This window comes from Schistocerca nitens, chromosome 1 (genome assembly GCF_023898315.1).
Source record: "Schistocerca nitens isolate TAMUIC-IGC-003100 chromosome 1, iqSchNite1.1, whole genome shotgun sequence".
NCBI classification, from domain to species: Eukaryota; Metazoa; Arthropoda; class Insecta; order Orthoptera; family Acrididae; genus Schistocerca; species Schistocerca nitens.
Genome location: NC_064614.1, coordinates 655,628,388 through 655,700,476, shown reverse-complemented (window position 1 = coordinate 655,700,476; position 72,089 = coordinate 655,628,388). Strand labels below are relative to the sequence as shown.

Here is a 72,089-nt window from a genome sequence, read left to right as displayed (position 1 = left end):
GCACAGGAGTCCCACTGCACTGTTCGGCCCGATATTGTTTCATTTATTTTGAAGAATTCCCCTCTTCAGGGGTTTGATTTTTGACTATGAACGGTGGAGGCATCTTGGTGCGCTCATGTGACATCGTTTTCCCCTGAGGATGCTGTTTTAAACCATCGAAACCGGTGTGATAATGAAGAAATCCCAATTACAGCGATATTCATTCGTTATAACGAAGAACGTTTCTGGCTTTGTGACAAGGATAGTTATCCAACTTGAATACGCAATCGCGGTTGAAGAACAAATTAGCCCTGAAAGGATGTAGGTGGTCCGAAATAATGATTGCCTAGTCCCATCTGTCGTGGTAACTTTGTTTACTACAACAAGGCTCATAAAAGTTTCGAGCACCAATTTACTTGTATGGTGGAGCGTCCGGACAGAACTATCGACATCATGAAACAGGAAAAATGATTGATTCGAACTGGTGATCAGTTTCAGTTGATCCACGTTCCATCTATTTAACCCTGCCCCCATTATAATTTTAACTGACGATGTCGTTGATTGATCATGGGAACACGTAAGGATCGTCTGTTGCAGCGTTTGATGTTCAAGGGGATACGGAATCGCCTATCCCCGCAATGTTAAAATATGGCTACTATAGGGAATATTTCGTCACAAATTACTGGAGACAGAGAGATAACATTTTTGTTGCATTTGCGTTGATATTTTATAACAACACTGAAACAACAATTTATTCTCAAAGTGTTTTCTTAAAGAGATATTTTACATTTATTTTTAAGTAAACTTTCTCCATCACTTTTTACTAGATTATGGTTTACCAGTACCTGAGATAATGTTCCTAGAAGAAGTAAAAAGAAAACTTACGGGAAACATAGAAAGAAGATTAAAACATTCCTGATCCATACTTAATACCCCCTTCACAGTCTTCAAAGTCATCTCCAAGTCTTCTTTTGGCACCTCTCTGCACCTGTCTTGCTTTTTTCAGTGTCTTGATTATGTTGTCAGGCTGCCTTAGTCTGTGCTGAACTAAAGTCAACATAGCATGTACTGTGAGGGAACCAACACGCAAACCCAACTTTTGAAGGACCTGGCATTTAGTTATATTCCCAAGATTGAAGGTTGTCACAGCATCATACACACCAAAATGTAGTGTATTAATTCCGACAAACACTGTTTTTGGGAGACAATGCCATATCACACTATTCAAGCACTCGTTGGGGTTCTGCGTTTTTCCATGAAGACATCAGAAGACTTCTGTCAGCCAGATCTCTGAAAATGGGCTTTATTTCTTCCATGATGCCTAATGGTAGACTGTGGTGGTAAATGTATTTCTCTCTAGTTGTTAGTCCCCTGGACTGCTACGGTCGCGGGTTCGAATCCTGCCTCGGGCATGGATGTGTGTGATGTCCTTAGGTTAGTTAGGTTTAACTAGTTCTAAGTTCTAGGGGACTAATGACCTGAGAAGTTGAGTCCCATAGTGCTCAGAGCCATTTGAACCAATTTGTTAGTCCCCTATTGTATTTACACCAGCTCTTTTCACCTTTGGGATACAAACCATGCTCTGGCTACTCATCTGTGGATACGGTGTGGAAATACAAAGCCCATATAGCTTTCCTCATTTCTTCAAGATTGCCTGTATTTCACCTGATTGCAAGGTCATAGCACTTCTGAATGTGGTCTAGTATGGAATCAGTCAATCTTCCTTTGACACGCAAGGCTTTCCCATCATCTAGTTTTTTCCCTTTCATAACTGATTTTAACCTTCTCAGCCTGGCACCCCTTCTCTTCTGCACATGTCCTATACATTCAAGTTTGCTTACATTTACACCGTTCCCATATGGTTTGCTTTCCAAATCTTCTTTGAATGCTTTAGAGTCACCGTCTCCCAGATACTTGACATAGCGAACATTATACCACTCTGAAGAGCGATGAAAATTTTTTTTTCACTCCAGCTCCCTCCAATGCCACCACTGCTACCATAATAATTAGCAACACAGTCATCACTACGTTCATTTTTCAGCCTGTCTATGCATCTACAATATTTAGACATTATTGCAACATCAATAACCTTGCCAGTGTCAACACTAGTTGCTCTTACAACACCATTGTTGGTGTGACCCCTTTTTTGCCACGTGCCATGAAAAGCCACTGTGAGGTCACGACTACCATCATTTTCTTTCACTGCTTGTTCCACAGCTACCTACATCTTCAACTGCAGATCCTAGTGCATAGTTGTAAGCATCAAACTTTGAAGGTACACATGGAAGATTTAGAACATAGCATATCCCCACCTGCTTTGACCTTGCCAATTGCTCGCAATCCAAAACTAACCTAATATTTTCACTATAAAGTTCAGTTTTCTTGTATCCATTATTTACAGTTACTGAAACAGAACTTGGAAACTTACAGCTGAACTTACAAACACTGCATATTAAATTAAACTGGACAGCCAGGCCAACATGGGATTCTACTTTCAGAGAAACGTTTCCTTGGCATTTTTTGCAGCACACACTGTTTTCAAGAGCTTCGCACAATATACTCGTCTGAATGAGTTCGAAAACTTCCTTCCCTTTATCAAGTAAATTATATTCCTCTTCCAAATCTCAAATTTTTTTTATGAGAAGCATTGTTTTCATTTGGAGTAAGTTCGTTTGGCAAATCAGTAGTAAGTGGACTCACATTTTCCAACGGTCATGATGAAGAACAGCTTTGCTTTGCTAATTTGCTAATGAATCATCATTTCTTTTCTTTTTCCACTTCACACGCTTTTCAAACACTTTTGCTCTAGCTCTATGCATTTTCACTGCGAAAAATGAAGTACTAAATACGAAATAACTCTACAACAACTACTTTCACATAGCACACTGTTTACAAATTATCCCGCCACAAAGTCAAAGAGTAACTTGAGGGAACCAGAAGGAAACATTTTCGGACAAACAGTGTATAAAGAGTCGCCGGATAGCGGGATATTTGAGTTCATGTCACATAAATGTACTGCCAAAAAGTTTATGGTCAGCCATGTGAGAGGTGTAGAACTAAAGCACAATACCCAATCTCACAAATCTATAGATATAATTCTAGTAAAGCTATGTATGATAAGTCATTTTGAAGAGGAAACCTGGAGAAATATAATACGTCAATAAAACGAAAATCGATTTTTAAATCCAAAATCCGATTCCGTATCCCCTAAAAAATGTACACTGAACGGTGTCCTCCGTAACTCTTGTGCCTGCACAAGCGTTGTACTCTGTCACTAGATCTGGCACAAATCGCCGCCTATCTTGCTTTACAGAATGGGCAACCCTCTGAACTCCACGCTGTATGATGGGACATGTACGTCGAACATATTGTCGCCTCATTGTGGTTTCACCGTCCTCAAACAAGATTTTCAGGTGCTCAGGACAGTAGCACACGAAATGCCGACTAGCTTCACCAAGACATTTCTTCCCAGGCATCTGGCCATGGACCATAAGCACCGGTGGTTTTCAAAGTCACCTATACCAGAGGCTGTCCCCATTTTCCACCCGTATCTTTGCTAGACTCATTGTGCATCCTCCTCTGATCCGTTTGTATGCCTCCTTTACGGCGTTACGTGACCTCATCGCCACCAGGTGACATTCAATTTTCCGGTGGGCAGCGGTTATAACGATTTGGCCCTTCAATGTATGTTTTACAAAAATTTAGGCACATTCATTTCTTTCATTAGAAACGAATGAACTCCCGCGAGTGAAACAGTTGATGACGAGTGCTCACGAATCAATACGCGAGCGACTTTTTCTGCACAGCACTCAGGATGAGGCCGAGCACCTACGCGGCAAACCCGCCCCCGCACTTCCCGTGAATTATCAGCGGCGCCACCACCGCCTCCGGCTGCGTATTTCACTGCCTCCAGAGATTCGTGGTTCGGTCGTTCTCGGCCACCGTCGGCGCTGCTCCGAAAGAGCCCCCTGGCACCGCTCCAAAGCGTAGCGGAAACGCCGCTGGTGCGATCCCATCTCGCCACATCCGAGCTCCGGCCACAGGAAACAAAATAAAACGCTACCTGTCTGCTTTTTTGGAGCTTACACGTCGCCAAAGGTAATCTCTTTAGGATGGCGTTTCCTCTGGTGCAGGCTGTCTGATCGTTACGTGAGAAAAAGTAGGAAATTCTGTGTTAGTGAAAATCGTGGGTTTACACAGTGCATGCACGTGTACATACGAAAATATCTGTACCCATTAATTTCCACGTTCTTCTTCATCGAAGTCCTCTATGCCCTCCACAGTCTTATAATCCTTTCATCTTTGTGTACCTGCCACTCCCAGATATGCTGTTACTAATTACTACCTTCCTCTGTGCATACGATATTGCTTTTCCGAGGGCTCTTCCAGCACCTAGGTATGTATCTATTATTATGTGCATTTTTAATATTTGCGAACATTTTTACTCCTTTTCTACACGAGAGTTGCTGATCTGTAAGACAAATATATTACTGGTCTTTTGTAATGGAGTTTTATTTTGTTTCCGAGCTAAATAATTGCCTACTTCACGTGGCTTTTATGGAGACCACTTCAGCAAACAGGCGAAACATGAAATGCAACTGAGCCCTATTTCCAATGAAAAGATACACCCTATTTAGTCTTCACTGTGTTAAGAGGCAAGAGCCATAGACAATTAACGGAGCGAACGATTGTGGTCTGCTTCCTCGTGACCACCGTAAGGAACTTAGGGAGTTCTCTTATCCTGCGGCTGAGAAATTTACCCCGAAGGCTGATGAATCTGATAAAATCGACGGCAGGACCATGTGGACGGCAAGGAGAAGCTACCGCACCAAACATTCTCAAGGATATGCTAAGCTCTGCAGTCAAAAGACAGAACGAAATAGATAGGCAACCGTCATTGGAATCGAAGTCCTGGATGCAATCAGAGAAACGCTTCTCAGGTCGAAATTTAGCTCAATCGTTGAAAATGTTGAATACGAAAAACCCAAACTAAAGCTGAAAATCTAAAATATCTATAAGAAATCATGAAACTTGCTCAACCAGATGTGCTAAGTACATCAGTAACTATTACGGAACGAATGTAAGACTTCGTGTCAGATGATTACAACATCATTTTTGCTGATTAAAATACACCAAGATCAAGTGGTGTAGTGAGTGAGCTAAGTGTTAAACATAAAAACAAATATTAATAATATCCACTGTGTTAACGACTGGACCGAGCGAGGTGGCGCAGTGGTTAGACACTGGACTCGCATTCGGGAGGGCGACGGTTCAATCCCGCGTCCGGCCATCCTGATTTAGGTTTTCCGTGATTTCCCTAAATCACTCCAGGCAAATGCCGGGATGGTTCCTCTGAAAGGGCACGGCCGACTGCCTTCCCCATCCTTCCCTAATCCGATGAGACCGATGACCATGCTGTCTGGTCTCCTTCCCCAAGCAACCAACCAACCAACCAACCTCGATATACAGATTTTTAACGACTGGTGACAGATGGTAAAGCTAAAGGCGATTCGGTACATCGTGCATAATACTAGTTTATTTACTAACAACAAACCGAAGACGAAGGAAACCAAGTTACACATAGTAAAACAGACAACTGTTACGATTAAGGGGGAAAAGTGATGTTATGACAATGTGAGACTGCTATGCCAGTGTGGGTAGCCACTACAACTGGACTTTAAAACATGAATAGTATAGGTAAGTAGCTATTAAAGTTCCGCCAACACTATGTAATAGACCTAATGAACACAAGGTTGAAGGTTCCTAGCAGAAGAAGGTATACCAGGAGATAATGTTTGATAGCAAATATTCTAACCAAAAAAGATAGCGAAACCAAATAAAAAAGAAAGTTATTCTTAAGCTGGTTTTGACAGTGTCGGTGATCATGTGACAGTTAGATTCAAAAGTCAACAAACTGCATTAAGAACAAATTTTTGTATAGAAGAACTAAAGACAGAAGACAGATCTCAGAAATTTATAGAGCGGCGACGAATGTGAATAAGGAAATCCCAAGTTGGGAGGTAGTAAGAAGATTTTGTTTATGGGTTCTTCAGTTACTTTTTGTAGAACAATTCCATATTTAAAGTTGAATAATAAGTACACCATGCACAAGTAATTCAACCTTAAATAGTACGAAAAATTATCATTGAGGGTGCACTAAATGTACTAAAGAATGAGAAACTAAAGCCAAGTAAACCAAGGATGGCCAACACATAATAGACCTCATAAGAGGCCTTAGTACACTGAGAAATATCTATACACAAATATTAAAAAACCTAATTATAACTGCGCAACACAGAAAAAGCAAAATCGGTGAGGCAAATAGGTAGAGAAAGAGATGGAGAACTAGCAAAACCAAACATAGAAAAAAACCTGACTCACAAGTTAGATCACTTCACTTTAAATTAACATATGTAACAACAGTTTAGGATAAAGAAGCCAGCATTCTATCTAAACCTAAACAAGTGGCAGATATATGGAAAGAACACTCTGAAGAGCTACGTAATGGTGAAGACTATAGAAATTATTCACTTTACATAAGAACATTCCTTCACAGGAACACCAGGTCAGAATCCATCTATGCTTTAAACGACGTGAACAACAACACAGTAACTGGAACAGCAGCATCCTTGCTAAGTTATTAAATAATGCTAAAGATAAGGCGAAAGAAAAACTACATCAGTTTGTGTGTGCCTGCTACGAGGATGAAATATTGCCAACAAAATCAATAAAATGTAAGGCAATTACGATAACTAAGAAACCAAATGTGAATGATTGTTCATACTGTAGAACTTCGGCATTAGTAAGCTATGATTTACAAATACTACTTATAACTGTTAAATAAAATCTAAGATTATCCAACATGCAGGAGAGGAAAAACTTGGTTTTGGTAACAAAATTCTGTAATGGTATCTTGTATAATTTTAGAAAGAAGAAGCACCATGGATAATTTTAGAAAGAAGAATCGAGATAAACAGGTAAAGTGCCGCTTTCATTGACCTGGAGAAGACTTTTTATAGAGTGGAGTGGAAGCTGCTATTGGAAAACTCTTGCTGATGTTAAGAGAAATCTAATGCCTTGGATCACCACAAACTGAAAATAAATACAGACAAGGCTAGAATAATGATGACAGGTAGATGAAACAGACAAATAAAGGAACTGATGAGGAATGTACAATACTAAAACATGTGACATAGCAAATATATCACATAGCACTGTATATATGCCTGCCTCTCTTTCTCTTATTTACTTTTATTTAAAGACACAAATATATTTTTTGAAGAAAAAGATAACGAAAAATACATAACCTGATTTCAAAGAGACGAAATCACTCCACCTATAAGGAGACAGGCTTAAGCTATTTATTTACAATTAAACTCAAGTATGAGAATGTACATTTGGAGAATAGAATTGTGTGGCAGCAAGAAAGGGAATATTTGGAAAACACTGACAAGAGGAAGGGATAGGAGGATAGGACATCTGTTAAGACATCATGGAATAACTTACATGGCACTACTGGGAGCTGTAGGGGTGAAACTGTCGAGGAAGATAGAGACTGGGGTACATCCAGCAAATAATAGAAGACGTAGGTTGTAAGTGCTACTCTGAGATAAGAGGTTGGCACAGGAGGGGAATTCATGATGGGCCGCATCAAAGCAGTCAGAAGACTGATGACCTAAAAAACAAAAATATGACGCTAGGTAGTCGTACTAGGTGCTGAGTAGATCTCGCGGAAAAGCCCCTGTAGGTAACGTGGCCGGAAGTCAGATGGAAGGGTTATTACAGTGGGAAATCGAAGAGTAACTAAAATGTTCAAGAACTACGCGGTCGTAGGCACCTCCCCCGTTAGCTAAGAATCTTGCGGAATGAGTATGTCAGATGAGAAAGCCCGCACTAATCCGTTAGTCGGTAACACGGTACACCATTAATATCGTAAAATCGTCCACGTAGTTTCTTATTTGCTTTAATAACTCACCAAAGTAAGTGTTGGAGGGAAGGATCTAATGACGTAATATCATCTGCTACATGTCGTATGTATTCATTAATTTGCAAAACTGAGAATGAGGAATGTGAATCACATTGCGGATACATACTTTGGAAGGGGAAGAGATGCTGGCTGAGGAACTAGTGCACTCGTCACACAATATGCTTTCGGACAGCCTTGGTGGAAGGTCGCGTATATGTCCACTCAGTCTCAAATATTCGTTTCTGGGTTAGAACCATACTTTTAAAAATACTAATGCAGGTTAGTAGTCGTATTTCGCACTAATTACACGAAAGTTACGAGTTGTACAGAAGTGGGAAGTGACCACTGTGTGTACATGTACACCGTCTTCTCTTGTCGATCTTCAGACCAACAGTAGTTCTGCGTTCTCGAGTCAAAACGAGTAAGTGACTCTAGCGCATGATTTTGCAGTTGCAAGAATTCCTTTTGTTTGGTCTTCAGTGTTCGATCACGCAGACGGCTGATGGGCTGTGTGTTCCAAATATCACGTTCTTTGTCGCAGTCAGGAGAGCATTATTTTACGCGTTTATAAACTTTCATAGTTCATAGTGCTCCAGGTAGTTTTCTTTGGATCTAAAAACAGCTAACGTATAATTTCTTTCGGCAATGAGTACCTGTTTCGAACTAAAGATAACGATGAAATGAAATGATCATATGGCATTTATTGGGCGGGATATCCCCTTCGGGGTTCGGCCGCCGTATTGCAAGTCTGTTTAGTTGACGCGACTTTCGTGTCAATTATCATGAAAATGATGATGAAGGACACACAACTCAGTCCCCTGCCGGGAATCGAACCCGGCCCCCTTGCGTGGTAGGCGGTTTCGCTACCGCTGCGCTACGGAGGCAGACAAAGACAATGATAAACACGACTGACGGAACTATCATTTACGGCGCCCAAAGGAAGGCGTTCGCCAGATACAAATGTCTTTCATATGCTCTTACGAGAAACAATAGGTGCCAAACAGGATGCAACAGAACTACTGAAGAGATTGCCTACATTTCGCTTGTCCATCTCTTTTCGTAGTATTGATGCGGGATATGAGAATCTTACTAGATAAGATTCACGCAGGACCTCTAAAAATCTCAAAGAAGGGCACCTCGTTTTGTGTTCGAGTGCCACGATTATGATACATAAGTTGGGGTAGCAATCACTAAAGCAACGGAGCTTCTCTTTGTGGCGAGAGATTTTCACGAAATTTCGGTTCCAACGTTCTCCTCTGATAGAGAAAATACTTTGTTGAAGGCCACCTACATAAGGAGAAATGATCATCGTAATAATCAAAACTCGTACGGTAATAGTTAAATTTTCGTGTTTCTCGTGCTCCGTTCGAGAGTGAACGGCACATAGTCTGAAGGTGGTTCGGTGAAGCTTAAAACAGGCACGTTGGAGCAGTAACGCAGATGTAGATGGAGAGGTAGAGGACTGAAACATTACGAACACTCGTCACACATTCACAATTGCCGAGATACGAGAGAAAATCGTTAAGAGTAGTTGTAGGAGGTTTGTATGTGCAGTACACTTGATATCCCGCAGACACACACGTTTCCAGAGGGCTTTGGAAGAACAGAGGTGCCTCCTTTGCTGGTACTGGACTGACAGCAGCCGCAACGACACGGACGGCGCCGGGCCCTGTGGCAGGCAGGTATCACTGGCAGGCAGAGAATGCGCTCGTGCGCGGGCGCCGTGTTTGCGCACGGCGAGCGCGCAGAGCCGATTACGGCCGATCGGAAATGATCCGCTGAGCTGCGCCGATACGAGTATCGTCCCGGCCGCTTTCGCTCCACTGTGGCTTTCCGTCTGCGCCGCTGCGGCAGGCTGGTTCGCGTTTCTACCGACGACAGGGATCGTTCCTCGGAGATTGCGCCGAGCAGCCACAGGAAATGAAGTTCGCGACAGTTCCTCTCGTGCGTCAAATGCTTTTTTCTTTAGTATATCATTCCAGGTCACTGGAAGTTCTGCAAATAAAATTTCAAACGTTCTTTGTTAGAAGTGACCCTTGAAAGCTGGCTATTAAATTCTACTTTCAGTACTCAGTTTCACTTTTCCTACATTTAAATTATTTTGCGAATTAGTTATAGCAAGTATTATTCTGCACTCAATTTCGGCCATAAATACAGATGATCTTTGGGAGATTCTCTTCTGTGAGGTATACGGAAGGCATATAGTCTGGCACTTGTGGGAGTCCTGGCCAACTAGAGTGTTGCCCGCTCACAGAGCACACTGGAAGGTATTTTTCAAAGTCACATCTTTAGTGAGTGCTTTGAAAAGAGGAAGACTTTGTTGGTGTTGAATGAGGTGATCCGCGACTTCCGCTTCGTGAGATCCTTCACGTTATGAAATTGTTGCGAACAGCGCAGCTCAACTTACTTTCCAGGAGTCGATATTAGCTACGAGGCTTGGTACAGAATTCGACTTCAGCGACTTAATACGAAGAGTATTAAGTCACTTCAGTTACTCTTCCACACGCTTAACGTATTAAATTCTTTTTGTCTTGTATGGAAAAATTATTCGTATGATGAGTACGTCTGTTTTACCTGAGACTTGTCGTTTCCGCACTAAGAGGATGTGTATTACCGTGTTCACTTGGTTTTACAAGCTTCACAAGGCAATATCGAAATATGATTTCTCATTTCTCTTTCCGTGGTCATTACTTGTTTTTTAAATGACTTCGTGTGACTGGTATTTTACAGCCAATGAAACTCGCAACCTAACTGATACATTGAAAGATGTACATATATTTCAGATCAAAGTCAGCGTCCATCACTCTGAACATTACGTATCCTGTGGTTAGCGTGCATTTTAGAACAAGAAGGAAAGCAGTGACGCTGATTTAGCTTGCAGATACGATGTCTTTGCCCCAGCAGATATGTTCTACATTTCATATTTGTTACAACTAAAAATCAGGGATCGCACCCACATTGCATAGTAAGTGACTGTAAGTCGACTGTCAAGATACATTCGCCCTTGCTGAAATGTAGAAATGATTTTTCATTTTCAATTGAAAAACAATTTCCTTTTGCTCTTGCAAGAACAGTCTGGAACGCACTCATCGCATTTATAGGTGATCGATTTCAGTCCAAAGGTGGACCATCTCAGGCCGTAATCCGGTGTGGATCCACGAAGCAGGAGATGCAGAAGTCTCCAGATGCTGTCTGTCAACTGCTCTAGTATTTATTTTGAACACGTTGCTCAGAAACCAGTGACGCCTTATACATACACACATACATACTGTTCCCTAGAGGGCAATGTAAGTTATCGGCTTTTTATTCTATGCTGCCTTACGTTTTAATTCCTTGCATCACAAATATAATAGTGATTTATCATACAACCATTATTATAAATACATATAATTTGTAAGTTAGCCTTTAAAGTTTTCGGTCGGATATTCGATAAGCATTCATTCTGTTGATTACAAATGACATGTGGAAACGACTAGGTAGTAGAGATTTCGCTGTTTAAGCGAATCACAGCGTGGCTTCTGCACCAATTGACCGCATCTGGAGAATTCTGCATTTCCTCCTCCGCGGATCAGTCTCCGCACATGAAGGCGTAAAATAGTTTATTATATTCTTTGTATTTTATTTGTACATCCCTCTTAGACATTGAAGCACCAAAGAAACAGGTATAGCCATGCGTATTTAAATGCAGAGATAGGCTGAATACGGTCCTGCGGTCGGCAACTCCTATATGAGACAAACACTGTCTGGCGCAGTTGTTATATCGTTTACTGCTGCTACAATGGCAGGTTATCACGATTTAAATAAGTTTGAACGTGGTGTTATAGTCGGCGGATGAGCAATGGAACACAGCATCTCACAGGCAGCGACGAAGTGGGTACTTTCCCGTACAACAATTTCACGAGTATACTGTGAATATCAGAAATCCGGTAAAACATCGAATCTCCGACATCACTGCGGCCGGTGAAAGATCCTGTAAGGACGGGACCAACGACGACTGGAGAGAATCGTTCAACGTGACAACAGTGTAACCCTTCCCCAAACTGCTGCAGATTTCAATGCTTAGCAATCGACAATTCTGCGAAAAATTCAACGAAACATCTTCGATATGGGATTTCGAAGACGAAGGTCCACTCGTGTACCCTTAAAGACTGCTCGACACTAAGATTTACGCCTCGCCTTAGCCCGTCAACGACGACATTGGGCTATTGATTACTGGAAAGATGTTGCCTTGTCGGACGAGTCTCGTTTCAGACTGTATCGAGTGGATGGATTTGTACGGGTATGGAGACAATCTCATGAATCCATGGACCCTGCATGACAGCAGGGAACTGTTCAAGCTGCTGGAGGCTCTATAATGATGTGGGGCATGTACAATTGGAGTGATATGGGAGCCCTGATACGTCTAGATACGACTCTGGTACGTGACACGAACGTAAACATCCTCCCTGATCATCTGCATCTATTCATGTCCATTGTACATTCCGACGGACGTGGTACTTCCAGAACGACAACGCGACACACTAAACGTCCAGAAGTGCTACAGAGTGCCTCTAGCAACGTTTTTCTGAAATTAAACACTTCCGTTGGCCACCAAACTCCCCAGGCATAAACATTATTGAGCATATCTGGGATGCTTTGCAACGTGCTGTTCAGAAAAGATCTCCAACCCCTCGTACTCTTACATATTTATGGACAGCCCTGCAGGATTCATGGTGTCCGCTCCCTCCAGCACTACTTCAGACATTAGTCGAGTCCATGCCACGTCGTGTTGCGGCATTTCTGAGTGATCACGGTGGCCATAAACGATATTAGGCAGATGTACCAGTTTTTTTTTTTTTTGTCTCTTCAGTGTATATTCCGGAGTACGGTCTGAAGATGGCTTGCCATTGGACTGAAACTGGCCATCAGTAAATGTGATCTGTACGACGTAGACGGTTTTTCAAGGTACAGTTGTGGAACTGATCGGTGTTTTTCTAAAATGTTTTAGAAAATATATTCATTTTCTTGTCACTTTGGCTGTTATTTACCGTTGCGCTATAAAAGAAATGTGAAGTGTTGAGGTAACTCTCTCTTATTGCGTTACAGTCATCCTGTTTTCATAATTTGATTACTTAGGTCATATCTTTAACTGTAACAAGCCACAGCTTTTAAACTGTGAGGAGGTCAGGATTTACTTTCTCTAAACGGAGCAGTCACCTTACGCGCTCCACATTTAAGGCTAACTTACGGTACTGGCCGAAACATAAGCATCAGTCTTTCCGAAAACATCAAAAGAAACTCAGAAAGGGGTTTGGAATTTTGTATACTTGCGAGGTGCCGGGGCTAGTAGTGTATTTATCACTAAATTCTACTAGAATCCACATGTGTAAATCATGCTCTAAGCCCCCCCTATTCTAACTCCGACTTTTGCTGTTGCACAAGGATAAAACAAATACGCGAACTGACTCTAATCAACCCTGCTAGTGGAGTAGAAGAGAGTTTGGCACCTGCAATAATTTAATTTGATAAATAAGTTAAATAAACAAAGGTTTCATTAGCATAGTGAGGAATGATAGGGTTGCTCTATTGATTAACAGAAAGAAAGTTCTGTCCAAAATAACAATATGATTTATTAAGATTAAACGCAGAATAGTAAAAGAGACACAGGAAATATAAAACATCAAATTGGCTAAAATTGGAGATTCATAGAAACACAGTAAAGGTGAAGTTGTCCCTAACTTAGATCGTGAGGTTTAAGACGAAGTGGTATGTGGAGCCAATTCCTTTCCACTCAAATCTCAAGAGAGACACACAGCTAACCCAATAGTAATTGCTGCTACTCGAAACTGAACAAAGTTAGAAAAGGATGAACAGGCGCGCTCTGCTGAGCTCTGATTATCACCTAGGAAAATCCCTATCTGCCGGTGCTGCGGACGTACATTACCAACAGTCTTCTTATCTCCCAGAACACGATCTGGCGTACCGCAGGCGAGGGCTGGTTGCTCCGACGTCCTCGACCGAAAGGCGACTGCCGACTACTCAGAGCACCCGTACAGGCCGAACACCGAACATTCCCGCCCCCACGACAGTGGCCGTGGTTACGTTCCAATCAGCAACTCGAAAACCGGCGGAAATTCCACTCCATTGCCGGAGCACTACCATTCCACCAATGGAGATTCTTGGCGCCAATTTCTGTGCTGATTTTGCAGAAAGTGCGGGAATTTTCCCGCCACAACTGCGTGGGTACACAAGTCATTCCCACGCCTCGCTGGTAGCCCGCCAGAAAGTGTTTTCGCAAAGTTTCTCTGAAGTAACGGAACCTCTAGCCCAGCCGCTACTTCACACCCCAGCGGGCGTGTCTCTTGACAATGTCGGCGTCTGAAAAGCATTCACTCGAATGCCTCACACACGTCGGCTTAACTCTCTCCAGTTCCACAGAGCCCGCCTGTCACCGGCCCACCCGGGTGACGAGAGACGCTGCGTGGGAAGTACGCGTGTTAAGGAAAAGCAACCCTCCACCGCATGCAACTAGAGAGGAGAATCGTAAGATAGAAATATGAGAGGGGGCTCATGCCACCTCTCATTGCCCCTACGCCATTTTAGATTGTAATTGGTGAGCGGTTGGCTCACTTAGGAGCAAGGTAGTGAGTCAATCGCCCAAGAACAATCTTACAAAGTGACTCCACATACCGCACTCTATAAAAAAGATCATTGCAACTGAAAAATGCAACTCATAGAGGGAGGATTATTTATGATGTAGCCAACTTCACCTTCTTAATATGGAACACTAACACTCACATCACACATCCATACCCAGGGAGCCCCTTCCAAACACCGATTCACGCAGACATTCACGCTCTAAACATGGCCCGGGCATCTGAGCCAAATATGGAGCAGTTTATTCTTTACAATCAGAGTTGGAGTGCTCCGCAATTAAATGCCCAAGATGTTACAACAATTTTAATCATTAAACTAACCTGACCTCACTCACACATGATAATATTTAAGTTAACAATCTCTTTGTGAGTTTTCAGAATCTAGTTACAACCTCCGATTCATTCTGTCTCCCTGCAGCAAGAATAACCTTTACAAAATGTTCCCTGAACTGATGGTCCATTCACAATGACAGTGGTGGTATCTGCTTCAGTTTATGGGGACTTCAGGCACACTGTTAGCATACACACAACAATAAACACAAAATACAAAAAAAACATGATGTGGAGAACAATACAGTAATCTGTAATAAGAATTACAGTGTAAAACACAAACGCATACAAGGTATAACATACATTACAGAAACAACATAAGAGAAAGAAATTTAAGAAAAACAAAAAAAAACAAGGTTCATGGGGCATCAAATTGTGCGTGCACATTGCACAAAGTTCACGACTGTGCTGAGAATGAGGCACTAAATCACATTGTTAGAAATATCCGTGGCACTTCACTGATTCCACTGTACTGACATCACATAAGGCTAAACGTCGGTTGTAGTTGCTACGTTGTGGCAACAGCAATAGGGAGTTCTGGAGTGTCTGCAGTACGCTGTTGAGATTGTAGTCAGACCCACGCATATGATCACGGCCGTATGGTAGGAAGACACAGTGATAGGCTCTCCTCACGTCGATTAATTGTCTCTGAGGTCTACTCGTTGGGATACATCACTAGTCTAGGTCTCTTCTCTCGCTGGACAGAACTTTATGTTTCCCAATATTGCAGTTCGACGAGGGATGATGGCACGTGGAGTGACTCCACAAGTGTGTGAGGTCATCCATACAGGATCGAACCAGGAGCGACTATTGTTAAAAACTGCTCTCTAATAGAGAGGAGAAGTAAGACATGAGACCATACATTTGTTAGTGTGGCACGATACTGCTTTGTGTATGCAGATCGGCCAATGCTAGTGAGTTGTAAAAACCCAAACAGGTGAGTATAGAGCGTCCCTTTCTGTCCTGAGGCACATGAGGCGCAGGTTCTGACACGATATGTGATGTTCTTCGTGTACTCACGACAACGTGGTCTGCCGCAGGGAATCCCTCCAAGCGGCTGCCGCGTCCGGAGAGCTAGCAGGCTGTCGCGTGTCAGGGTCAACGGCCAGCCCCACTTTCGCTTGTGGCGGGGCGAGGGTCCCGTGTAATCCCTCAGGTAGGCAGCCGGGTGACTGTCAGCGTGTAGGACGGGACGCTCGCCCTCTAGCAGGTAGCCGAAGACCTCTTGTTTTTGCGCTGGCTGGCCTCTGCATTGCCACGTTCCTCGTCATCTGTACAATTCTTACAAAAGTCTTATGCCTAACTTTTTCCCATGACCTTCTATGTTATAATAAATTTACATAATGAAACATTGATGGTCTGTCATTTCAGACACTCTTATTTTACTTTTATAGTTATTAATCTATGGCAATCATTATAACATCTAATCTAGACATGGAAATAATTTATTTTGATATATGTGTAGAGACCGATCTCAGTATGTACATGGTGTGTGATAACTGATGCTTTGTAATGGATGAACAACTAAATGTGCGGGCCCGCACTAATATTACTATTAATTATATAGATCGACAGTAGACATGCTTCAAGAATTAACTACCATATCCCAACGATCTACATTCTACGTCTTTTAATTAAATTATGTTGTTATGCAGGTCTAAGTTTTACTGTGCTATAAAGAACATGCAACTACGCTACTTTCGCTCGCCCGTCGTCCCTCCATCTCGGGTCTGTGGTTTGGTGACCTGAAAAATAGCAACTCAACAGGCGCGCGCCACACTTGTGGTAGAAAACCCCCACAATATTAATCTAGTTATTGTTAAATCCTACAGTTTAACTTATCCTAGTATCGTACTTTCCCTTTTATTTATTTATTTATTTATTTTATTTTATTTATTTATTTATTTATTTTTTTTTTTTTTTTATTTACCTTATACAATACCCTTACATAGTTCCTGTTACGCTGAGATGTCTTGCTGCTCGCCGCTATTGACGACAGTGATGTGCGCGCCGTACGACATGACCTCCGAGTTTTCATTACGCCTCACTGAAACTCCAGAGACTGGGTTAGCCATGGCTATACACGACAATAAATTTATAGTTGCAACTTCCTTCTCTATGTGAAGCGGTTTTCGCGATCGAAGTACACCTTTCCAGAAGCAATGTAATATGACCAAGCCAGGACTGGTTCCTGTTGAGGATTCAGACACCCAACACACGCCAGCTACACAGTATGTCACGAATATCCAAGTACAATTCCTTGGTGATTCATCTGTGACAAAAACGAGCAGCACGCTAAATCCCCAACCAGCACATTAGCATGGTAGGCTTTTATGCCCTCATTTCTCTCGTCTAGGGCACCATTAGAGTCAAATGCTCACAGGTTCACCCCGACTTGCAAGACAACGATACCGGCGCAGCTCTGCAAAAACTATACTGCCCATATTCACCCTCGAAATCGCGCAATATACCACAATCGTGCAGTGCACTGACGCGTGCCTGCAAGCATTGGTATGAACGTCTCACGAACTGGTTGTGGCCGCTATGGAGCGTATCACGACCTCTCAGAACGCTTCTAAGAGCACGTTCTTGTATGCGCCCGTTTGTGCGACGTCTCATCACTCATCCTTATCCCTTAACATGGACACCAGATAGGAAAGGACAAAAACATTGCTCATGAAAAGGTAGTGTCTCCTACTCCATCGACATTGGAGATCGCAAACATAAACAAAAAGAGGATAGCAGCAGTAAATTCTTATGCAAGACAACGCAGCGTGTTAATACTTTAGCAATCTTAATCTATTAATGTAACGATTATTGTTCCCCGAACAAAGGTTCATATATTTGCCTATTCTACTATGTACATTTCTTACACTACTACTATTCTACGAACTCCTTTATGTGAGATATGTGGTGGAGTCCTATGGACTTCTTTCCTTTCAGCGTCTCCAATTCATAAGCATTGTGGTGAGCTGCTCTCCTTATACGGTACGGGCCGTTGTAAACAGAATAGAATTTTTGGCATTTCATTTTTTGTTTGTTCGAAAGTCGGAAAGACTTAACGAGCACCTTTTGTCCAACTTGGAAGTGTCGTAGACGAGCTCCCCTGTCGGCACGTCTCTTCCTGACCTCTGCTGCAGCCCGTATCCTCTTGAGAGCCAAATCCACTATGGCTTGGTGCTGCGTTCGCGCCCTTGGTGGGAAGTTTACGACCTTGGTTATCAAGTCCTTAGGAATCCAGTTTTTTAGTACTGTAATGGGTGCCAATTTTGTTATCCCATGGGGTGCCTCATTGATCACCTCCTGGAAGTCTTTAAGGAAAACGTCCCATGTCGTGTGCTGTTTGTTACAGTACAACCGGCACAAGTTTCCGAGTTCTTTAATAACCCGTTCTGCAGCATTCGAGCTCGGATGGTGTGAAGATACAAAAATGGGATCAATTTTACATCGACGCAACGTCTCCTTCCATGTTTTTGACTTAAACTGTGGCCCGTTATCAGAAATGATTCTACTCACATGACCAACCTGTGGTAGGAAATCCCGGATGAGGGCTCGTGATACAGTTCGTCCTGTCGCCCTCTTCAGTGGCGTAAAGGTAACGTATTTGGACGTTAGTTCAACAAACACTAATACGTAAGTATATCCTCTTCTTGTTCTTGGCAAAGGTCCCATCAAATCTGTTGCTGCTAATTGTCTTAATTTGGTCGGTACGATTGGGTATAATGGTGCCTGCATGCTCACAGTGGTGTGCTTCGCCTTTTGGCAGTCTTTACACACCGACAGTACCCTCCGAATTCGACGCTCCATGTTTCGAAAGTAACACATGGTCCTTAGCTTGAGATTGCACTTGCGTGGTCCGAAGTGTCCATAGCTAAGGTGAGTATGCCATATAACCTTGTTTATTAGGTGTTCAGGGATGCATACCCCCCATTCAGTGTCATTGGTATAATTTCGGTGGAAAATTATGCCTTTACGCAAGAGGTAGAACTGCCTGATGGTGGCGTGTCTTCTGTCTATCCATTTCTGCTTCAATAACACTAGGGCAGGGTCCTTGTCTTGCTCCTTCTTGATGTCCTGCATACTACAGGTAATAAAATTCTCAAAGGCTACTTTCTGCATATAGTAAAGGCAGTAGTGATTTTCCTCTAGATCTTCTTCCATGTTGTGCTCAAATCCGATCGGTGACCGTGATAAGGCGTCTGCAATAATGTTCTGACTGCCGGGGATATATTCTATCGAAAAGTTGTACTGCTGTAGATATGATGCCCACCTAATGAGCCGCCTGTGATTAAGCTTTGCAGTCATCAAGAACTCGAGTGCCTTGTGGTCTGTGTAGACTTTCGTCTGGCGACCAAACAGAAGGTATCTGAATTTTTCAAACGCCCATACAATAGCCAGCGCCTCTAACTCGGTTACTGAGTAATTCCTCTCACTCTTGGCTAGTACTCTGCTAGCAAACGCAATTGTCATCCACACCCTGTTTCCTTCATGTACATAGTCTTGGAACACCATGACACCCAGACCGGAGTATGAACTGTCCGTTACTATGCAAAGCTCTTCAGCTAAATTAGGGTGTGATAGGATGGGTGCTTGTAATAATGCGAATTTTAATGTTTTCCATTCGGATTCGGCCGCCTCATCCCATTCCCAAGGAATCTTCTTTCCTGTAAGTTGATGCAACCGAGGACTGCTCTGAGTTTTGACATGTATAAAGCGGTTGTAAAAATTTATGATCCCCAAGAACCCCCTTAACTGCTTCTTTGTCGTAGGAATGGGAAACTTTTCAATCGCTTCGATCTTTTCGGGATTTGGCGCAATGCCCTCACCCGTGATGATATGTCCTAGAAATTTCACAGAGGACGTCCCAAAATTCGATTTTTCGATATTGATAGTCACACCGTATTCCTTGAATGTCGCTAGGAGTTCACCGAGGACCGCATTGTGCTCTCCCCAAGATTTCTCCGCGATCAGCAAATCGTCCACATAGCTGGTGACATGACGTTTCAAATTATCGCTTAGTATGCCGTCCAGCCCCCGAATGAATGCGGCAGATGAAACGTTCAAACCAAATGGTAGACGACGAAACCGGTAACATCTTCCAAATGCTAAAAAGGCTGTGTACTGTCTGCAATTTGGATGGAGCTCGATCTGCCAGAAACTCGATTTTAGATCAACTGATGAGAAGATTGATATTCCATGGAAGTTTTGTAAGAGTTCCTCTAATCGTTCCGGTCTGTCTGTTTCGGGTTCTATTATGGTATTAATTTGTCGCGAGTCCAAGACTAAACGAATACTACCATCTGCCTTCTCGACTACTCTTAACGGGTTATTATAGGCTGAAGCCGTAGGTTCTATTATTCCTTCACTCAGCATTCGCGTAATTTCAGCTGCTACTTTCTGTCGATATGCCAAGGGGATTGGATAGGGTGGCACACGAAACTGGTTGTGCGGACGTACACGAAATTCATATTGGAAGTTCTTTATTGATCCTGTCTTGGGAAGGAAGACCTCCGCATGTTCTACTAGTAATTTATGAAGTTCTTTGCGGTGTTCGCCCCTTATATTCTTTATTGCTTCCACTTTTTCTCCTATTTTCTCCTTTATTTCTCCCATTATTCCGACTTCATTCTCATCCGTGTCCTCTCCCCTATCCGCAACGTCGTCCTGTTCTTCCTTTCTGTCTTTCAGACACGCATAGTTTATCCGAACACAGTTAGACGGTAGTTGAGCTGGGATCAGCTGATCGTCGAACTTAATGTGGACGGGATTCCCTTTCCTCAAAACCACTTCACCTCGTCCTAGATCAACTATCGCTTCATGTTCATTTAGGAAGTCCGTTCCTATTATCATGTCGATCGCCAGATTTGGCACGATCCAGAAGTTAGACTCTATTTTGTGTCCTTGGCAGGAGAATTCCAGTCTTGTTTGTTGGGTGACCTCCGTACATTTACCCGCTAATGCCCCTTTTATTTTGGTTTTCTTAACCGATAGGACAGGCCAGTCCATCTCCTGAGAGCACCTCTTGTATGCTGCCTCAGATATTGCTGTTATGTAGCTTCCACTATCTATTATTGCATTCAGACTCTTTTCAGCTATTGCTACTGTGATAAGAGGCTGCCGATCATGTCGAGGAGTTGCTTTATGTTCCTCGAGCAGGATTTCTGATAAATCTTCGTAATGTATCATCCGTAGTTGGCCAGGTCCGAGATTACGTGCGAAATTCCGGCGGCCTGTGTTCGCACTAGTCTGGCGTCAATCCCTAGTTAGGCTCCCCCTCCTCTGACGTGCATTAGGATTTGCGGGTCTGGTTTCAATCTCCTGGTTCCACCGTTGTCCTTGGTTTCGCTCTCTCCAATTACGGTCGCTTTGCCGTTCGTTATTCCTTCTATCCCAGATTCCTTGTCTAGATTGACCCTGCTCCCTGACGTTCTGGTTTCCGTGTCTTTGGTTTCCATAACCTTGAATAGCGTAACCTTGACTTCCGTAACCCTGGTTTCCTAACTGACCAGTGCGATTATGCAATCTGCTGTCGTCTTCTGTTCCTGGCCGGTGGTATTTGTTACTTTGCCCCTTCTTCCTGTCCTTTGCGTCTTGTTTATCAAAGACTACTTCGAGTTCGCGCAATAGAATCTTGAATGCTTCTATGTCAGCTCCACACTTGCCGACAAGTGTCTGTTGGTACCTAACTGGCAATTTGGAAAAGCAAAATTTAATGATTTCTCCGTTACTATATGGACTATCTAAAAATTGATTCTTCTTGAGTAAATCATCAAGAAATTTGGTTGCGCTCCTATGCCCGGACACTTCCAGTTCAGGACAAAATATTATTTCCTCTTTAATCCTATCTTGCGTTTCCTTTGACCAGTAGGTCCGCAGGAATGCACCAACAAATTCCTGATAAGTCCGACACGTCACTGCCACACCCCGCATCTTTTCCGCGGCTTGGCCTTCGATGTGTCCACACATGAATTCTAATTTTGCCTGGGTTGGCCATGATGCCGGTAATGAATTTGTAAACTGCATCACCCAGCTCTTCGGATGCATCGACCCTCCATTTTCTTTGAACTTCTGGAATTTCAGTATCGACAGGAAGTGATTGTGATCAAAATCCTGTCTGATCCTCGCACTGGTGTTGTCACTCGTTTCCGATACTTGCACGTCTGCTGAGTGTCCTGTTCTATCTTGCTGATAACTGTGATGTGCAACCTCTGTATCACAGTGGAAGTGGCACTCAGAATTCACTCTCCTAAGTGGGCTATAATTATTGGAGCTATTACTTGCTGTTTCTGCGTGTGCATTGTTAGTTCCGCACTCTGTCACTGGGCTAGAGCACGGCGGGCTTTTCCTCGGAGACACAATTCTGTGTACTCCATCATGGGTATCCGAACGCGCAGTGCTCGTGTGCCCGTTTTGCTCTAGTTTTGCTATCCGACTCTCTACTTCTTCCATTCGTTTCGTGGAGTTCGCAACCGCGATATTACCTTGAGTTTTTAAGAATGCTAGGGATTTTGAGTGAGATTGTGTTGTACGTCGCAAGCGCCCTGCGAGTTTAGAAGTTGCTTCCGCGACTTTCATTGCCCCTGTTGCTGCAGTTTTGGCAAGGCCTGCTACTTTTTGTGCTACCGTTGACATTTGTTTTGCTTCTCCACATTCTTTCTTTATTGTTAATAATTCCCCACGAATTTCCCCTATATGCGAAATTATTGCCTCCGTGTCCTTCTTACGCTGTTCGTCAGCTTCTTCCTTCTCCTTCTTACGTTGTTTCTCCTCTTCTTCCTTCTCCTTCTTACGTTGTTTCTCCTCTTCTTCCTTCTCCTTTTTACGTTGTTTCTCCTCTTCTTCCTTCTCCCTCTTACGCTGTTCGTCAGCTTCTTCCTGCTTCTTACGCTGTTCGTCAGCTTCTTCTTTCATTGATCGTAGGAAGCTCAGTATTGGGTTTACGTCATCTTCTTGATCCTCTTCAAACATGGGCGATGTAACTCTGGACACCTGGGCGCTAGAGCTCTGACGTGACCGAGCTGGCCTCTGTCTGCACTCGTTCGTTTGACTATAAACTTCTGCTACCGTCTCGACCTGTGTGCCTGTCTCTGTTTCATCCTCTACTTCACTATCATAATCACGGCCGCAACGCTGCTCTGAGATCGCGTCCAAATCACCTTCCTCATCAATGCCCCTGGCGTCCTGTCCTGCTAAAAATGTGCCCATCTCATCTCCGAACCTATTCCCGTCAGTAAACTGCCCCTTATCCATTATGCTATCCTCTTTTGTTTTAGCTTCGCCCGATAATAGTCGTGCCTTACTTCTCGTTATCATTCATAAAAACAAATTCATCTAAAATGCACAATAAAATTAATCTACTCCATATATTTTTTACACATAAACATAAAATTTCAACAACGCTGTTCCAACGCTGTAATCACAAACACAATTTGATGTGGTACAGAAACCGCACACAAATCCGACAAAGTGCGATGCGGTACAGACACCACATCAGCGAAACACAAAAAAAACAATGAACAAAAAATATATACACTGAAAACAAAAACTGTAGTCATGCGCCGCTACTTAAAACTAAACGCGGAACTACCAAAAAAAACTTGGGTATTAATCATTAAAAAAAATAGAGAGAAAAAAAATTGAATGTTCCTACTAAGAATCCTGTTTGTTTATCAGAGATTCACAGGAAAGATCCGAGGCCAAGGGTCGCCATATTATGCGAGGTGCCGGGGCTAGTAGTGTATTTATCACTAAATTCTACTAGAATCCACATGTGTAAATCATGCTCTAAGCCCCCCCTATTCTAACTCCGACTTTTGCTGTTGCACAAGGATAAAACAAATACGCGAACTGACTCTAATCAACCCTGCTAGTGGAGTAGAAGAGAGTTTGGCACCTGCAATAATTTAATTTGATAAATAAGTTAAATAAACAAAGGTTTCATTAGCATAGTGAGGAATGATAGGGTTGCTCTATTGATTAACAGAAAGAAAGTTCTGTCCAAAATAACAATATGATTTATTAAGATTAAACGCAGAATAGTAAAAGAGACACAGGAAATATAAAACATCAAATTGGCTAAAATTGGAGATTCATAGAAACACAGTAAAGGTGAAGTTGTCCCTAACTTAGATCGTGAGGTTTAAGACGAAGTGGTATGTGGAGCCAATTCCTTTCCACTCAAATCTCAAGAGAGACACACAGCTAACCCAATAGTAATTGCTGCTACTCGAAACTGAACAAAGTTAGAAAAGGATGAACAGGCGCGCTCTGCTGAGCTCTGATTATCACCTAGGAAAATCCCTATCTGCCGGTGCTGCGGACGTACATTACCAACAGTCTTCTTATCTCCCAGAACACGATCTGGCGTACCGCAGGCGAGGGCTGGTTGCTCCGACGTCCTCGACCGAAAGGCGACTGCCGACTACTCAGAGCACCCGTACAGGCCGAACACCGAACATTCCCGCCCCCACGACAGTGGCCGTGGTTACGTTCCAATCAGCAACTCGAAAACCGGCGGAAATTCCACTCCATTGCCGGAGCACTACCATTCCACCAATGGAGATTCTTGGCGCCAATTTCTGTGCTGATTTTGCAGAAAGTGCGGGAATTTTCCCGCCACAACTGCGTGGGTACACAAGTCATTCCCACGCCTCGCTGGTAGCCCGCCAGAAAGTGTTTTCGCAAAGTTTCTCTGAAGTAACGGAACCTCTAGCCCAGCCGCTACTTCACACCCCAGCGGGCGTGTCTCTTGACAATGTCGGCGTCTGAAAAGCATTCACTCGACTGCCTCACACACGTCGGCTTAACTCTCTCCAGTTCCACAGAGCCCGCCTGTCACCGGCCCACCCGGGTGACGAGAGACGCTGCGTGGGAAGTACGCGTGTTAAGGAAAAGCAACCCTCCACCGCATGCAACTAGAGAGGAGAATCGTAAGATAGAAATATGAGAGGGGGCTCATGCCACCTCTCATACTTACGATGTAAGGCTGTAGTTATTCATCAAGTAAAGCGCTTATCAAACAGAGTAGCTGGCAAAAAGTATATCTTGAACGGATCTAATGTGCGACGTTGTATCGCACTGGAGAATAAGTTGCAAATTGCCGTTTCGTCAAGGAAAGGGCCAAAAGCTACAAAATATCCTGGAAGCTAGAGTACTTATCTTTATCAGCTACATGATAAAAGCAGGGTCGGATATCTACCGCTCGCGAAATACACCATTTAAAGAATTCGAAATTGCGATGCCGTCTACCATAACCTCAGACGGTATTCCGCGATAGTATCGGTTGGTGTCGCAGATTTACCCGTAGATGTGGCATTCGACGAAGTGTTTCGCTATCACAGAGACTAACAGTAGATTTTACCGAGTAAGTCATTGACTTATACAGGCACGTATTCCAAATACGGTAGAGGCACTCTTTCACTCTACATCAGCTCGCTGAAGAAACGCCCGTCTTTTGAGACACGACGTGAAATGCGACAGTGACGATAAAAAGGCGAAAGTTTTTATTAAGAACAACACGAAATGAAGAAAGAGAATTACCGTCATATTAGAATAGTAAAAATTAACAATGGACTGGCCTTCCACTATCTGGAATTGTACTCGTGGCTTGCTGCTTAATAAGAGAACTATGCTGCCGTAGAATACCTTGAAAGACCACTTTACACGTCAGATGAAGGCCAGTGGTTATACCAGATGGTTTGAGCTCGAAACTGCAGGTCCTTGATGTCGCCGTTAACAAGTCACTTAAAGACGGTCTCTGAAAACATTATCTCGATTAGCTTCTAGAGGGGAATCGCACATGCCATCTGGTAAAATTAAAAAGCCATCAGCCAGCCTTATGCATGATTGAATTATCATTTCATGACACACAATATCACCAGATTCAAAACATGCTGCGTGCCCAGTGACTCGACAATCGTGAGGGCAACGTTTTTGGGTAACAATTGACGAAAATAGTCAGGAATGAAACACGTACAGGGAGGCAGGTTTTTCTTTGTAATTTATCTACACTGCAACATAAAAGAAGTGATTAAGAGTGACCATTTTGTGAAAAGCTTTATAAACTGGTGCAGTGGCATACACTTTTCTCCACTGAGTTTCTCTCTTTTACCCCTCCCCTCCCAATCTCTCAGAAGGGCCGGCCGGAGTGGACGAGCGGTTCTAGGTGCTACAGTCTGGAACCGCGCGACCGCTACGGTCGCAGGTTCGAATCCTGCCTCGGGCATGGATGTGTGTGATGTCCTTAGGTTAGTTAGGTTTAAGTAGTTCTACGTTCTAGGAGACTGATGACCACAGCAGTTAAGTCTCATAATGCTCAGAGCCATTTGAACCATTTTTTTCTCTCAGAAGGAAGCAAAAAAGCAATGCTCAACGTTCTAGTCCACTGGGGTCATTCGGGTGCGAAATGGAGGTGGATGTGGTCAGCAAACCACACTTGCGGTCATTACCGGCTTTTGCGACTTTGGAGCCGCTACTTCTCACGAGGCTTAGTGCGCCCCCTTCCAGTCCTCCCACCAAAAAAGAATACTTGGCTGTACCGGGAATCGAACCCGGGTCCCGCGCGAACAGCCAGACACACGGACCATTGAGCTACGGAAGCAGACTTGTATTCGGTTGTGGTTATATTCGGACGGATACGATAATAAAAAACATTTTGTCATCTCACGAGCCAACTAATTCAAAACTGACAATAAAATGTGCTGCGAAAGCCTTCACATAAAAAAAAGGCTATGTAGTATTAATTTGACGACACTTCATTAACATTTTATGACGGAGGAGCAATGTAATGATTGAAATCCTCGAGACTTTATTTATTCTGCACACACAAGAAGATCACGTTAAAATACCAAGATGACTTATTTAATGTAAGAAATTGTAAATGCTTCTGTACTAGATTACTAGAACTGCATAAATTAGAAAACTTTCTGGTAACCTGATGAAGGATACGCTCGTCAGCCGAAGTATCTAGACAGTGATGGGAAAGCTTCAAGAAACACAATAGACTTCTTCCGGAGAGTCACAATGAACCAGCTAAAGGCAAGCGTATTTGAGAGATATTGTTCTGTACAGTGAACATTAGAACATAAGTTCGCCATTGAGATACAACTAGAACATGAACATGGTGATCCCTGACGAAAGAGATTACATTTTTTAACAACTGGCTTAAGGCATTATTATTGGACGATGGCCTGTGAACCATCCCACCTCTGGAGGACTGCTTCACTATTAACTCTGACTCCACAACTGCACATTATTTCAAACAGACTCACAAGATTCAAATCCCACTCATTATTCATGAAAGGCTGAAGTCAAAGACCTCAGAGTAGCTGTACAACCATGCCATTGCATTCTCAAACTGCATGGGGAACACATCCTTAAGCCCGTCTCACACGGAGCAAGGTTCGCCGCAAGTTTCCGAGATGGCGTGCATGCCTGCCGGCTTGCAGGGAAGGGAGCCGGCTATCTTCCATGCCGAAGCTCTCCCACGGTGCAAGATCGGCAGCTAGTTGTGTTGTGATCGGCTGCGTCTTGTATCGAACGAAGATGGCTGCTTCAGGTACAGATGTTCAGAGCAAACTGGCATTATTAGCTCTTTTGGTGCTAAACGATGCAGAAATACATGCTACTGAGAGAAGAAGAGAGAAAGAATGGACGAAAAACTGGATTAAGAGGAGAAACGCTGGGAAAGGTGTGCTCTCCATGCTTCATAAAGAGTTGAGGTTAGTTCGCATAACACCTACTTTTGTTTGAAAAGTATCACCATTTCATTACTGTTTGACTTTATAAATATACCAATAATGACTGTTATATACGACTTTATTTTATAGGATAGAAGATCGCACATCCTTTGCAAATTTTATTCGAATGGATGTATCGGTATTTGAAGAACTGCTTCGTATGGTTTCGCCTTTGATTCAGAAGAAAGACACCGTGATGCGTCAGGCAATTACGGCGCGGGAAAGGTAAGTGCATTATTATATGTTCGAAACAGAAAGTTAATTTTTATTTATAATCCATTGTAATTTTACGATCAATCTGAGACATGTTTAATATGCGTCTCTAGGCTTGCTGTCACACTGCGTTTCCTAGCGACCGGAAACACGTACAAAGATTTGGCCTATTCTACACGAATAGCGAACAACACGCTCTCCCGTATGATACCAGAGACTTTGACGGCCATAGCAAGCGTGTTAGGAGATAATGCGATACAGGTAAGCTCGAGATAAATGCTATAAGTATTTGCTACGATTTTCTACTTGGTACGGCACGACTGTGAAGTAAAATGTAATTTGCAGTGTCCACGTGATCCTGCCGAGTGGAAAGTAATAGAAGATGGGTTCCACAGCCTCTGGCAATTCCCGCATTGCATTGGAGCACTTGATGGGAAACATGTCAAGTTTAGGCCTCTGCGCTCTGATGGTTCATCATTCAGAAACTACAAAGGTCACGACAGCATAGTTCTTTTAGCTCTAGTGGATGCTAATTATAAATTTTTGTTTGTGGACATTGGCAGAAATGGAAGAATGAATGATGGTGCAATATTCAGAGAGAGTGCCTTGTTCGTGAAACTCATGGATGGTTCATTAAATTTGCCACCAAAGTCTCCACTTCCAGGTAGTGACATCTGTGTTCCCTACATGTTTGTGGCAGATGATGCTTTTGCGTTAAAGGAAAATTTAATGAAACCATATCCTGAACGTGACATGACACCTGAAAAAAGAATTTTTAACTACAGAATTTGTAGAGCACGTAGAGTTGTGGAAAATGCCTTTGGCATAATGTCAAACAAATTCAGAATTTTGCTGCAGACTATTCCACTATCTGTTTCCAAAGTAGAGCTCATTACAAAAGTGTGTTGCTTGCTACATAATTTTGTACTTGCCAGAAACTCTCAAGGGTATATCCCTCCAAATGTAGATGAATTACCATGTCTTCCTGGCATTGCTACTCAGGGTGCAAATCATAGTGCAGCCAGTGCAAGAGAAGTGAGACAACATCTGACATGGTATTTCAATACTGTTGGCAGAGTTCCATGGCAGGAAAGGTGTGTTCAGGAAGGTAACACATAATGGTTTACTATGTTTCTGAAACATTACCTTATTCATTGTTTCATTTTCAGTCCTTTGGCATATTGACAGAGTGTGTGTGTGTGTGTGTGTGTGTGTGTGTGTGTGTGTGTGTGTGTGTGAGAGAGAGAGAGAGAGAGAGAGAGAGATAAATATAAATTTATATGTATCTAGAGAGAGAGAGATAAATATAAATTTATATGTATCTCAAGCAATGATTGGAACCTGTGCAAGACCTTGCAAAAATCTGATCTTATTTTGTATAACAGCTCCACAATTAATTACCTGGGACATGTAGAGAGCCACTATTATGAAATAATATTTTTCTTTGATGGTTATGAAGAAGGTATGGAAAGACCTACTACACATTTATGTATCCCAAATTAACAGTTTTGGAAGATAATTTTGTGGTGACTGTATTTGTGGTAGTAAGGTACTCCACAAATTTTTTTTCTGATTGATAGCACTTGGATTTATATGCTTATTTTTATTTTACTTATTTATTCATTCATCGAAGGATCATCTAACAATTATCTGGTATTTGTCACCATAATACAATGGAAAGACATAGTTTGTAAATATACATATATGTGTACATATAAGTATGCTTTTGGGATAGGACAGCTGGTTGGTTGTGGCCTTGACAGAACCTTGATGAGGGGTAACATAAATCAGGATGGCCAAATAGGGCCTGCTCCAACCTCTAAAATATGAGGTTACTACTTTAACAGTTGGATTGGCTCATCTGTTTAGTCCCTATTGTACAATGTTCTTTGATTTAAGTACTGTCTGTTCCAGGTAACTTATAATACAAATGTGGTTTTACTGTTCACTTTTGGACAGGGAACAGCATTTAGTGATAACTCTGGATCACAAATTTGCTGCTTTACACCGTGCTCTAACTTTAGTCTGCTTGGAAAACTGGCTCCACACTGGTAGACATACTTCTATTCCCACCTTTGTCCTGAGTCTTCATCCCCTGTTATTCACTTCAGATATTGGCACAGGATTACAGTATTTTACGGTGTCGGGATGATGATGTTATCCCATATTACTATTAACCACTTCCATTAACACTGTATCAGTGATTCCCAAACTTTGTGAAACAATGTTTCTGCATGGAGTCAGATATTAGCTACTACCCTTGCACACCAATTTTTGTTGCTACTACATTTTGATAACCTCTTTTTCTTTATAGAATAATGTTGGTAGTCTCAGAACAACATGTTAAAATTGGTTCATTGTACTCCTGTTTGTAAACCAGTTGATTTTTAGACTCCTTGCGTTTGAAATACCAGTAACTAGAAGACACCACTTTGCTACTGTTCTGTGTGAGAACTGAATAATAATAATAATAATAATAATAATAATAATAATAATAATAATAATTTGTGTGGCACAATGGCAAAGTGCCTTTATTTTGATGTGATGCCACTTTGGCAACTTGCACATTCCTAATCTAATCCTGTTATCAAGATGGGACATGTCATTTTTGGCAGCTCCTCACATCACTGAAAGGGGAATGCTACACTGAAGGCAAACTGAAAATTTTTGTGGTCTGAACAGCCTTAAATTTTGCTTCCTGTTTTCAGGCACACTATCACTAGCCTCCTTTAGCAGTGTAAGAACTATTACCTACTTTCTATTAATTTTGATGTATGTTTGAAACTGCAAAGAGAATAATGAAGCAATATATGGTTAAGAGAACTGTGTACAACTCTGAGAATATATTTAGGCATTTATGAGGTCTCAATGTTGTCATAGATGGCTGCTACAAAGTATGTGCATTTTTTTATCAGTTGCATAAAACTTTCTTAATCAGTATGCATGTATTCAAGAATATTGTCTATATTTCTATTCAGACAATAGGTGTCTGTTTTTGTGTGTAAGAGATTTTCTGCTGTTCGTTTCTGGTTTTCTGTTCCAGATGCAGCTACCGATACACCAACTACATGATAGGATTCACGTTCAAGAATGCTTGTGAAGTGTTCTGAAGGAAATACTGTTGCAGTTCATGTGTCCATATTTAAAAAGTGTACAGAACAAAGCAGCGATGTAAAGACATTTTTTACTGTGTGTGTGTGTGTGGGGGGGGGGGGGAGATTGAGCTAACTGTAGCCATTATATATGTTATGGGATTATTTGTTTATTAAGTAAATATCAAGCCATCCTGACTTGGGTTTTCGTGGTTTCCCCTTGTCGCTAAGGTGAATACCGGGATGATGTGTGTAAAATGCCACGGCCGACTTCATTCACGAGTGTGTCACATTATGTATTTCTCTGATACAGTTGTTAAAATTTTAATAGGCAAATACAATGCATAAACAGAATTGGTTAAAAATGTTACTGCTTATTTTACTCCTGTTTCCTATCATGTTAAATTCCTATTGTAATTACTTATCATGCAGACGACTTGTATCTCTGTGTATTATTTAAATATCCCAGGATATTTTAACTGTATTGAATTTCTTAAATACAATTATATCATTAGATATCACAAGATTCCAGCTGCTATTATTTGTCACATAAGTACATGCTTCTTTTGAAATTCATACTATGATTTGCTACATATCTCAACTACTGCATTTATTGGTGATACTCTTGAAGTAATTTACCTACTCAGAGATTTAGAAATCCTTACTATTGACTGGATTCAAAATGGCATATTTTAATTTGTTCTCATGAAACAGCCTGATCTAAATGTACAGTTGAGTGCAAAGCTTTCATGCAGGCTATGCTACTACATACGCAAGTCTGCATAATGTTGTTACCAAATATCTCAAAGTACTTGGGTAATTTGCTTCAAATTTTTACAGTGTCTAATGAACATCTGGATAGATAGGGGATGGGGGGTGTTACCAAAAGTCTATAGCAAGATCTTTACCAATATGTTTTGTATTTTTATCTGATACTCTCACTCATATTGACACAGGCTATTTTTCCTCTTTTTTTATAAATGTCTTAAGGTTTTCTGCATAAAGTTACTGCAAGAAAGAAATTGCTATGCTGTGAAAATGTACAGCTTAACCTATTCACACAGTGTTTCAACCAACATAGTCTGGCATGTCTACCATTATGCAAGTTGTTTCCCCTATCATAAATCTTCCTACTTATGTACAATCAAATTATATACTAAATGTGCTGCTAAGTTTTCATCATAGCAATCATATTTACAGGAAAGAGGCCAGTTGCACTTGTGGGTTATGATTAGAAAACTTTGTAATCCTATTCGTATGCAGATTAAAATTGTGAAATGTCATTGAAATTATTGTCCTCAAAAACTCAGTAGCAGAAGTCTTTAGAATACCCTGTATACCAGTTATCTCAATGGATGCACTTACTCATATTGAGACATTCCAATCAAGGCTCAAGATCATACAGTGGTAAGATAAGGATGGGGAGAGAGGGGTGCTAAAGATGTGTATCCAATTCCCACACATATTATACAATTGTCCAGCATTTCTGGGTTTGCTAGTATATAATTATGTTACAGGGATTTTACTTTAGTCATTCCTTTCAGACAATGAGAAAGTTCTATTTCACTGAATGTCCTCTTTCCTGCATCAGTGTAATGTTTTACTTACTCTTTCAACTATTTTACAATTCTCCTTACTAGACATAGCTTATATGGTTTATTTGGCAGTCTCTTATGTTGACTGCAATGTGGCCACTAGCAGAAATAGCCAAGGCTCTGCCTCGGCTAGTGGAACCCCATGGCAGTGAATGTAACAATATTAGCGGTTTAATTTCGAAATTGCTATTGATAATTGTTCTATCTATTTCTTATACATCACTTTCTTATTGTGAATATGCTGATACTTCATGAACAAAGGTTTCTTTGATTTCTTAGTATTGCATTTAATTTACCTTCCTGGAAAATTGATTTCAAAAGTGAAAAAATGGTTTAATATGAAATATGTTGGTAGTACAGCTACCATTAGGATTATTAGAAACTTCACGAGTCAACACTACAGCTTTCTTTATCTACGTTTCCCTTTTTGCATCTGTCATTAGACTTTTACCATTAATTTCCATTAAATGTTTGAGAGTGCATTTACTGTTGGTAAAGTTGCTGTTCAGCTCCATGAGGATATGCACATAAATCATAAAAATGATCTTGCTAAACAACTGATTGATTCAATTAGCAGAAATATTACCTTTAAATTTGAAGCTCCATTTTCATGTTAAGTGCAGTAAGGACCTTATAACACTTCTCGCATTTGTTTCTGGTTACCCTTAAAACAGACTTCTCAAAGCAGTTCAACAAAGCATTGTAAAGACCTTATAACACTTCTCGCATTTGTTTCTGGTTACCCTTAAAACAGACTTCTCAAAGCAGTTCAACAAAGCATTGTAAACATATGTACAAATTAAATCTCAGAAGAACTATACAAATATCTACATCAATCCACCCCAATAGAATTTATGTCATTAGTAGAAGATTAATTATTTGTAACTAGTCATACCATTGCTGAAAAAAGGCTGACATTTGTTTTTCAGAGACAATTAAATTTTCTCTCTTAAGCCTTTCATAAAATTTCAGGTTTGAGATAAATAGAAGTCTTACAGCAGGGAAAAAACGTTTATTTTATCAATATTTCATATGGCAGTGGAATGATGTGCTATAAGTAAATGACATAAATGAAGTAATGGAATGACAATTTTATAATTCAATGACTGGCATAATTCTTTACTGTATGTTGCACAACAAATAAAGATATTGTTGGCCAAGATGTTAGTGGAAATTAAAGGGAACTTGGAAGAAAGGAATAAAGTAAATAATTTTAAATACCATTTATTTTATGTACATTATGAAAATCACAAACTTACACAATTTCACTGTCACTCGAGTTCTGCATTTGTATCTGTAGATCTTTAAGTTTGGCTTCTGTTGTTACATTTACAAGGTCTCTTATTAACTGCATTCTGACTTCATTGCTCTTGATTTCCTTTGCAAGGTTACCAATGAATATCATGCAGCTATCCATAGTTACCTCTGCCGAGGGTTGTTGGCGGTCTTGGCTGGCACATATTTTATTAGCTATGACCTCAACAGCACTCATGTACCCATCACCAGGCCTCTTTCTTCTTCCATCCCTGCTTGGAGTGGCATGGGTAGGAGGTGGTGGTGGTGGTGGTGGTGGTGGTGGTGGTGGTGGTGGTGGTGGTGGTGGTGGTGGTGTTGTTGCTGCTGCTGCTTCTCCACATTGTTCCCCAATGCATACATCGTTTATCACATCCACATCAAGACTATAACAGCCTTCGATGTTTTGATGTGGTCATGGTTGTATATCCACACTTTGAGAAGAGAGACTGCATGTCTGTAAATTGCAAAACGTTCTGAAATTTATTGCAATACTATAACTGAATGAAATGCATAACATACCAATGAACAGTTGAGCATACTGAAGTTTTGTAAATAATGTAAGAGACGGTTACTACATAAGGGGTAACTTCTATTTAAATTACATTTTGTTATTATAAAAGTGGGGGGGGGGTGTTCTTTGCCCCAATTTTAGGGGAACTGAGGCAACTTTTTCCCTCTGACAAATTTGATCAAAATAGCTCCACAATATTTTCATTGCTGTCTTTCACACCTGAAGCAACTTGGGATGAATCATAACACATTGAAAGGAATACTGCTTACGAGATTAGTGTTATTACAGTGGGTATGAATGCAAACAAAAGCCAAGAGCACACCAATATGCAAATTACAATGCACACAAAATCTGAAAGAATTCCAGTAATGCATAACAAATGGAACATTTGCTAAAAATATCACAAAATGCTTCTGAATCAGTAAAAGGTACTAGTAAACAACCTGATAGAAGGAAGAAACCAGGCAGTGCTTGATTATTCAAGTGATGAAGACCTATCATAAGAACAAATTGCAGATGAGGAAGTTCAGATGAAGACTGGGAATCATACAGAAGAAATAATCCATATCAAAACCACAGAGAAAACTGACACCTATCCACAAGCAAATTAGGCCTAATCCACACTAGGGCTACTTTGCTCAAATTTTTAAACGGTTAAAAAATTTAAAAAATAATCCCTTCAGGGTTTACTATGGTTCTTAAATAGCTTCGAACAGAATAACCTCATTTTCAAAAGTAATTTTACAAAACTACTACCCACTACATGATTTTGTATGAATAACTACGACAGTGGAGCACAGTATTGTAATTGCATTTATAATGTGTCTAAGACCCATGAAATTCAGTTTTAGTCTTAAGTAAATAGGTAACTTACCTCTTCACTTTCATTGTCCTCACTCATGGAATGTTGAGTCAGGCCTATGGCTGTACTTTTTCGTGGTAAGCAATGATCCGCCAAAAACATTAACTTCTCGTAGTACCATAAAGATGGTTTGTATATCTGAAAAATTGTAAGTTGATATTAACATAGTAAAATGTACGTGGGAAAGCTACATCGTAATCCATTACCATTCAAGATTATGTGCTTTCAAAAATCGGGTGAATATTCAGTGTGATATTTCTAGGAAATAGTCTTAAATGTGTCAGATTTTTGCAAGTAGTAGGTTTCTACATTCAACACAAAATTCATAGTTTCGTACTTACGTCGTTCATCCCAGCGCCACTGCTTTTCGTTGATTTTACTTTGGCGTGCTCCACTTTAAATTGAGTTCGTAGATTGTGCATCTTGCTGTAGCACTCCTTGCTCGTCGTGTACGGTCGAACAACACACACGGCACTTGCAACTCTTTCGAGTGCTTCTGCACGCAAGTGTTTATTGTAATAATTTGGGCTTTTCACTGCGTACAGACACTGTTCTTCTCTATAAGCACATATCAAAGTTTCAATTGCTTCCTTGGACCACTGCGGAGCCATTATTTAATGATTATAATAACTTCCTACCGCACCTCACAACAGCAGAAAAGGAACTATGAACAAAGGCTTCCCGCTCAAGCTTTCCGCGTCTGACGTCACAAACGAAACGTCTCATGATTGGCCAACGCAGGTAGCATGCAGGGAACCTTGCAAGAAAAATAGCACCGGATCCATCCTGGAAATCTTACAAGGTTCCCAGCAAGGTAGCCCGCTAGCAGACGACGGAGCCCGCGAGGCAGCCGTCGCGCGAGCCAGCAAGGAAACTTGCAGCGAATCTTGCTCCGTGTGAGACGGGCTTTAGCCTTATTAACTCTACAAGTAAATGGCACAAGCCACGAGACCAAAAAAAATTTGCTTGCTGCACTGCAGAAAAGTACTAAAGATCTTCCAGTCACCTGGCACTGTTCCCATATCCAAACTTTGTTAAATTTATTTCATAAACAAGCAATAACTTAATAAAATTCACGCTATGATCTTATGCCAGTGACCAAGAGATACACGAACCGTATTTTCATCCATCATGACTTAAATTAAAATTCACCGATATTCATAAAGAAGGAGCACATTTCAAAAATTAAATTCACAGATTATAACTCCACCATTCCTGGACAGGTAAACATTCAGATTTCAAAATTTAAACCATTATACACTTAATGCAAGCACAATACCTAACAATAAATCAGAACAAAGCTCTTCCTTGAACACACGAATCGTCTGGTCTCTAGTTATTGAATTCGCACCTTTGAAGAGTAGCAGTCGTAAGTGGGAACGAATCGTCTGGTCTCTAGTTACCGAATTCGCAGCTTTAACAGTGCGATGTCGCACATACTGAAGACTAATAGGCATAAGTGGGAAAACATACGGACATTTCAGTCACCCCACGGCGAAACAGATGAAACTCCCAGGGGTAATATCTGGTAACATGGGAGGCCACAGACGATGTTCTGCTCGTTGTCTTTAAATCTAACATCCTGGGGTGGTGTTATCCTGCCAACATCGGCTGTGGTTCAATACTTGTTTGCGTTGTCGATTACCTACGGCCCTATTCACACGTTGAACGGATACGTTATTTACCTCCTCTGTTCGTGTACTACACGTGCATTTCCGTTTGCAGATGAAACCGTCTACTACAAATATTCGATCAAAGTCAAAAGCTTGCTTAGGACATATAAGTAGTGGCTCTTCGTGGAATTGTTGACGAAATGCACGTTTCACACTAACAATGGACTCTAATTTTGGTAATTGCTGCACATAAAACGTTCTTTCCTGTGATGTTGCCAATTTCCTGAAAGAAGCAACAGCGCCATTGCGACTTTGAATTGAGGTTCCACTTATCTCTGTTCAGAAGCGCTGGATTTCTGGTCTGTGAGAGGTAAATTTCACAAATTTGGTCTGTCTTTTTTAATAGCTCAGTACAGACTAATTAACAGTATTTCAGTGATTTGCAATTTGCTACCCACATATCATCGACGATTTTTGTACTAGATCAGAGCATCCGAGCGAGAGAGAGCGAAACTAGGCACTACGTCGAGAGGAAAAGTGAGCTGTTTTGAACTGCCGCACACAAAATTCTAAGTGCCGCTCGAGTCACTGAGCTCCTGTGGTCCACACCGTCTTTCGTAGAACAAACTGTTACTTCAAACAACTAACACTTCCTACTCCGGCACATAATCAAATGTGATGCGACACGCATAGCCTACCAAAACAGAGGCGAGCAGTTGAGTCATGCACATGTTTACAAATAAAAATTACCGACTCCATTTCACAAGCAGTTCCTTAATCACAGCTGTGAGTAAAATGAAAGCACTCCGTTTTCAGGCCACAAGTGACCCATCGGGACCATCCGACCGTCGTGTCATCCTCAGTTGAAGATGCGGATAGGAGGGGCGTGTGGTCAGCACACCGCTCTCCCGGTCGTTATGATGGCTTTCTTTGACCGGAGCTGCTGCTATTCTGTCGAGTAGCTCCTGAATTGGCATCATGAGGCTGATTGCAAGCCGAGAAATGGCAACAGCACATGGCGGCTGGATGGTCACCCATCCATGTGCCAGCCACGCCCGACAGCGCTTAACTTCGGTAATCTCATGGGAACCGATGTATCCACTGCGGCAGGGCCGCTGCCTGAGTAAAATAAGTAAATGGCATAAAGACCACTGGTTGCAAGGCATCACGTATTTCTGTTATGAGGATATCCCTCAGTTCTGTTTCAGGGATTTCGCGAGTGTTCGTTGCTCTCCAGAAACACTTGGGGGTAAATGCGCTCCGCACCATTGTCGACGCCTCTTAAAGTTCTTGAAACTGTTTCAGGTGCAGTGGCAGATGATCATTATACTTTTCAGAAACTGGTGCCAAGCGTACTTCAGTTCTTTCTGCGTTCAATTTGCTACAGTGATGCCACTATCGACGAGTGAAGGAAACTCTGGGGTCTGAGAATACATTACGTAAATCCCTCCTTCACATCTGAACGCACGTACCGTCAACATTAGATCGGTGGCTTACAGGCGGCAATAGTGATACTTTGAACCTTCTTCCCGTCCCATGAATTCATTTTTATATGATTTTAGTAATAATGATAATAATAATAATTAGTCGTTGTCATCATCATAACCACCAGCAGCAGCGTTAATAGCAATGTAATATGTATTGCTGCGCACTGTTTAACAAATATCTCGAATCTCTGTTCTTACAAAATCCCTCAGTTGCATTTCTGAGAATAGATGCCAAGGAAGAGTTTCCTCATTTGATCGGCCTTCAGGAACCTCGCAGAATATGGAGCAAACTTGCAGCTACCATATTTCAACCGGAGTGCCTTGTGTTAAGATTCCAGTCCTCAACGTCTGTTGGGGATTGGATATTTTACAATTTATTTAAAAAATTTGCTGTTTATACAAGCTTATTTACGACAACCTGTCATTCGACATCTAGATGAGGTTTCATTACCCGACATCTACCGGGAACCTCATAACCCGATGTCTAGATGAATTCTCTTTCATTGTTTGGCGTGTCATGCACTATTCTATCACATGGAATCGCAATAGTTTTTACTGAATCCCTGATCTATTTATTTAACACTTAGTTGCCTCTTTAATGTGATGCATAAACGTGCTTACTTAGGATAACATGTCGTACCTTTTCTAGGTGAAACATGTCAGCACCCGGCATCAATATGCAGAGTCGTCTCCCGTTGTCTATGTAAATTCATTCCATTATTTGATATAAACATGTAATAGTAAACTGACCTAGGATTGTAACTGCTCTTAAACTAATTCGTGTTTTCGCATTTCTCGCCCTTCAAACATATCTGTTGCAGTACACTTGTTATTACACTTGATAATCTGCTTACATGACTAATATAAACGTGCTACCACGAGATGCAGATCGGCCGATGGTTATTTTGCAGTATCCTATAATTTTCTGTGGCATATTTTGTAGTTACAAAGATGACAACAGTGAATTGCCGAAACAGGTCATCTCTATGAATAATTGGTTTTAGCGATCTTACCGGCTGAAAATTTATTCAATATTCAAAATAACTATGCTTTCATTGTTACATAAACAGACTTTTCACATAACGTGACTTCCTCAAACCCTATTCATCACTAACCCTTTCAACTGTCTCCTTGTTCATTTTCTGGCAGAGGTATTGATATTGTTCTAGCAGGCGTGAAGCGAAAGGAAGCTGGTTAGGAAGTGGATAAGTACTTGGACCACAAAATAAAGCGTACAAGAAAAGAAGTTTGTTTACAAAAAATTAAAGTCTTTACCATGAAGAGACAAAGTTAGGAAGAATCCTTAAAATGCACGAGATGATAATTAGAAACAAGAAGAGTCACTCCAGTTTGCAGCGCCAAAATGGAATTACCAAATAATTCAAATACTGAGTAGTTGTTAGAATAGTGTTAGTTACCTACGGCGCTGTTCGTTACCTCAACTGACTGTACGAGTACTTAGCAGCTGCACCAAGGGCTTAAGGCCAAACGATAACTGTGTTTCACTGAAAACCTAGAGATAATTTTAATGTTAAGTAGCGGCAGTACAGGTGTTTAATAAGGAGTCAGAGATCAAGTCCAATAAAAAAAAAATATGTTTTAAAAACTGCACAAAAGGCTTAAAGTCCAATGATAAAATGTGAACCAAGGCTAAACTATTTCAAGTAATATAATTTTACATGCAGTTTCCATTAAGGAACATCTTTCGTCGGCCATAAGACCAGCTTAATAGGACCACCTACCAAATTTAAGTGAGCAGAATTACACTTCAGAGAATCTTAATGCCACTTACGACGAATACAAGTGTAACAGAAGTAAAAGCGGGCAGCTATGTAATAACTTTACAATTGGTGAACGTGCTGCAGGATTTGCAGAGATTAATAACTATTAAGGAGAATCTTAAGCTTAAACAAAGAGAGCTGTACAGTGCAACGGCCTGGGGAAAAAAACAGGTTAACTTAGGCTAATGCCTGCTTTTACACGGGGTTACTTAGATTTTCTCAAACAGGATTTAGAAAAAAATCTGTTACATTAAACCACCTTCAACTGACAGTCTATAAGTTACGTCAGCTTGGAAACCACTGAAAGCTCAGTCGCTAATTGCTTTGTCGGGTGTCGTGCACTTTTTGCTGTTGATTGACGGAGTTGAATTATGGGCATTGGCTATAGACTTTGATAGTATTCCTCTATCACTATGGCTGTGAGTTCAATATGTTCCATGGAGGCTGTGGGTCGATGAAGAGATATTCTACACGTATGCAAGTGAGCGCCCTAATTGAATTGGTTGTTTGTTAGTTAAAAAATTAGGGACGCGATGAGTGTAGTCACACTGCCGTTGCCTAAACAGTTGTTCGGTAAAGTGTGCCTCCGTCTGCTGCCTGTACTGTGCCCATTTTCCCTTCATAATTTCAAAAACAGCGAGTTTTAAACCGAAAAATTGTTCCAGGCGTGCCCCTTGACATAACCGACGTACTTCGCAGCGATACATAAAGCCTGCATACTCTACGTTTAGTTCCATCGAAACCTGTTGCAACCGACAGTGGAAGAATGTATGCGATTTCGGTAGTTTTACTACACATACCATCAGTTCCTTCACGTGATGCATATCTGTAAATTTAGCACAAAGTGCTTCTTAATGTACTGAATAAAGAAATTCTCTTTGGAGCGTTGTAATTTTTAGCTCTTTCACTGTGAACTAAATTTTTAAATTCTTTGTGCATGAGCTGCGCCGAGTGGCTGCGTGGTTTGAGACGCTATGTCGGCACTACGAAATATTTCTATCTCTCGCAACCACGCGCAAACTGCTCCACTCCAAGTCTTTCCCGCCGCTGTGCGTCCGTTGCGCCGTCCAGCACCTCCCTTGTCCTGTGCGACTGTCCCTCGCGCTGCACTGTTCCAAAACTCCTCAGCCGAACTCACTTCCATCCAGTCTCCCCATTCTCGAGCGCTATGATTGGCTAGAGCGCTCGCGCCATGTCTTCATGCGAAAGCACCCACACAGACATAATTATTCGAAGTACTGTATTTACATTTAAATAACTTGAAATTATATAAATATTCCTACGGCTGGACCATAAACACCCTCTAACACACATTAATAGATACATAAACAAATTAAATAATGATATATCAAAGGAATAGAACAAAAGATAGGCCAGTAGCCTAATGTCTCTGTGCTTTCTAAAACACAGTAAATATTTAACCCATTACTTCATGAATAGTATATATCGGATATAAACAAAGACATAGATGAATAAATATATTTATAAGTATGCTGCTATCAATTTTTCTTATAACTATGGAGGCCTTAAGGCCTGAAGCCATCGATAGTAATCGGCCTCCAATAACTCATACACTATTCAAGTTACATGCCTGTAATTTATACCAATTTAGGTTTACACTAACAGCTTTCTAAAGACATGTCGATCGATGAAATCGGATGAAGCGTTTAAATTTTGGAAATTCGTTGCTGGGTGTTACTTGTATAATTTACCCGTCAGATACTAAACTTTAAACTAATAAAGATATTGAAAACCTGATTTCACCATCAGAAACGACGTGCAGATAATAGTAATGTGCATGTTTCTTTTTGAGGTATCATGCTTTATCTGGCTACTAATAACATCTGTACGAACTGTGAAAAGTCTGGCCCTCCCGGCGCACAGCATCACCAAGGAATTCCCAGCTACGAGCTCGATGGACCACGTGCTCCGGCCATTGTGAGGCACACCGATGCTAACGAGATCGGCCCTGCCCCGCGGTCCGAGCGGTCGCCGCCAACTCTGAACTTAGAATATTTCCAGGGCGTCACAACTCGCCCATTACCTCACAGTCGCCGGCCATTGTGGCCGAGCGGTTCTAGGCGCTTCACTCTGGAACTGCGCTACCGCTACGGTAGCAGGTTCGAATCCTGCCTCTGGCATGGATGTGTGTGATGTCCTTAGGTTAGGTTAGAACAAGAAAAAGGCGAAACGCGTCTGGTATAAATAAATTGGCAGCAGGTAAACGCTGTTTCATTTACAAAACAAGTATTTATATGCTTGCTGCGGAGGATGGCCACACAAACTAACTAGTCATTTTATGTAATTTGATATTAAGATTCGTTGAAAAATTTAGAAATATTTTTAGAAAAAGGTTTTTATATAAAGATTGGCATGAAACGTAATTCTCTATTAAAAAGTGTCTTAAGGATTTATTGTATAAAAATGTTTTTAAAATTATGATGATTTGCACACTGACCATATTCTGTTATATGATGACGTTCTGACATTAGTTATGTAAGAGGAATATCACGTAAACATATTTGTTCTAGCATAGGCATATGTACCCCCCCCCCCCCCCCATGAACCATGGTTTTTGCCGTTGGTGGGGAGGCTTGCGTGCCTCAGCGATACAGATAGCCGTACCGTAGGTACAACCATAACGGAGGGGTATCTATTGAGAGGCCAGACAAACGTGTGGTTCCTGAAGAGGGGCAGCAGCCTTTTCAGTAGTTGCAAGGGCAACAGTCTGGATGATTGACTGATCTGGCCTTGTAACAATAACCAAAACGGCCTTGCTGTGCTGGTACTGCGAACGGCTGAAAGCAAGGGGAAACTACGGCCGTAATTTTTCCCGAGGGCATGCAGCTTTACTGTACATAGAGAGCTGCATCAAACCAGTCTCAGGACTGAAGACCACAACAACAACAGGCATATGTAAAAGTGAGCTGGTAGTGTTAGACCATGGGCTCAGTTTAAAAGCGATTGCAATCTCCCATGGTGTCGTAATTGTACCCTAGTTATATTAAACATTGGCGAGTGTTCACCTATACTCAGGTTATCAGACAGCACATAGGCGACAAGTAATGAGATTCCACCTAGACCTCGAGTAACATATTGTCTTGGATAACCTCATGTAAATATCGTAAGCGACAATCAAAGCACGAGCATTAAGTATTTCCATTGTTGGTACACAAATCTTGAATGTGTTCTTGATATAATATCATTTTTTGTGCCTGTAGGTATCGATCTAGTCCTTGATGTACTAAAATCAACATACAAATGATACCATTAGCTGTAGGTAGAGACTTTTAAGTAGTTATAGTTTCTCGTGTTGGCTGTTATTTTGTATAAAGGAGAAACCGATAAGGAATTATTAAGAATGTTTATAAATTGTTTTAAAATTTTTCTGAAATTATATAAAAAAAGGTCATGTATAAATTACGTTTTATAAATGTATCGCATTGTGTTACAGACAGGTTCTTCTAAATATGTAGAATACTGACTTGGCTTATATGTTACGACAATAACTTCTGTATATGTAATTATGTGGAATACAAGATCCTTGCATTCACCTTATGTGTGACGAGGCTATCCGTTTGTTCTACCACTACGCCAGCTGAGGTACTTACATATCTAAGAATGTTTACGCTGGGATCTGTTAGTTGTAATGTGCTGATGAATGTGAGCGCTTGTAATCGGAGCAATAATATGTGTGTACATAGCTGTTATTTTGAATCTGGTATGCAGACTTCTAGTATAGCTCACGATACCAACATAGTCATACGTTGTATAGCACCACTTAGTGTACTGATGGACGAGATTACGTAATGATGTAAACATTGGCATGTAAATTTCTGAATATAATTGTGTGCACTGTTATGTTAGTTGCTGTATCCTAGCGTTTTCGGTCCCATCTTTTGCAGAACCGAAGACGTCAACAGAGAATCCAGAAGTGGGTCATCTACATGAATAAATTATTTTGACAATCTTGGGAGCTGAAAATTTTATTCATTGTTCACAATACTACTGATCGCGCCCACGCTGACGATGTCAGAATCGTACAGTTATTTTGAAGCAGTATTCAGACGAGATTGTGTGGAGAACTATGCAGAAAGAAGTATTGCCGTGAGCAACAATTAATGTGAGGCTCATGTGACCAGTTGGAAAACGGAAGAGCAGCAACATTAATTTTTGAGGTGAAAATTTCAAGACAAGATGAGAAGGCAAAATGAATCCAGGATCTTTCAGTGATGAGGGCAGAACGGCGCGTTTGGAGGAGCTAAGTAGATGAATAGACTGGGATTTATATCTGACGTGCTGAAGTGAATGAAATGTGGATAATGTGCGTGACGTCAAGAAAACTTTGTCATGAGAGGTGGGGGGCATATCTGGACTGCGAAATGGAGTTACTTGGAAGTTCATCGGAATCTGTGAAAGTCACTAAGATTCTCGTTGTTATATTCAGAACTCTTTTTGGCTGTGAGAGCACAGAAGTGCTCTCCCACGCGCGCTCTTTTGTGTGTGTGTGTGTGTGTGTGTGTGTGTGTGTAAAAATTTTAAATATGGGTGCTCTTCAGTAATCAAATATACACAATATAGAGATATGTACGTTCTAAATGTATGCAAAATACTAGGAAAGTATTTACTGTTTAATATTGCCAAGCGCAGAAGGAAAATACAGTTAATGTTACAAATATATTGCTCAGTGAAAAAAATTCAGTGTATAAGTAATTTTAGCTATATTGGAAATTAAATGTGAGGGTAAGACTTCGGGGTAAATGCGTAACTCAAGTAAAAGTCTAGTGGACGTAAAAGTCTAGTGGACGGCCAATATGCTGTGAGAGTCCTTTTCTAGATTTCGGAAGAGGACATAGACGACGGTCTAATGGAAAGTAGGTAGAGAACATTAGAAGAAATGCGGGAGTACCATAATTGCTTATTGCTGAGGATCGTAATGCGTGGAAAAGGACAAGAGGTAGCCTTTGTCTAGCAGTTTATTTTAAATGGATACTGCTGATGGTGCTGCTGCAGCGGCAGATGATGATGTTAATGTAGGTGAAGATGTGAGAAATAGAGAAAGTTCAGTGATTAATTGTGCGCGCCTGGAAGTCTTCTAATTCTGAGGAAAGGTGCGGTCAGATGTGAAGGAGGAAGGAAATAAATGCCTTTTACTTGACTTGCCCATCTACCCTGAAGTGTCCAGAGTCCGTTTCACTGATATCGGTATCACAGTTGTGTGTCCTAATGCCAGACTGAGCTGCTGAATGCATGGCGTCAATTCCAGGAATAGGTATTGATAAGAGAGGTAGTCCACCTGCTCGGATACTGTTGTTCTAGTGTCCTTCAGAGACCGAGCTCCACTATAAGTGCTCCTGCTGAATGGATCTGCCATTCTGCCGGCAATAGCTTCAAGGGCTTTAACAGTACTCGATAACAGAGCAGAGCACATTCACCGTCAAAGTTTCCGCAGGGAGAGGATCACAGGCGAACTCCCCACGCTAACAACCGTTTAACTGTGAAAAACAAGAAGAAAAGAGGAAAGCATCCATACACCAGTCATGAGTAATTTTTCACAGTATCGCAACGCTATATCAGCTTAATTCGATTTAATCGCTCATTGAGTTGCACCAAAAACGATTTTTCCCTAATTACAAAAATTAACTCTTACTATTTCCAGGAATTAACTGCAAATGAACAGCACGTGGAAGACAAAACAAAGGTATTGTGCAATGGGAATCACAGTTGTATGCGTTGAGGAAAGAGCAGGTCCTTCGTTTATTAAAGACCTCTATGAGGAAGGATCGATAAGGGTGACATGGAACATGCAGTATCAGAGTCGTTTTAACAGAGCTCTGGAAGGTTCACTATCATATAAAGTAGAAGTGCAGGTTAACATTGCTTCGGAATTTCTTAAATCATTAGGGGTAGTGGCAACCGAGAAACTATTCAAGTTAATCTGTCAAATCTATGAGCCTGGAGACATACCATCAGATTTTAGGAGACAAATTGTCCACACAATCCCTAAGACAGCAAGGGCAGATAAGTGCGAGAACGGCCTAAGTAGTGTAACTGTATGAGAATGCGAAACCTACTTAATGAATCATGCATCCCAGTTATTGACAAGAACAACTTACAGAAAAATGGAAAAGAAAATTGATCTTCTGTTAGAAGACGATAAGCATGGCTCTAGGAATGGTAAAGACACAAGAGATGCAGTTCTGACGTTGCGAATGGTAACGGAAGTAAGACTTAAAAAACAATCAAGAAACATTTATAGCAACCGTCAACTTTGAAAACGCGTTCGGCAATCTAAAGTGGTGCACGATATTCGAAATTCTGAGAAAAATAAAAGTTATAGTGAAAGACGGATAAAGTATAACATGTAAAAGCACGAAGAGGGACTAATAAGAATATAAAAGCAACAACGAAATGTTCAGAGGCAGTAGGGTATAAGATAGAGTGGAACGTTTCATCCCTACTTCCAACCGATACATCGAAAAACAAATGACGGAAACAAAATAAAGGTTCAAGAGTGGATTTGAAAGTCATGGTGAAAGAATATCAGTGATGATATTCTCTGATGACACCATTATCCCCAGCAAATGTGAGAAACAGTTACAGAACGTGCTGAATGCAATGAAAAGTCTAATATGTACAGAATTTGGACAATGTGTGAACCGCAGAAAGACGAATGTAATGAGTACCAGTAGAAGTAAGATTAGCGATAAACTTAATGTATGTATGGGGACTAAGAAGACCAAAGATAATAATTAAATGATGGTAATGCGTCTGTTCTTTCAGAAACGTCCGAAAGGACAGTAAACATGCAAACATATTCACATAATTGATTCGCCTCGGATGGCGAAGTATCCACCACCTTCAATGCGGATACACAGTTACATGCGACCTCCTGCGGGGATCTCAAAGTAGCAAACACGGAGAACACAGACAGGCACTGTTGATTGGTGGCGTTCGTGTCGGCTGGGAGATGTGCCTGGAATGTCCGCGCATTTACCATAGACACTGCGTCCGGATCTCGCAGTGGTTAACGCTACTGCCTAGTAAGCAGGACGTACTACGTTCCACTCGTCGACGCTGATTTCGCGTAAAGTCCCAATGCAACTGACATCAATATTTCCTTCCCTTTCAAGTCCTTTCCCTCCCTGCCGCCTCCTCCTCTTTGCAAACAAAGGAAATCTATTAGTATCAAACATATGGCATTTGGACTATAGTATCGTAGTGAATCACGGAATGTTGGAAAACAGAAAATCGAAGCGTTTCTGCTACTAAAGTATGTTGAGAATTTTGTGAACTGGAAATATTATGAATGTGGAGGTTCTCTGGAGAAACGGTGAAGAGAGGAACACATTGAAAGTACTGACAAGAGGTCGGGGTTGGACGGTAGGACATATCTTAGGAAATAACGCCGTTGTAGTAGAGGGAGCTGTAGGGGCAAAATCTGTGAGGAAAATAGAGAATGATCCAACAAATTATAGAGGACATGTGGTGCGTCCTACGTTGACGCAAAAGAGGAAATGGTATCTAGTCGCAAGAAATTAGTCAGAGGTCCGATGACTCAAGGAAAAAGAAGAAATTGATCGGCACTAGGTGAACACAGCTCTTGTCTGGTTGTTGTCAGCTTTCCAGCACTCGGAGCTATACTTTTCACTCACCATGATGCAAAGGACACAAAATTTATTCAAAACTTTAAAATGGGTTTAAGCCCTACAGCTAAAAAAGAGACAGATAGTTACGAAAAATAAATCAGTGGTTGTACGAGTACTTTTCTTACCATTACTTTGTTTGTAGCCAACCACGAATTACTCTGTCTTATTAACTGGAACATAGCGATTCCTTACAGTGTATTATATATTGAAAAATTCTTATTGTTATCCTATCAAGAGAAAGAAGCAGAACTGGATGCTTCTTCAATAATGAAATGGCTGTTACGAACTCAGTATATGGGGGATATTCCGTGTTTTACAAACGCTGTAGACGTGTACCTCAATGGTGATCATTTTCAGTATTACAGTAATTACACACTGTTGTTCGACACTCTTCTTCCATACACTTCTGACGGTAAGTCATCAGCAGTTACGTAAAGGCGGAAAGATGACGAGGTTTGGCTACAGAGTGTATGTGGGCACGTGACAATGTACTCTGTGCCACGTTGTTACTTCTCTCCCTGGAGTCCCAAACTACGAAAGTTTCTTAGTACCTGGAGCATGAGTAAAGTTTCCCCAGCGGACGTCGGTAGCGGTTTCCAGCAGCGTACAGAAGCATTCTCTGGAGACAACAGGTAGCTACGAAATGTTGTCGTTCTCGCACAACGTAATCCGCTGCCATGTCCTAGAAGCATATATGCAGCTGTCATATATAAATCTTCCTGAAAGGTATATTGCACTTATGTGACTTTTAATGGGAGGGATTTTTTCATGTATTCCACGAAGTGTTACTGACACAGAAGTAATGGGTTGTTATGTGTAGCGTTTTAATTTTATGAGAACTATTGAATTAGGAAAACAGGAGAAGCTATTGCTATATGCAACAACACAACAACATTAACACTATTCACGTAATAATGTCAGGGCTGTATGCACTGACTTCTATGTAGAATTGATTGGCGACTCCATAGTGTCCTGTGCACTACGACCAGATAATGGGTATACTTGAAAGGAGAGACAGCATTGGTCGTATATTTTTGTTTATTATCGCAAAATTGATTTTCGGTCACTTAGTGACCATCTTCAGTGCTGTAATATATAACTTAAATTAGTAAGCACTGGTGTCAATAAGCTTACGGCGATCACATAGACTCTATGTGATGGCCGTAAGCTTATTGACACCAGTGCTTACTAATTTAAGTTATATATTACAGCACTGAAGATGGTCATTAAGTGACCGAAAATCGATTTTGCGATAATAAACAAAAATATACGACCAATGCTGTCTCTCCTTTCAAGTATATTCTATGTAGAAGTGTTATATGCTTCGGCCGTTTACTTCACTATCCACCAAGTGAAGATAGTTTTATTAATTATCTCCGCAGACGCCGTTATATTTAGGGGGCAAAATAATTTCCTCTGTTTACTTTTTTGTCGTTGCCGTTTCAGATATACCATTATACTAATTTCTTTTATTAATTAACGGCGCAGGCGCTGTTATATTTCTGGGAAAAATAATTCCTTTACTTCATACCTCTTCTCTGGTTTTTATCATTAAAATTTTAATGGGTTTTTTCATCGGAAGTTGGGAGAACAATTTTCTGATTATCAATGTGAAACACAGTCCGTGTATATTCTAGAGTATTTAAATTACAGCACAAAAATCTAAATTATATTCTTGTAAATTTTTAAAGAAATGATCCTGTGTTCTAGAACGATAATACTTTTAGAACATGTAATTGCCAAAATAATGTTATGCTGCAATGCTTTTGTCATGCCTAGTCGCAAAACGTTACTTTATATGAATGTCAGGACATAAATCTCTCGTAGTGCTTATAACTTTTGTACACAGGTACATACGATACATTTACTTTACCCGTGATATCAGCTCACTTTTCGTGAGATCACATAGTTCCGTGAGCTACTTTCCTATTAACTTCGGAGATGTTAAGAAGTATTTAAATGTACCACCTCACTGTAACTGCTTCGTCTTATTTCCTCCTAGAAGTGTAGACTTGTTAGTTAACACTTCTCGCCTTGGATATTGTACCCTCTAGAGCACTCAATGTCGCACACAGACTAGCATCCATTACCGGTGCACCACAACAATTCGTAAGTTCGCTGCAATTTTACAATTGCGCGTGTGAACTCATCTTTATCAGACACACCCAACCGTTCTCAGCCGCAGTGGGCTAAACCAATTGTCCGAGTCATAACAAATTTGCAGCCAGCAGTCACAGTGGCAAAGCTGTAGCAGCATGTGAAAAAGTCATATAACAAGAAATTTGAACGTTGGAGCTGTATAAGCACTTAACCTTCACATGGTTCTTGTGTAAATGGAACGTGGATGTATCAGAATAAATGCCGTAACAAAAAGATACCATTTGTCGTGCACTTGATAGTGATTCTCAGAGTACACATGTAATTGTGAAAACGAAGTTGTAAATCTACATCATTACTCCGCGAGCCTTCTTATCGTGTGCGGTGAACGCTACTTTATGTAACTCTGATACTATCCTCTTTCCTGTGTCATTCGCGAATGGTGCGCTGAAAATAACGACTGTTGGTAGGTCTCGTTATGAGCTGCAGTCTGTCAGATTCTACCTTCGCGGTCTTTCTGGGCATTTTCGGCCGAGTTATTTAGAAATACATGTAAATATTGAAACGAATAAAGTCGTTTTTTTTACTCTGACTGGCAAAACAAAGTGAAGCCAGCAGAAGGGGAGAAAGAAAATAATGAAACTTAACGGTTTGAGAGGATAGGTGACGTTATTTCAGTGATTACAGCATCGAGTCAAATTTACGAAGAACTTGGCTGAGCCCACTTATCAGCATGACGTCACACCCTTGTGACCTGGATGCATGAATTGATTCTGTTTGGAAGGGTCTCTTAGACCCATTACATCCCCTGCTGAGACAAGCCGGCCCGAAAATGCAGCCGGTCCTTAATGTCCTTAATATTGGCACTATGATGGAGTTGGTCCAACACACGTTTTATCGGCGACGTGTCTTGTTGGCTGCACGAGTACTTCATCATCAAGAAGACATTTTATAAAGTCATGTGTCATATGTGGACGAGTGTTGTACTTTTGAAAAATGGAGACACGGTACTGTCGCATAGAGGTAACACACGAGGACGCACGATGGCCGCGACACACCGTCGTGTCTGTTTTCAGAATGTTAAGTAGCAAGTAACAAACATGTGATATATTTACAACAAAATGTTTCGGAGCTACATTAACCCATTGACGTTATGTAATGGCTTAAGTGAAAAATATATCACACATTTTACATTTTGGTGCGTGACATTGTGAATAATGATCCATATGACTGTTGTACGGTGGCTTCAGAACAGAGTACCATTGCGCAGTAACAGTTCCCTCAATCACTACCAGGTACGCTCTAAGGTCATAACTGATGGAACAATGGGACCTCTCCCAGCTCGACGTCCTACTCGCTGACGGTGTTCATTCGAGGTACTGCTGATATGCGATTCATCAATGAACACGATGCTGTGCCATTCATGGGCAGTCCTTGTTTCCCGGTCACGGCACCAGACCATACGCAGCACTTTGAGTTTTGGTGTTAACGGCAGCCTATGCGTGAAACGCTCATAAGTCTATCTGCTGCTGGTCTCTGAGCAGTGGCGCAACACACAGAATGTTGTTGGAAGTCCATTACCTTTTATCAGATGGCAGACACCGACGTGAAGCGGTTACCATGTGCTTCATGCACCATAAAGCGATCCTCCCTTTTGGTGGTCAGACGTGGTCGTCCGGAAACTTGACGACACACTGATGAGCCGAAACTTTATGACCACTGTCCGATAACTTGGAACGCCTCCATCGGCTTACAATAATGGAAATAAGTATTCATACACTAGAGCGTGGAAAAGTAAACTGCCTTCATTGACAATATGAAACCAAAAACACTAATTGGATATGCACTATACACATTGGCCAGTCGCCAATGCAACTATGCTGGTATATAGAACGAGAATGGACAAGCCTTTACAAAACAAAATACAAAAACGTCTGCCAAGTTCTCTACTGCACTGGGAATTAAGTATTCATACACCAACAGAAAATGACACTTCTAACAAAGCCATAACATGTTTAATACTTCGTATGCATACCCTTCCGATGTATTACTTCTCGCAAACTCCGTGGCATGGGGCGAACCAATTTTCTTGGAGAATCTCTTTCAAAGAGGCCTTACTACGGAACTCGTGTTTTTTCACTCGTGTTTCCAGCTCACTCCACAAGTGTTTGGTGGGATTCAGGTCCGGACTCTGAGCTGGTGTTTTAAGAGTCAGTGGAATGTTGTAGAACAACCACAGCCGGACAATTTGCGCCTTATGTTTGGGATCATTGTCCTGTTGGAAGTAATAATTTCTAGGAAGACCCAAGGCTTCAACACTCTGTTGTAAGATCTGTTTGAGAATGTTCATATACACAAATCTGTCCATGGTACCTTCCACAAACACTAATTTTCCGACACCGGAGGCTGACATACAGCCCCATACCATCACCCCACCACCTCCGTGCTTCACCGTGGGTTGAATGTTGTTTCGGTCGAGGTCTGTATTCGGTCATCTCCAGACCACGATCCTACCATCATTGTGCACGATATTAAAATTGCTTTCATCACTAAACAATACTGTATCCCAGAAGTCTTGGATACATTCTGTATCGCGAATTTCATCCGCCACTTCCTGTTCTTTTTGCTGATGTAGGGCTTTCGTCTCGGGACCCCGGTTCGGTAGCCCGAACGATTGAGAATGGTACGAACTGCATTCTGTATCGCGAATTCCATCTACTACTTCCTGTTCTTTTTGCTGATGTAGGGCTTTCGTCTCGGGACCCTGGCTCTGTAGCCCGAACGATTGAGAATGGTACGAACTGCCCTTGGAGTGATGTCCTTTCGGAAGTGCTGATAGTGCCGACGCTGTAGTTTTAGGGTTTTGCTTGATGATTGTTAGTAGCATTCTGGTCTCTCTTGTTGTAAGCTTCTGTGGACGAGCTTGTTGTTCGCTGTTTATTACTACAATTCTGTCCTTATATCGCTTAATGATAGATTTCACAGTCGCTCGACTTCGTCCTATGATGTTCGCAATTTCGGCATACGTCTTGTGTTGAAGATATTGGGCGACAACGATGTTTCGTTCCTCAACGTTCGTTTCCTTCCCCTTGCGTCCCCTTCTGCTGTTCCACGGTACCCACGTCCGACGTGCTATTGCTTCACGGCCGCCACACGACTATACAATTGTGGCATATACTCCGGGACTGAGTCAGCCGTTTGTTTGGTTGAAAGAAGTCCGCTGTTTATTCATCCACAGAGCCAGAAGTCACATCGATGCAGATCAAATGTTCTTGCATTCCACGTATCTGGAAACCCTCCGTGGATAGCACTGTTCACGCAAGGCTGCGTGAAACAGATCTTTCACTGGGTGAACAACATGAGGTGTTCCCCTATCTTGAATGAAAACTGTGATTTCCACACAGCTGCGCTCTTCCAAAGCAGGAATCCCATACACCAGACTGGCTGCATGGGTGTGTTTTCTTTAATGAAGAATGGACGGAGAGTAAAGCTACTTGTGAACCCACACCACAGAGTCACACACGGCGAGTGCAGTAGCTCTTCGTGGATAACATGGTGTTTAATAGTACCCCAAAATCGGCCGTTCTGTGTATTGACTGAATCCTGCGCAGTAAAAATGCCACGTCCTTCCATACAATATTGGCCAGCCACACATCATCAACTTTGATCCGTGTTAAGAAAATTCAGAACGTTGCTGCGGGTCATTAAGTTTCAGCTACTGTACCATCTGGATCTTGTACAGGTAGCATTGTAAAATAGACCGCAAAACGTTCGTAGAGTTGTCCATGGGATAGGCAGTTCTGGTGACGCTCCATGAGCACTGGTACTACACGGGGAAGGTACTGTACGGTCAGGTACAGGAAGAGCAACCTCATTAGTAACTTCTACCATGATAGGACGCCTTCCTCTTGACGCCTTCCTCTTCCAGGTGCCACACCAATCTCACCCGTGTTTCCGAATTTCATTATCATCCTCTTTAAACAATTTAATGACATCGGGCCACTCCTCAGACCTTTCTGTCGGAGTACTCCTTCAATCAAGCACTGGGTAATTGCTGCCGTTCACACAAAACATTTTCACTAACAGTGCAGAGTCTGTCTTTTCGATAGCCATACTTTTTACTCACTTTATGGCTTGTCAAATGACAGCATGTATGTAATACTGACATACAAACTGTGTACAGTCGTAGACCGTGCGGAGTGTAACATACACTCCTGGAAATGGAAAAAAGAACACATTGACACCGGTGTGTCAGACCCACCATACTTGCTCCGGACACTGCGAGAGGGCTGTACAAGCAATGATCACACGCACGGCACAGCGGACACACCAGGAACCGCGGTGTTGGCCATCGAATGGCGCTAGCTGCGCAGCATTTGTGCACCGCCGCCGACAGTGTCAGCCAGTTTGCCGTGGCATACGGAGCTCCATCGCAGTCTTTAACACTGGTAGCATGCCGCGACAGCGTGGACGTGAACCGTATGTGCAGTTGACGGACTTTGAGCGAGGGCGTATAGTGGGCATGCGGGAGGCCGGGTGGACGTACCGCCGAATTGCTCAACATGTGGGGCGTGAGGTCTCCACAGTACTTCGATGTTGTCGCCAGTGGTCGGCGGAAGGTGCACGTGCTCGTCGACCTGGGACCGGACCGCAGCGACGCACGGATGCACGCCAAGACCGTAGGATCCTACGCAGTGCCGTAGGGGACCGCACCGCCACTTCCCAGCAAATTAGGGACACTGTTGCTCCGGGGGTATCGGCGAGGACCATTCGCAACCGTCTCCATGAAGCTGGGCTACGGCCCCGCACACCGTTAGGCCGTCTTCCGCTCACGCCCCAACATCGTGCAGCCCGCCTCCAGTGGTGTCGCGACAGGCGTGAATGGAGGGACGAATGGAGACGTGTCGTCTTCAGCGATGAGAGTCGCTTCTGCCTTGGTGCCAATGATGGTCGTATGCGTGTTTGGCGCCGTGCAGGTGAGCGCCACAATCAGGACTGCATACGACCGAGGCACACAGGGCCAACACCCGGCATCATGGTGTGGGGAGCGATCTCCTACACTGGCCGTACACCACTGGTGATCGTCGAGGGGACACTGAATAGTGCACGGTACATCCAAACCGTCATCGAACCCATCGTTCTACCATTCCTAGACCGGCAAGGGAACTTGCTGTTCCAACAGGACAATGCACGTCCGCATGTATCCCGTGCCACCCAACGTGCTCTAGAAGGTGTAAGTCAACTACCCTGGCCAGCAAGATCTCCGGATCTGTCCTCCATTGAGCATGTTTGGGACTGGATGAAGCGTCGTCTCACGCGGTCTGCACGTCCAGCACGAACGCTGGTCCAACTGAGGCGCCAGGTGGAAATGGCATGGCAAGCCGTTCCACAGGACTACATCCAGCATCTCTACGATCGTCTCCATGGGAGAATAGCAGCCTGCATTGCTGCGAAAGGTGGATATACACTGTACTAGTGCCGACATTGTGCATGCTCTGTTGCCTGTGTCTATGTGCCTGTGGTTCTGTCAGTGTGATCATGTGATGTATCTGACCCCAGGAATGTGTCAATAAAGTTTCCCCTTCCTGGGACAATGAATTCACGGTGTTCTTATTTCAATTTCCAGGAGTGTATTTTATTTTCCCAGAATAGATTCATGGCATACGGGAAGCTTCATTACTAAGAACATGTTTATCTGACGGTACATCATCGTACTTATTCGTATCGGCACTGTGGGTGATTTACTGTCCCAACACACCATCGTAGTTTGTCACCAGCTACTGTATGAATCCTTATTTCCATGAATGTATGGTCGTTTGATGCTGTTTATATAGTTTTAAAGAGCTTCGTAAGTGAATGTTGTCGTAGAGACATAGCAACTCTGCAGAGGAGAGCATTCTAGAAGCAGCAGAAGGTGGCAGTTGTATCCAGGCGACGGCGCGGAGCGTCTTCCCACAAGTTGTTGTGTGTTGCGGGTGGCTGGCAGCGGCGCCTACCGCAGTAGCGGAGGCAGCGCCAGTAGCAGTGGCGGTAGCGGGGATCCCGCCAGGTAAGCGAGCCCGGGAGCCCATTAGGGCTGCGCGTGCCCGCACTCCTGATGCCCGCCACCAGCCACGGCGGCAGTAGCGCGGCTAATGCGCCGGAATTTGCTTGCTCGCCCTCACGCACCGCACGCGGCGCGGCCGCCACGTACAAACTGCATGCAACGAGCCGAGCTCTCAAGTCCAAAGGCGCTACAGAACCGAGCTCACCAGTTTCAAATTTTACTCTCTATACTACACCATTAGACGTGGCTCTTCCTACGAGGGGTGCTTCGTAAATAATGTAACACTTTTTTTCTGAAAGAAGGTTGGATTTATTCAGGATTCCAATACACCATATTATTCCCCACTCGGATTTGGCTATAAAACCATGTTTTTCAATATAATCTCCTCTCAATGCTACGTCCTTACGCCATCTTACCAGGAGGACATGTATGCCCACTTTAGTAGTCTACGTCGGAGCCAATAACCTTCCCATCATCCCACCTACAGCATCCCGAGGAGTGTATCCTTCATTGAGCCACAGAGATGGAAGTCAGTAGCTACGAGCTCTCATCTATAGGGTGGACGAGAAGGAACATTACAATGAAGTTTGGTGAGTTCCTCTCACTTACACAGAATTAAGTCAGACCTTGCATTGTCATGCAGGAGGATAAGTTCTTTTGTATTTTTGCGGCGATGAACACGCTGAACTGATTTCTTCAATTTCCTCAGGGTAGAACAATAACCTTCAGAGTTGATCGTTGCACCGTGAGGGAGGACATACAACAGAATAGGCAGCAGAATAACGCCTTCACGGGCCCAGAAGACCGTCGCCCTGATTTTACTTTGTGAGGATGCGACTTTGAACTTTTTTCTTCGGAGGAGAGGTGGGGGTGGCGCTATTTCGTGGATTGACGTTTTGTTTCCGGTTCGCCGGCCGAAGTGGCCTGCGGTTAAAGGCGCTGCAGTCTGGAACCGCAAGACCGCTACGGTCGCAGGTTCGAATCCTGCCTCGGGCATGGATGTTTGTGATGTCCTTAGGTTAGTTCGGTTTAACTAGTTCTAAGTTCTAGGGGACTAATGACCTCAGAAGTTGAGTCCCATAGTTCTCAGAGCCATTTTAACCATTTTTTTGTTTCCGGTTCAAAGTGAAGAGCGCATGGTTCATCGCCTGTGATGATGTTCGACAAAAAATTGACACAATCAGTCTCGTAATGCGCAAGCAATTCCGCATAAAAAGTCCTTCGTTGTTCGTCATGGTCTTCATTTAGTCGTTTGGGAATTTAGCGGGCACACACCTTTAAGTACCGCAACTGGTGGACGAGTGGGCCAACGCTACCAACAGAGACAGGTGTGCAGCGAGAAATACTGTTCAGTCTAACAACATACATTGAAGGGTAATTTCAACTTACGTTCTTGAGCGCACTGCCACTTTATGACAAGAATGGTCCTCAGCGTGGGACGTTGACCACTGAATTGAGGTACACCATAGCGCGTCATTCGAATATCAACGCTATCGTGGCACATAAAACGCTACCCATCTTCCTCTTAGTAGTCACATGAGGTCAAAAAACACGATTCGGCGACTATTACTGACAAACTGTATCAAGGAGTTCATTACGAAGAATCTTCTGTTGAGTGGAGTGCAAGGAAGGTGGGTGAGAGAGTAGCTAGAGTGGAACCTGAATCAATGGTTCACGAAACCAAAGAGAAAAAAATAGAGAAATAATTTTTCGTCACCGCCGTGTGCAGGTATTGTGGAATGTATGACTACAGCGATAGAAGAAGGTGTCTCCCTTATAGTGGTCACATGTCATCAAACCAGTTAATGACGATAGCCGACATATCAATTTGGCCATTAGGAGTTGATTACGAAGAAGAGCACATAATCTTCTGCACTGTGGATTGCTAGGAAGACGGGTCAGACACCAGCTAGAAGAAACCTGAAACAATGGATCATGAAACAAAAAGCTAAAAATAAAGAAAAATATTCAAGTCACCCAAGAAAGAAGGTATTATTCTGATTCATACTTAAGCGCTTTTAAGCATTTTGTTTCCTGCGTTCAGCAGGGATGAAGTCATGTATTGGGCCGGCAGAAATCACGGGAGTCGGCCGCCTCTAATCACTACCGAGATTAATTTGGGTGCTGTGCGGTATCGGAATAGGATTCCCCAAACTCCTATCTAACGCTGTTATCATCATTCCACCCGGTGCAGGCACCAACTGAGTAGACTAGCGAGAGACACCTGCAGTTATGAACCCAACTAGGCAGGCTTGATAGCAGTTGAAACTGCAGTGTCTCGTCGCAGGAACCATCCTCACACGTTTGACCTCAAGAGCGGCGCAGTCGAAGAGTATGATTGGCTTGAGCGGCAAAATCTCGACCACTTCCTCGGTAGCATGCTAAGGACGTTCCAAGCATGTTATACACAAACACTTTATTGAATGTTAGCACCAGATAACGAAATTTACTTTCAAAGAGTTGTCATTGCTTTGGTCAGTGTCTTGTGTTTATTTCAAAGTAAAAGCTTTCTTGAATTTCAATCCGTCATTCCCTGATGTCTTAACTGACGTCCTATCATTCTGTCTCTTCCTCTTGTCAGTCTTTTCCACATACTTCTGTCTTCTGTGATTCTGCGCAGAACCACATCATTCCTTAACTTATCAGTCCACCTAATTTTCAACATTCGTCTGAAACACTACATCTCAAGTAGTTCAATTCTCTTCTGTTCCGGTTTTCCGACAGTCCACGTTTCACTACTACATAATAATCCGTACATTCTCAGAAATTTCTTCCCCAAATTAAGGCTTATATTTTATACAAGCAGAATTCTCTTGGCACGAATGCCCTACTGGCAGTTCTATTCTGCTTTTGTAGTCCTCCTTGTTCCATCCGTCATTGGATATTTTGCTGCCTAGGTAGCAGAATTCCTTAACTTCACCTACTTCGTGAGCATCAAAACTGATGGGAAGTTTCTCGCTGTTCTCATTTTTGCTACTTCTCATTACTTTCATCTCAGTCCATATTTTTTATTCATTAGACTGTTCATTTCACTGCGCAGACCATGTAATTCTTCTTCTTTTTCACTGAGGATAGCAATGTCGCCAGCGAATTGTATTATAATATCCTATCACCTTTAATTTTTCTTCCACTCCTGAAACTTCCTTTTGTTTCCTTCATTGCTTCTTCGATGTGCGGATTGAACAATAGGGGTGAAAGACTACATTCCTGTATTATGCCCTTCTTAATCAGAGCATTTAGTTCTCGGTCGTCCACTCTTATTACTCCCTCTTGGTTCTTGTACATATTCTATATTACCCGTCTCCCCATATTTTTCTCAGAATTTCGAAGCTGAGGGAATTAGATTAGGAAATGAGACACTTAAAGTAGTAAAGGAGTTTTGCTATTTGGGGAGCAAAATAACTGATGATGGGCGAAGTAGAGAGGATATAAAATGTAACTGGCAATGGCAAGGAAATCGTTTCTGAAGAAGAGAAATTTGTTAACATCGGGTATTGATTTAAGTGTCAGGAAGTCGTTTCTGAAAGTATTTGTATGGAGTGTAGCCATGTATGGAAGTGCAACATGGACGATAAATAGTTTAGACAAGAAGAGAATAGAAGCTTTCGAAATGTGGTGCTACAGAAGAATGCTGAAGATTAGATGGGTAGATCACATAACTAATGAGGAGGTATTGAATAGAATTCAGGAGAAGAGGAGTTTGTGGCACAACTTGACTAGAAGAAGGGATCGGCTGGTAGGACATGTTCTGAGGCATCAAGAGATCACCAATTTAGTACTGGAGGGCAGGGTGGAGGGTAAAAATCGTAGAGGGAGACCAAGAGATGAATACACTAAGCAGATTTAGAAAGATGTAGGCTGCAGTAGGTACTGGGAGATGAAGAAGCTTGCACAGGATAGAGTAGCATGGAGAGCTTGTAACCTCCCCCTCACTTATCTAGCTTAATGACAGTGAAAAATTAAACCGCGTGCAGCTAATGGAAATTTGGGAAAAGCAATCGTCACCGAAGTTAATTTGTCGGTAAAGAGGGAGGAAAGGGTTATATCTAAATGAAAGGAAAAATGCAAGTGAAATTGGTGGAAACTAATTCTGAGAAAAGGGTTAAATTAATAAAGAAAGTAAATGTGCGGTCGTTACGTTAACAATTAATTGGCGTTAATTAGATATTTGAGATTTGGGGAAACTTACGGTCGCCAGTCCTATGGACAACTACTATAATAACTGAAAATGAAAGATTATTGCACATATAATTAGCACTAAAAGCGTGGCAACTGAAGGTTGACACGTGCTGGGTGAAAACTGAATGTTCGTCAGAAGCCGCATCAAACCAGTCTCAGGACAGAAGACCACAACAACAACAACAACAACAACAACTACAATAACAGCTCCAATTTACATTGTCGAACTCTGTTTCCAGGTCGAAAGATGCTAGGAACGACTCTTGATTTGTCTTTAGTCTTGCTTACATTATCAACCGCAACTTGAGAATTGCCTCACTGGTGCCTTTACCTTTCCTACATCCACACATTCTCAGTTTTCTTTTCCATTCTTTTCTCAACAGACATCAAAAAACTTTTGCATCATTCCGGTTCCCAGAACTCCTGAAGACAGACGTTGACTGTGGATATTGCATCTCAAAGTCCCTTTGACTGTTGAGAGATGTCATTAAAACCATCCAAAGATGGAAACAAACTTGCATTAGCAGCGTCTATTAGACGGAGGGGGTCCGGCAGCCGAACAGTTCCAGTCATTCCACCAGGAAGTAGGTATACGGCTCGTGTTGTCTGTAGTTCAACCATGCCCAGACGGGCAATACCGCAGTTAGATCGCGTCCGCATTGTTACTTTGCGCCAGGAAGGGCTCTCTACAAGGGAAGTGTCCAGGCGTCTCGGAGTGAACCAAAGCGATGTTGTTCGGACACCGAGGAGCTACAGAGAGAGAGGAACTGTCGTTGACATGCCGCGCTCAGGACAACCAAGGGCTATTACTGCAGTGGATGGCCTCTACCCATGGATTATGGCTCGGAGGAATCCTGACAGCAACGCCATTATGTTGAAAAAAGCTTTTCGTGCAGCCACAGGACGTCGTGTTACTACTCAAACTGAGCGCAAGAGGCTGCATGATGCGCAACTTTACTCCCGACTTCCATGGCGAGGTCCATCTTTACAACCACGACACCATGCAGCGTGGTACAGATGGGTCCAACAACATGCCGAATGGACTGCTCTTCAACTGCACTGCCTACTGAGGTATTCCGAATTGCTGTATGTGCAGCCTTAGTGAATTTCAAGCGTATCACGTCATTCCTTAGTACTTCCGCATCCCACTTCTTTGTGTATTGATTCTTCCTGACCAATCTCTTAAACTTGAACCTACTCTTCATCACTGCAACAGTGTGATAATCGTTGACAACCGCTCCTGGGTGCACCTTTAGAATCCAGTACATTACAGTACCTGATTTCGGAAGCTCTGTGTGACAATGATGTAATCTAACTGAAATCTTTCCACATCACCCGACCTTTGCCAAGTATACCTAATCCCCTTCTGATTCTTGAACAGAGTACTCGCTATTAGTAGCTGAAATTTATTACAGAAATCAATTAGTCTTTTTCCTCTCTAGTTCCTTGCCCCAGGCCCAAATTTTCTTGTAACCTTTTCTTCTACACCTTCTCCTACAAGTGCATTCCAGTCCCCCAAGACTATTAGATTTTCATCTGTCTCTATGTACTGTATTGCCCTTTCAATATCCTCATATACTTTCTCTATCTTTTCCTCTTCAGCTTGTAACGTCTGCATGTATAACTGAACTATCGTTGTCAGTGTTGGTTTGCTGTCGATTCTAATAAAAACACCCCTATCATTGTTCACAGTACCGCACTCTGTACCCTACCTTTCTTTTCATAACAAGTCCTATTCCTGTTATGCTATTTTCTGCTGCTGCTGACGCTACCCTGTACTCCTCAGACCAGGAATTTTTGTCTTCTTTCAATTTCATCTCACTGACCCCTACTACATCTAGACTGAGTCTTTGTATTTCGCTTTTCAGATTTTCTGGCACTGACATTCCACGCACAAGCTCGTAGAACGTTATCCTTCCGGTGGTTATTCAGTTTTTTCTCATGGTCAACTCATCCTTGGCAGTCCCTTAACAGATATTCGAATGGGGGATTATTCCGGAACCTGTTGATAATGGACGGATCATCATGACACTTTTTCAACTACAGGCCACATGTGCTGTGGGTACACTTTATGTGTCTTTAATGCAGTGGTTTCCGTTGCCTTCTGCATCCTTATGCCGTTGTTCATTGATGATTCCTCCGCCTTTATGGGCAGTTTCCAACCTCAAGGAGAAGAGAGTGCCCTGAACCTCTGTCCGTTCCTCTGCGCCCTTTGACAAGGCTGTTGGCAGAATGAGGCTGACTTCTTATGCCGGAAGTCTTCGGCCGCCAATGCGGATTATTAATCAAAATTTAAGCATTGACTGGATTTTAAGTTGGGATGTTTTGATTACCAAGCAAACATCATGGGTGCAGCCTTATCTTATAAGTGATGCAGCGACACATTAAGTAGCAACACAGGGAAGCTAGCTGCCTATGAAATCCGGCAGCTGGTGCTGGAATATTGCGTGTCGGATTGTTGCATGACCTCAGTCCACTGCAGTAGTGAGCTGGATCATCTCATGCCGTGCCTCAGCGCTGCGCCATCTTCGTCACCTAAAAGATCAAAGACAGGGCCCTCTCGCAACAGAACTGGTAAGAACGACAATAAATACTTGTCGCTCAGTCCATTTCTGTATATTGTTTTCGAGTGCTGCCGATGTCGAGACATACTGCTCGCCATGTCAGCCAATCAACTTCATCTGTAGGCATTTCATCTACTAGCAGCTGGTCTATGAGCCGCTTCTAGATCTGGCGTTTCCGGTGCTTGAGCCGGAGACACCAAGAGGGGGCCACCTCCAGAGCGACTTCATTCGGTGTCTTAGTCCTGAGTGCGCCGAGTTCCAGCATGTCACGCGCCTGAGCGACCGCTGGAGCAGCCAGCTGTCCAGCACCCATGCGCCTGCTGCCTGCTAAGGTCTGATGTCAGTCTCACGTACGCACAGCCGCCATCAGCCGCTGTCACTTCGCCGAGCCATCACTCCTGCCCAATGTTCACCTTGTGCAGCTGCCAAACACTGTACCTTGAGCTATACTGATCGAGATCTTCTGATTCAACGGCTGCTGTACTGATGCTCTACGAAACCCATCAAGGTGCACATGCCTTCCTGAGTTAGAGAGAACAATCCTGGCAATAGATGGAGCCCACACGTGCGACACTATAACACAACAATGGTTTTCACAAAAAGCGACTGCACGTGATATTATGCTATTGCACTAAACGTAACTGATATGAAAGGGTCGCTGAAAATGCAAATTATCAGATTCACCGATGCGAAAGGACCACTTCCTCCGCGAACTAGTAATGACACATTGTACAATTATTAAAGTATGTGGTATCACCCTTTGAACGTTCAGCTTACGAAGAGTACTTTCTGTAATTATATTAAGTGCTGAGATGCCCTGTAATATATCCACTTCCTTCATCACCTCAGTACTACCGCCGAGCACTCTTCCAACGCAGACGATATAACAAAACGAAAGCGGAGTTGTTTTGGCTCAAATGGCTCTGAGCACTATGGGACTTAACGTCTGAGGTCATCAGTCCCCTAGAACTTAGAATTACTTAAACCTAAGTAACCTAAGGACATCACACACATCCATGCCCGAGGCAGGATTTGAACCTGCGACCGTAGCGGTCGCGCGGTTCCAGACTGTAGCGCCTAGAACCGCTCGGCCACTCCAGCCGGCGGAGTTGCTTTGGGTTTATTTGAAGAAACTATGTATATCCCGAGGTGATGAAAGTCATGGGAGAGCTATAGGTACATATATGGCTAGTAACACGTACACAAGGTATAAAAGTGAATTGACAGAGATGTTGTTTTAACTCAGGTGATTCACATGAACATATTTCCCACGTGATTATGGCCGCACAATGGGAAGTGACAGGCTTTGAACGCGGAATGCTACTTGTGGATAGACGCATTGGACATTCCATTTCTAAAATCGATAGGGAATTTAGTATTTCGAGATCCACAGTGACCAGACTGTGCCGAGAACACCAAATTTCAGGCATTACTTCTCATTGGGGACAACGGGCTTCACATAACGACCGAGAGCAGCGGAGTTTGCGTACAGTTGTCAATGCCAAGAGACGAGCAACACTGCGTGAAATAACCAAGGAAATGAATTTGGAGTGCCGGCCGAAGTGGCCGTGCGGTTAAAGGCGCTGCAGTCTGGAACCGCAAGACCGCTACGGTCGCAGGTTCGAATCCTGCCTCGGGCATGGATGTTTGTGATGTCCTTAGGTTAGTTAGGTTTAACTAGTTCTAAGTTCTAGGGGACTAATGACCTCAGAAGTTGAGTCCCATAGTGCTCAGAGCCATTTGAGCCAATGAATTTGGAACGTACTATGAATGCATCCGTTAGCACAGCGTGGCGAAATATGGTGTTAATGGGCTATGGCAGCAGACAACCGACACGAGTACCTTCGCTAACAGCGCGGTTTCGCCTGCAGCACCTCTCCTGGCCTCCCGATCATATCGTTTCGACACTAGGTGACTGGAAAATCGTGGCCTGGTCAGATGAGTTCAGACTGCAGTCGGTAAGAGATGATGGCAGGCTTCGAGTGTGGCACAGACCTCACTAAGTCCTGGTCGCAGGTAGTCAGCACTGCACTGTGCATGCTGATGGTGGATCCTTAATGGTGGGGCTCTATTTACATGGGATGGACTGGGTCCTCTCCGATCATTAACTAGATTTTATTATTCGACTTCTTGGACCATTTTAAGGACTTCATATTCCCAAGCAACGACGAAATTTTTGTGGATGACAATGCGCCGATTCACCGGGCCACAATAGTTGGCGATTGATTTGAAGAACATGAAGGACAGTTTGGGCACAAGATTTTGTCACCCAGATTACCCGACATATATTCCATCACATAATTAGGGCACATAATTGAGAGGTTATTTCGCGAAAAAATCCTGCACCAGCAACACTCCTGAATTATGGACGGCTATCGAAGCAGCATGGCTCAATACTTCTGAAGGAGACTTCCAACGGTTTCCTGGGTCCATATCAAGTAGAGTTGCAGCACTACGCGAAGCAAAAGGATGTCCAGCACTGTTACAACGTAAACTATGTAACGAAATGTTAGTGCGAATTTGTTTGGGTTCAGTGGAAGATACTTCATGCATAAATAATTCTGCGGGTTGCAAGTTACCATCTCTGTTATTAACTACATGTAAGAATCAAATAGATAACTAATGAACAAGTAGCCAACAGAAGACAGATCACTAATGTATGTTTCACTTAATCCGGCCCAAGTACGAAGGAAGCCTAGAAGTCGTGCGCCGCGGTTGGCGCAACACCACTAAAAACTGAAAATAACAGAAGCACCGGGATGAGAGTGAGCTCAGTTACGAAGCTCCAGTTTTTAAATTTAATGTGGCGTGTTTAAGAGACTCGTTACTGGTTTCATGGGACATTAACGTTTATGCTGCTGAAGTTGTGAAGTACTAACGACCCACCGATTTCCCGTCAAGTTTATTGCAAGTTTAATGATCTTAACTATCCGTTCCGACGCGCTTCTATTTTATTTGATGACGTATTATCCTCTCGTATGTACGCGTCTTATATACAACATTTAATGTAATGTGCTATTATTTACTCTGTCTTCTTGACGAACTGATGCGTTGTTCTCAGTTACTGAGAGTTAAAGGACTGTGTCTAAATAGAAAATCTATATGCTGAAATATACTCGTACTCTTCTCTCTCTCTCTCTCTCTTTCTCCCTCCCACTCTCTCTCTCTCTCTCTCTCTCTCTCTCTCTCTCTCTCTCTCTCTCACACACACACACACACACACACACACACATTCGGATGTTATCTGCCTTTCAAGTGCATGTATAATGCTTCACCTTTCTGCTCTAGACCGTGTATGGACTGATTCCCGGAACTAATATCAAGAATAAGATCAATCTCCATCAATACTTAATTTCACTCCAGTGGGACGGAAAAGTGTTCATTATTCAGGAACACAGGTTTTAGTGCTTTACTAACAACCATGAAATGATTTTCTACTGTTAAAGTACAGTTTAAGAGGAACCTCAGAGATCTGTTGGTGACCAGCTCCTTCTACTCTAACGCTGAATTTCTTAGCAATTTAAATAAGAATAAAATGCATGAGTGCAAATCAAATTAATTTGCTTTTTACTAGTGGTTAATGGCTTCAGTTATAAAACGACTGCCGGCCGGTGTGGCCGTGCGGTTCTAGGCGCTTCAGTCTGGAACCGCGTGACCGCTACGGTCGCAGGTTCGAATCCTGCCTCGGGCATGGATGTGTGTGATGTCCTTAGGTTAGTTAGGTTTAAGTAGTTCTAAGTTCTAGGGGACTGATGGCCACAGATATTAAGTCCCATAGTGCTCAGAGCCATTTTTATAAAACGACCACTATCAGACGAATTTCAGGTCCACATGACTAAGATGAAGTCCATCCGATTATATACATATTTAATTTCAAAATTTCTTAATTTTCTTAGTTATTTACTTCGCTCATTACCTACACGAATGCCGTCTAGAGCCTGCCTTCAATGTAGTTTCTGTGCAGTGATGTGGTCTGTATGAGTAAGTTTTGTAAACTGTTTTTGTAACATTCCAGTTACTCTATGGTCTTTGGTATGTTAACTTTGAAATGTTTGTGATAAGCATTTCAGTTTTGGTGTTAAAAAAAAAAAAAAAAAAAAAAAAAAAAAAAAAAAAAAGAAGAAGAAATGAAACATATTTACTTTTCCTAATCGTTGAAGACCATCTTACATATTGTTTGTCATTTGTCAAATATGTTTTGTACATACGGTTCATGTACCTTATTTTTCTGATTTTCGTAAATGTTCGATGGCTTGTTTTCTTATTTATTGCTGAATACGACGTCTTTGTGCCATTTCTTTATGTTACGGTATGTACCCGTGGTCAAAACGTCTTCGGACCGGGTTGGATCCCCGCCACTGCCTAAATTTTGATAAATAATCAGCATTGGCGGCCGAAGACTTCCGGCATAAGAAGTCATCCTCATTCTGCCAACGGCCTTTTCAAAGAGGGCGGAGGAGCGGATAGAGGTTCAGGGCACTCTCTTGTCCTAGGGGTGGGAAATTGCCCCTAAAGGCGGAAGAATCAGCAATGATCAACGACATGAGGATGCAGAAGGCAATGGAAACCACTGCATTAAAGACACGTAACGTGTATCCACAGGACATGTGGCCTGTAATTGAAGAAGTGGCATGATGATCTCTCCATTGGCAAAAGATTCCGGAATAGTCCCCCATTCGGATCTCCGGGAGGGGACTGCCAAGGTGGAGGTTACCATGAGAAAAAGACTGAATAATCTACGAAAGGATAACGTTCTACGAGTCGGGGTGTGGAATGTCAGAAGCTTGAACGTGGTAGGGAAACTAGAAAATCTGAAAAGGGAAATGCAAAGGCTCAATCTAGATATAGTAGGGGTCAGTGAAGTGAAGTGGAAGGAAGACAAGGGTTTCTGGTCAGATGAGTATCGGGTAATATCAACAGCAGCAGAAAATGGTATAACAGGTGTAGGATTCGTTATGAATAGGAAGGTAGGGCAGAGGGTGTGTTACTGTGAACAGTTCAGTGACCGGGTTGTTCTAATCAGAACCGACAGCAGACCAACACCGACAACGATAGTTCAGGTATACATGCCGACGTCGCAAGCTGAAGATGAAAAGATAGAGAAAGTGTATGAGGATATTGAAAGGGTAATGCAGTATGTAAAGGGGGACGAAAATCTAATAGTCATGGGCGACTGGAATGCAGTTGTAGGGGAAGGAGTAGAAGAAAAGGTTACAGGAGAATATGGGCTTGGGACAAGGAATGAAAGAGGAGAAAGACTAATTGAGTTCTGTAACAAGTTTCAGCTAGTAATAGCGAATACCCTGTTCAAGAATCAGAAGAGGAGGAGGTATACTTGGAAAAGGCCGGTAGATACGGGAAGATTTCAATTAGATTACGTCATGGTCAGACAGAGATTCCGAAATCAGATACTGGATTGTAAGGCTTACCCAGGAGCAGCTATAGACTCAGATCACAATATAGTAGTGATGAAGAGTAGGCTGAAGTTCAAGACATTAGGAAGAATCGATACGCAAAGAAATTGGATACGGAAGTACTAAGGAATGACGAGCTACGTTTGAAGTTCTCTAACGCTATCGATACATCAATAAGGAATAGCGCAGTGGGCAGTACAGTTGAAGAGGAATGGACATCTCTAAAAAGGGCCATCACAGAAGTTGGGAAGGAAAACATAGGTACAAAGAAGGTAGCTGCGAAGAAACCATGGGTAACAGAAGAAATACTTCAGTTGATTGATGAAAGGAGGAAGTACAAACATGTTCCGGGAAAATCAGGAATACAGAAATACAAGTCGCTGAGGAATGAAATAAATAGGAAATGCAGGGAAGCTAAGACGAAATGGCTGCAGGAAAAATGTGAAGACATCGAAAAAGATATGATTGTCGGAAGGACAGACTCAGCATACAGGAAAGTCAAAACAACCTTTGGTGACATTAAAAGCAACGATTGTAACATTAAGGGTGCAACGGGAATTCCACTGTTAAATGCAGATAGGTGGAAAGAATACATTGAAAGCCTCTATGAGGGTGAAGATTTGTCTGATGTGATAGAAGAAGAAACAAGAGTCGATTTAGAAGAGATAGGAGATCCACTATTAGAATCGGAATTTAAAAGAGCTTTGGAGGACTTACGGTCAAATAAGGCAGAAGGGATAGATAACATTCCATCAGAATTTCTAAAATCATTGGGGGAAGTGGCAACAAAACGACTATTCACGTTGGTGTGTAGAATATATGAGTCTTACGATATACCATCTGACTTTCGGTAAAGCATCATCCACACAATTCCGAAGACGGCAAGAGCTGACAAGTGCGAGAATTATCGCACAATCAGCTTAACAGCTCATGCATCGAAGCTGCTTACAAGAATTATATACAGAAGAATGGAAAAGAAAATTGAGAATGCGCCAGGTGACGATCAGTTTGGCTTTAGGAAAAGTTAAGGGACGAGAGAGGCAATTCTGACGTTACGGCTAATAATGGAAGCAAGGCTAAAGAAAAATCAAGACACTTTCATAGGATTTGTCGACCTGGAAAAAGCGTTCGACAATATAAAATGGTGCAAGCTGTTCGAGATTCTGAAAAAAGTAGGGGTAAGCTATAGGGAGAGACGGGTCATATACAATATGTACAACAACCAAGAGGGAATAATAAGAGTAGACGATCAAGAACGAAGTGCTCGTATTAAGAAGGGTGTAAGACAAGGCTGTAGCCTTTCGCCCCTACTCTTCAATCTGTACATCGAGGAAGCAATGATGGAAATAAAAGAAAGGTTCAGGAGTGGAATTAAAACACAAGGTGAAAGGATATCAATGATACGATTCGCTGATGACATTGCTATCCTGAGTGAAAGTGAAGAAGAATTAAATGATCTGCTGAACGGAATGAACAGTCTAATGAGTACACAGTATGGTTTGAGAGTAAATCGGAGAAAGACGAAGGTAATGAGAAGTAGTAGAAATGAGAACAGCGAGAAACTTAACATAACCAATGACGGACGTAGCAAGGAGGACATCAAAAGGAGACTCGCTATGGCAAAAAAGGCATTTCTGGCCAAGGGAAGTCTACTAATATCAAACACCGGCCTTAATTTGAGGAAGAAATTTCTGAGGATGTACGTCTGGAGTACATCATTGTATGGTAGTGAAACATGGACTGTGGGAAAACCGGAACAGAAGAGAATCGAAGCATTTGAGATGTGGTGCTATAGACGAATGTTGATAATTAGGTGGACTGATAAGGTAAGGAATGAGGAGGTTATACGCAGAATCGGAGAGGAAAGGAATATGTGGAAAACACTGATAAGGAGAAGGGACAGGATGATAGGACATCTGCTAAGACATGAGGGAATGACTTCCATGGTACTAGAGGGAGCTGTAGAGGGCAAAAACTGTAGAGGAAGACAGAGATTGGAATACGTCAAGCAAATAAATGAGGACGTAGGTTGCAAGTGCTATTCTGAGATGAAGAGGTTAGCACAGGAAAGGAATTTGTGGCGGGCCGCATCAAACCATTCAGTAGACAGATGACCAAAAAAAAAAAAAAAAAAGTATCGTGGAAGTCGTGTAAGGCTTCTTGTTTTCAGTTTAGGATAAATTGTAAAAACGACAAAATGATTCCTCTCCGCTGGAAAGACAATTATTTCCCTATTTAAAGCGTCAATACGACAATAAAATTGTTCAAATGGCTCTAAGCACTACGGGACTTAACATCTGAGGTCCTCAGTCCCCTAGACTTAGAACTACTTAAACCTAACTAATCTAAGGACATCACACACAGCCATGCCAGAGGCAGGATTCGAACCTGCGACCGTAGCAGCAGCGCGGTTCCGAACTGAAGCGCCTAGAAACGCTCGGTCACAGCGGCCGGCAATACCACAATAAAAATCAAAAATTAAAACCTCAAGGATATTGCAACTAAAGTCTTATCTTCAGGCAAGCAATACGTAGGACCATGTGAATAAAATATTATTTTCGTTGCGTCTTTACGAACAAGACAAGTGGATTCACCAGCATCCTCATTGATTGCCTAACGTGAATTACAACTACTGCTCAATCTATATGTTGGCTTCTTTTTAGGATTCTTCGGTTGTCGTTTGTTTGATTATTTTTCTGACGTTTCACCAGTACGAGTGGATGGGACTGTCAAACCTTCATCTCTAGAAATGAAGGCTGAAGCATTGACAATACCATCCACTCGTGCTGATGAAACGCCAAATAAACGTTTGCCGAAGAACCCGAAGCAGAAGCCAACAGTCAATATCTCAACAAGTGGTCTTGAAAGCCTCAACATTTTTGAACTACTCAGATATAACTCAGGACTGACACGTTAGTAAACAGAACCAACCTTCGGATCTTTTTCTTTCAGTAAAAGGCCAATGTTGGCGTTGTTTGCATCGTTATTAGTACCTGTTGTGAATATTGACTTTTGTGCGTAGCGCTGTCATGGAAACAGAGCACTATTCCATCTTTGTGGATCGTGTTTTCACGGACCTCTGAACCATAGCTTTAACCAAATTCTGCAATGAGCGGGAAAAATATCATTATTTGTTCATACCTTTTGCTTATGAAAATGGATGTCTCCGTCAATTAATTTCTTAGGCTTGCCGGAGTAGTGATTAGGTGTAACACTTACCTGACGTCCGCATATGCGACTTAATCATACGTAACCTGCGAAATTTCTTTGACGTATTGCCCGAGTATTGAGGAACGCTACGAGTAAAACCTATTAGCTACGCCTGTTATGCAGTTGCCTCCGTAGAGAAAGAAACTCATCTCGTGAACTCGGCTCTTTCGGCTGAACTTGTATCTCACAGGATGCTTAGTCAGATGTAACAAATCTCAACCGCTAATCTTGAGTGTGTGCGCCAGGTGATGTGTAAAAAATGCAGTAGAACGTGGAAGGCTGAGGGTTAAGTTGAGGCGATGAGAGACGCGTCTTGTACAGCACATTTTTGTGACACATATACGACAGCGGTAGTAAAATGATGTGCACTGACCGCTTTGTGGAGTGTCGTGCACCTCCACACATTAAAAAATGGCTCTGAGCACTATGGGACTTAACTTCTGATGTCATCAGTCCCCTAGAACGTAGAGCTACTTAAACCTAACTAACCTAAGGACATCACACACATCCATGCCCGAGGCAGGATTAGAACCTGCGACCGTAGCGGTCGCGCGGTTCCAGACTGTAGCGCCTAGAACCGCTCGGCCATTTCAGCCGGCCCCAAACATTCCATCTGATTATAACACTGGCGTCGTGTCAGAGTTCATATCAGGAAATGTCATCTGCAAATGTTAGATCTCTCGTTAAGGAATAGTCCTATTGACGAAAGTAAGGATCCTTGTGAATATCTGTCACTATAGATACCTAGAACGATGAATGAATACTGCTACTTGTGGGCAGTCTGTGTCATTGTACTCTTTATTAAGCAGTCATCGTCTCCGAAATGACAGTAG

At 42.3% G+C, this 72,089-nt stretch overlaps 2 protein-coding genes across 2 annotated transcripts; one reads left to right on the top strand and one right to left on the bottom strand.

Annotated features, from left to right (window-relative positions):
* The first annotated feature begins 27,367 nt into the window (after nt 1–27,367).
* LOC126258905 (uncharacterized) lies at nt 27,368–31,306 on the top strand. The gene is made up of 4 exons (XM_049955679.1): nt 27,368–27,629; nt 27,738–27,872; nt 27,974–28,121; nt 28,206–31,306. The coding sequence occupies exons 1-4, from the start codon at nt 27,379–27,381 to the stop codon at nt 28,977–28,979; spliced, it is 1,308 nt and encodes a 435-aa protein (XP_049811636.1). The 5' UTR covers nt 27,368–27,378; the 3' UTR covers nt 28,980–31,306.
* Nucleotides 31,307–34,186: 2,880 nt separating this feature from the next.
* Nucleotides 34,187–35,899, bottom strand: LOC126236686 (uncharacterized). Its single transcript, XM_049946180.1, has 3 exons — nt 35,558–35,899; nt 35,229–35,354; nt 34,187–34,297 (listed from the first exon to the last, which is right to left on the bottom strand). The coding sequence occupies exons 1-3, from the start codon at nt 35,825–35,827 to the stop codon at nt 34,256–34,258; spliced, it is 438 nt and encodes a 145-aa protein (XP_049802137.1). The 5' UTR covers nt 35,828–35,899; the 3' UTR covers nt 34,187–34,255.
* Between the last annotated feature and the right edge of the window lie 36,190 nt (nt 35,900–72,089).

Excerpts from the sequence above, each read along its gene's own strand:
- LOC126236686 (XM_049946180.1), bottom strand. The coding sequence starts at position 35,827 with ATGGCTCCGCAGTGGTCCAAGGAAGCAATTGAAACTTTGATATGTGCT. Across the intron at positions 35,355-35,557 it reads GTGGCGCTGGGATGAACGAC|ATATACAAACCATCTTTATG; the intron begins GTAAGTACGAAA and ends ACAATTTTTCAG. Across the intron at positions 34,298-35,228 it reads AGGACAATGAAAGTGAAGAG|ACATGCAGTCTCTCTTCTCA; the intron begins GTAAGTTACCTA and ends TGCAATTTACAG.
- LOC126258905 (XM_049955679.1), top strand. The coding sequence starts at position 27,379 with ATGCCGAAGCTCTCCCACGGTGCAAGATCGGCAGCTAGTTGTGTTGTG. Across the intron at positions 27,873-27,973 it reads GCAATTACGGCGCGGGAAAG|GCTTGCTGTCACACTGCGTT; the intron begins GTAAGTGCATTA and ends ATGCGTCTCTAG. Across the intron at positions 28,122-28,205 it reads TAGGAGATAATGCGATACAG|TGTCCACGTGATCCTGCCGA; the intron begins GTAAGCTCGAGA and ends TGTAATTTGCAG.